At 39.5% G+C, this 60,948-nt stretch overlaps 3 protein-coding genes and 1 long non-coding RNA gene across 5 annotated transcripts; 3 read left to right on the top strand and 1 right to left on the bottom strand.

Annotated features, from left to right (window-relative positions):
- Nucleotides 1-1,579: 1,579 nt before the first annotated feature.
- On the top strand, nucleotides 1,580-23,273 carry LOC146483825 (uncharacterized). Its single transcript, XM_085105969.1, has 10 exons — nucleotides 1,580-2,111; nucleotides 4,491-4,834; nucleotides 7,211-7,487; nucleotides 7,797-8,127; nucleotides 9,080-9,282; nucleotides 9,796-10,125; nucleotides 12,451-13,375; nucleotides 15,789-15,992; nucleotides 21,397-21,572; nucleotides 22,409-23,273. Exons 1-10 carry the CDS (start codon nucleotides 1,636-1,638, stop codon nucleotides 22,716-22,718), a joined length of 3,576 nt encoding a protein of 1,191 aa, XP_084962095.1. The 5' UTR covers nucleotides 1,580-1,635; the 3' UTR covers nucleotides 22,719-23,273.
- On the bottom strand, nucleotides 18,695-20,339 carry LOC146483826 (uncharacterized). The gene is made up of 2 exons (XR_014863841.1): nucleotides 19,818-20,339; nucleotides 18,695-19,483 (listed from the first exon to the last, which is right to left on the bottom strand). It is a non-coding gene; the product is annotated as an uncharacterized LOC146483826 (long non-coding RNA).
- Nucleotides 23,274-23,424: 151 nt separating the features above from the next.
- On the top strand, nucleotides 23,425-35,610 carry LOC146483827 (transient receptor potential cation channel subfamily A member 1-like). Its single transcript, XM_085105970.1, has 10 exons — nucleotides 23,425-25,235; nucleotides 26,710-27,050; nucleotides 27,805-28,081; nucleotides 28,675-29,005; nucleotides 29,496-29,692; nucleotides 30,312-30,641; nucleotides 31,125-32,079; nucleotides 32,958-33,161; nucleotides 34,141-34,316; nucleotides 34,837-35,610. Exons 1-10 carry the CDS (start codon nucleotides 24,835-24,837, stop codon nucleotides 35,174-35,176), a joined length of 3,552 nt encoding a protein of 1,183 aa, XP_084962096.1. The 5' UTR covers nucleotides 23,425-24,834; the 3' UTR covers nucleotides 35,177-35,610.
- A 6,665-nt stretch (nucleotides 35,611-42,275) lies between these two features.
- LOC146483828 (uncharacterized) lies at nucleotides 42,276-60,292 on the top strand. 2 transcript variants are annotated; one of them, XM_085105967.1, is made up of 10 exons: nucleotides 42,276-42,812; nucleotides 44,804-45,147; nucleotides 45,544-45,820; nucleotides 46,130-46,460; nucleotides 48,855-49,054; nucleotides 49,564-49,893; nucleotides 51,027-51,918; nucleotides 54,220-54,423; nucleotides 57,191-57,366; nucleotides 58,526-60,292. In XM_085105967.1, the coding sequence occupies exons 1-10, from the start codon at nucleotides 42,340-42,342 to the stop codon at nucleotides 58,884-58,886; spliced, it is 3,588 nt and encodes a 1,195-aa protein (XP_084962093.1). In that variant the 5' UTR covers nucleotides 42,276-42,339; the 3' UTR covers nucleotides 58,887-60,292. The 2 variants fall into 2 exon arrangements, with proteins under 2 accessions (XP_084962093.1, XP_084962094.1); XM_085105968.1 differs by lacking the exon at nucleotides 58,526-60,292 and having other exon boundaries at nucleotides 54,220-54,506; nucleotides 56,108-57,253.
- The last annotated feature ends 656 nt before the right edge of the window (nucleotides 60,293-60,948 follow it).

The following is a 60,948-nucleotide window of genomic DNA, read 5'->3' on the forward strand; positions in this document are numbered from 1 at the left end:
GTAATCGCAATGAGACCTCGTATAATTTATAAAGCATTAATTTTCACCTGTATTTTCAGTTCAAAGTTTTCGCAAATTGCCCTCGTAGCGCAATTTGGGAAAGCTTTGAAAACTACTCGGCCTCTACTCTGTATTTAAGGGTCAGATTTCCCTACAAAAGTGTTTATGATGCGCCATCTACTGAAGAGTAATCTGTTTGCGAGCAAAGTTCATTAAATTGTGCTATCATGATTTTTAGCACGCGCCGGCGAGCGTGAATTTGTGGTCTCACACAAATACGAAAATGTACTATCCTCGCTTCCACGAGGTGCACAGAGATGATTGAAACGGCAAAATACTCTGGGTCGGTTATTAAAAGACAGTTTCAATTTTGCTAACAGTTATATCTAAATATTTACGTACTCAAAATAAACCACTGATAAACCGCGGCCTAAGTTAGACGCGGTTTAAGTTAGACTCTGTTTAAATAACTGGCCCTATGTCTTTACGGCTGGTATTCGCTATAAGCTGTTTATGATGTGCCGTCATTTAAAGAGTACTTTTCTCATCCTCTGTCGTGTTGTTTCTCCCGCTAATGTGCCATTGGTAATGGTTTCCTGTGATGCTGCGAAGGATTGACAGTGACGTCATAACCCCAAACAAGACAGGGCCCCAAACCAAAATTACCAAATTTTCTTATCAATGGTGCTCGGCGCGCGCGGAGCTCCGCTAATATATCACACTACGTACCGTTATTTGTAAAGGTTAAAAAATATAAAATAAAGGAAGCTGACGTTAGGTCAATAGCTACAATGTAGCCTAGTGTTTTGCCCTTGTCAATCATGTAACGGGCTTTTCGAGCCCTTCGTTCAAAGTCACTGGTTCGTATGATAGGCCGTTCCAAAGGGATGAGTCGGATGTCTTTTATAATTATATAGTGCCCTGCAGGGAAGTTAAGGTTAAGATGTGCTGAAACAGGAGTAAGGTTCGTGAGATGTCCGAGTTTAGTTATAGGTTAACCTTACACGGAAGGAGGGAGGGGGGGGGGGGGGGGGTGCGGTATAATTTTCCAGCCGTTTTTAGGTCTGAAATTCTGTAAAAATAGTGAACAGATTTTAGCCCCCCAGCGTTGGTCTACTGGAAGTCTAAAAACGAGTATGGATTTTACAGAAACGGGTATGAATACTAGAAAATATGTGAAAATGAATAAAAAATGAAAATGGTTATGAATTTTAGAGGCTAGGTCTGTAAAATCAGAGGATATAGAAAAATATATAATGCGGTCAGGGTCAGGGCTTGACTGAGCTGCACGTGCTCCCCGAATCCGGTCCATTATATTTTGTTGTTTTGATTTGATGGGCATTATTATTATTTGGCACGATAAAAAAAAGGAAATAATGTGTCGTTCTATTGCGTCGTTCTTATGTGTGTGGACTAAAGTGGCCCTGTATTCTGTAGTTGCTCCTATCAAAACAAGGAATAGAAAATAAACGGAAATAAAATAAAATAAGCAATATTGCCTTAAAAAGATGATGATAGGTCAGCGATCGTGTTATCTCATTAAATATTCAAACCATGTTTGGTCATACAAAAACGCCTTATGCTTGCATCAACTGCTATTGAAAGCTGTTGTCACGTACAGCGCTAGGATCAACGATGAGGAAAGGGCAAGACGAAAATGGAATCTCTGAGGAGGACACGGCTCAGAGTAAAGCAAAGCGACGAGGCAGAAGGTGTAACCCATTCAAGCTAAGAAGAGACGAGACAGATGCTGATGAAAAATACGAAGTCCCTCTGGTCGATTTCGAACCACCGGACGGCGCCAAGAACACAAATCCACGACCATCGTTTGGTTATGAAGAAACTAGCGAGGTTGCAACTCCAATATCACCTCACGCTCTGAAGCTTTTCGAAGCTATCCGAGAAGATGAAATGGATCTAGTCGAAGAGGAGCTCGCCTCCCTTTCGGACAAGCGATCGATCGATAAACTTGGCGGACATGGCCTCGCGCTGATTCACGTAGCAGCTCGATACAATTTTGGGAGAATCGTAAACTCTCTTTTGGATCACGGAGCGGACATCAACGTAGGAACGAGAGAATACCAATGGACAGCCCTTCATCTAGCAGCCAGGTGTGTTTTTAACTTAAATGTATCTACTACGTCAAAAGTTTATCTCCTCGCAAAAATCAATTACCGTACCGATCCCTCACAACACTCGAAATTTGATTCCAATACAAAAGGAAATATCACTTGTACACGGTCACGTACTGGTTCGATGTGATTTTAAAATTTTAAAGGAAGGATAAGTTTTTAGGGATAGATTTACTTTAATTTGTTCGTTTCATGTTCCAAACCGAGCGTTAGGCACTCTAAATAAGTAGGATATACATCTTTTCTTTACTTGAAATGTAAATTTGTACAAGCTGTCAGTTTATACAGTGGTTTATAAATTGCCTTCTTGATCCATCAATTATCCTGGCGTTTCTACGCGTAAATGGATCAAAGCTTCGGGAAAATGTCGCAAAGGAGTATTTGGAACACCTCTGCCAACATTTTGATCAATATACCGGAAAGGTCAGGGCCTATGCAGAAGAAATGTTCACCAAAAAAGTATGAATGTTTTATTCGAAAACGTTGTGTGACTCAGACTCTATTCCTGTTCTATTTGAATTTTGAAGAGGTGCATGCATGTATAATTAATGATGGCGGGATTGTGCGAAAATGTTTCGCAACATTTTTGTGCGAACTAAATTCTAATAATATACTTTTGTCCCAGAGGTTTTCTTTCCTGGTCTTTAAATAAAATTTAAGTGGCTCGGCGGTTCGCCAGTCAAATAGAAAAATAATATATCCAAGGAGCTCGAAAGGCAAGTCACCGTGTTGGGCGTGCGATAAGTTCAACCTGAAAGATTTACAGCGGTTACCAATAACACGCGACCTTTCGCCTTCAAAAGACTCCGATAAAGTTGCGTTTTGGTGGACGTCAATCATGGAGAAGCCGTTGAAATTATTTTGAATTCTGAGACCATTTCAAGGCAACAGAACCAAGAAATTGACAGTTTTATCCTCTGACAGATGGTAAACTTTATGAAAGTTGATTTCCAAGCCAGATTATCTAAAACAATGGGCATCGTTTAGACGAAGCAGTTTTTTTTTTTTTATGAAACATTTGAAATCGCTACACCTGATAATAAATCAGCGATGCGTGCAAGTGAGTAAATTATCACGTGCAGTGAAAATTGAAATTTTTAATTCAAAAATACCTTTTATTTGCGCTTGATCTGGCTCGAGAATCAGTTTAAATAAAGTTTACCTTCTCTTAGCGAGGTAAAATTGTTTGTTTCTTGCCGGTTTACCTTGCAATCTTGTCAGAATTCAAAATAATTTCAACGGCTTTTGTTTGATTGACGTCCACCGAAATGCAACTTTATCCGACTCTTTTGAATGCCGTAGGTCGCGTGTTATTGGTAACTGCTGTAAGGCTGATCGAACAGCTGAGCTAATATTTTAATAAGATTGTCCAGTATTTCGGTTAGACGAAACTAACCTTCATCAAGGGCTAGAACTTGACTTCAGTGAAACGGGAAACGAGCGGTTTATTACAATATCAAATTTACCCTGCCAGCAGAGGTTTCTCTCTAGCAAGTCTTAGCATGTACGAAGTCGTTCGCGTGGACTGTAGTATTTCGCGTAGTCGGCTTGTAGAAAGACTTCCTAGAAGGAAACGTCTGCTAGCAGGGTAAAGTGTTGCGAGCAGATGATCTAGTAACCTCCCACGCAGACGTCCTTAGTGGTTCGTCACGCGTTTCCTCCCCGCGTGACGAACTCCTAAGGACGTCTGCGTGGGAGGCTAATGATCTAGCAGTGAAGTGACTCTTTCAACGAGCGTGACATAGCGTGACAGTTTACTTGTAAAGAATTGAATACATTGCCGAAGCGTAAGATTTCTGGACAATGATTAATGATTGTTCATCGTTGTTCTGTGTGATTCAAGGCTTAGATGTATATAAGTCCTTCCCTGTAGTTTGTTTCCGTCATTATCACCAAACGCGGTATCACTAACAGCCTTTATGAATATTAGTACAGCAGTAACTTAGGCCCAGTTCAGACGCCGAACTTAATTCAAGTTAAGGTCGGCCCAAATCACGAACATCCCGCCTTTTGATTCAGAGGCCGAACTTAATTTACTTGAAGCAAAACCAATCGAAATGTTAGCGTTTCTTTAATTTTTTTTTAAAATTTTTTTAATTTTTTTTTTATTTGAAATACGTTATAATAATTTATACCAGCCAAAGGTACCAGCCATAGTACCTAAAGGCCTTATTAATCCCATGCCCAAAGAAATAGCTATTGGGTGATTTAAAAGTGAAACTATCAAAACAAAATAAATAAATGGAAAGTTCAGTGGAAGCGACCGAGTGACTCTTCTCTCCACTTTTTCCAGATCGAATTGGAATTTGAAGAGAGAGAGGAAACAGAACAGTACTAAACTGTTCTATTTTGTTATAGGTTTAACTGTCTGTCCACTGTAGTCGACGTTCTTTTACCACGAGGCGCTGATCCAACACTCCGTGGCAAGAACGGGAGTATGCCTTTACACCTTGCAGCCCGTAGAGGGAATGACGAAATTGTTAAAGTTCTTTTAGATCAGACTTCGGTTCATGTTGACGAGAAGGATAGCTCTGGAAAAACTGCGCTGCACCTGGCCTGCAGTGAAGGACACAGAAATCTGTGCCAAATCCTGCTCAATTTTGGAGCTAACATAAAGGAAGTTTCAGCGGACAAGATGACACCTCTTCATTGTGCTATTCAAAATGGACATTCAGAAGTCGCGAGAATTATATTGAATCGAGGTAAGATATATCTTATTTATCAGATAGCCCAAACAGTGTTAAGCTTATTGTACAAATCGGTTTTATGTTGTGTGATATGTTCAGAAAAGAATGTACGCTAATGAGATACATGAACTGTGAGATAGACATCACAAGGTGTCCTCTAAAACACAAATAATTCTGTCAAACGTGAAGTCATAGGAAAACGAAAAAAGGTTCGTCTTATATGAAGTACCCAAATTTAGGGCTAGGTGTATTTCTGGACATAAGAAAATGTTGTGAGATCCATGATTAGGATTAATTTATGTGATCAACGGTAGACATATCAAGGTTTCGCCGTATTAGATGTTAGAAGTTGTATTTTTTAGTTTGTTTGAAACCACTTTTTTATCATTCTTTGTTAGTTTTCTCGTTTTCTTCCTGCACAAAAATACAACTTCTAGTAACAACAGCCTTATTAAACGATTACTCTGGACTGGGGTTAGGTTGTGGTAAGGTAGCGACAGTGAACCGGCTCTGTTAAGGCTCGATGCGTAAGTTATTCGCGCATATGGTAGTCAATCTTTCCGCTTTAAATCCGATAGCCGGTTATTGAAACCATCTACACCAACTCTACAATATTACAGACTATTTTGCGCATTAGTACTTCATTTATCGAGCTAAGGAAAAGTGTCAGCACACTAGTTCTGAACTCGCAGGCTATTATGCAATGCCTTTCAAAATTGCAGATTGTTGGTTCATGTCGTAAAAGACAATGGCGTTTAAAAGGATGATTAAAAATCGCACTAGTGATCGGTCATTAGGCCTGGAATAAAAAATAGGCAGTCTCAGACTGCATGTGTCTACTGCAGCACTGGTGTAGAAATGTGATATAAAACAATTGAAGAAAAGGGAAATAAGACTGAAAAGAAAACGAAGAGGGAGGAGTGGAAATAGGATAAAGATAAAAAAATGGTTGTAAAAATGTTGCACAGAATACTGGTGAGAAGAGATTAAGCTGGTATTGCTTACCACAAACATTTTGTTTGAAGAGAACTGTAACTTTATTCTAACATAAACAATATATTATATAATCTTACAACGTGAACCACAACTTTGTAATGAAAGCAATGCAGCAGAGTTCTAAACATAAAGTACTGAAAGCAAAGTTCTAATCTGAAACGTAGGCATAAAATGCAACAGAAACTATTAATTAATCTATACTGAACTTATGTGTGGCAAGTATCATTCTTTGACTCCTGTTGTGTTTCCATAGTTTTCGCATAAATTAACTTTTTCCTAGAGCGGTTAAAAACAAATGTTTTCTGACGTAAAATAATATGGTTACCTATTAATCATTTGCCGAAAAACACACTTGAACGCAAAAATTGCTAAAATTCACGGCGTGTTGATGAAGACCTTTGGCATACCAAATTTCAACCCGCTTATGCAAATCAGTTGTCCTTGATTGCGCATCTAGCATCTGTCGCTTTTCAAACGCATATATGAATTAACAAAGACACAAAAATCAACAAAAAGCTTTTCCAACAAAACATTTTATTGAAATAAACGATGCATTTGTTATAAGAGGCAAAAAACTTTCAGTTTTTTTTGCGTGCGTGCAAACACGCCTGTAAAATTTGAAGACACTCCGTGTTTGTTCAAAGCGATCACTCGCAGTAAATTCGGGTATGTTTGCGATGAAAATTACAGAAGTTACAGAATTCTGGCTCAAATCATCACTTACAGTCAACCCAGGTCACGCGTGAACGATATTTTTGAAATTTGAACGGAGTTTTGAAATTTACATGTCAGTTTTGAAAATCGCAAACGAGATTTCAGAGTTCCCGTATAAATTTCCCTAGCTTATTGACGGTATAAAGCTATGAATTTTTCTTTACATTGCAAAATTGAATATTTCAAGAATAACAATTGTTTCCCAAGTATTTTGAATCTTTTTTTCAGTTAATGCGTCTTTTTCAGAACGATTTCCAGCGAAATGTCCAACATTCCATTCACACGTCGGACATTACAAAGAGAAATTCGAATGTTTATTTCATTCTTGGAAATACTGTTCACGCGTGACCTGGGTTGACTGTAAACTATTTGTAAAAAGCAAATCAACATCAGAAAACATCATTTACCGTATTGTCGCCATTGTCCTGATCCGGAAATACAATCGCTTAGATCTCGGTCAGTCGAGGATTAGCGTCGGCTTTCGATAGGATTCCATTTGGGATTCCTGTGGCATTTACACTCTTACACTCTTTCACTCTTTCACTCTTTCACTCAACCCGATGACATAGTGTCTACGCTTCTCTAGAAGCCGTAGACACAAAAATTCATCCAAATTCAAAGAGTAATATAATTTTTAGAAGTGTTACGGAAATAACTAACATTTAAGTTTTTGTTATCAAGCTGCTGACAGAGATGTTGACACAAACAAGAAGGAACTTGTTGGGGAAGAAGATTTGCAGAGTAACACAGTTTTGCATTTGGCCGCTTGGATTAATGACGTCAAGACTGCCGAACTGTGCCTTGACAACGGCGCTGATGTCAACACTTTAAATTGCAAATCGGCCACAGCGCTTCATTTGGCGGCCATTAAAGGAAACATTGAGATGGCAGATTTGCTGATATCAAGAGGAGCCGATGTCGACACGAAAGATGGAGACTCCAAAACACCCCTTCACAGGTGAGTTTATTATCCTTTTTACTACAGAAATCACCGAGGTGCTGATGAGCGTTCTCGACATTTTGGAGCTGCGGTGCTAATTGAAGGGTAGCGTTTTTCAGGGAGGAGATTATTAGAAGGCGTGCCAGGATGACATCTCCTGGTTCTGCCGTTCCGTTATACCTTGATTCATTTAAATGATAGCCGTTTGTAAGTTGTAAAAGAAGTGCCTGACGCGTCCACCATCCTTCACAAAAAAGGCATGTGATCGCTGTTTTCTCGCGCGAGCACTTGTTTATTTATTTATATTTATTTATTTCATGTACATAGGGCCGCCCTGTTTAACCATACGAAGCTTGTTGAATTTCTCTTGGAAAAGGAAGCCAGATTGAATGCACGTGACAGCGAAGGTCGTTCTCCATTTTTGAATGCTGTCGCTGCTGGTCACGTGGACTCGGCCCGAGTTCTCCTCAAACGTGGAGCTGATATCAGTGCCGCCGACTTGCTCATGAAAACCTGTGTTCACATTGCGGTGGAAAACGAACATTTGAAGATGCTCGCCATGCTTCTGGAGACTCGCCCGGGTGTAAATAATTTGAACAACAAAGATTTGTTGGATAGAGTTCCTCTACACTACGCTGCTAAGACAAAAGATAGCAAGGTAACACAGTGAACCTGTCGTCTAGGTACACTACTCCTTGTATCATTACATGTAACATTTGGTTAATGATGAGAATAAACCAATGTATGTATACTAGCCCCTCCTGAATGTTAAGCCAAACAGTTTTTGTTGTTGCCATCGAATCATTGTTATCAACAAGTTGTGTAGTTGGGGAAAGGACTGGACAAACCTGGCAAGGAATGTCTCTAGTTAATGTAACTTACTAATAATCGGAAACAAATTGCCGGATTCATCGATGTCGATTGTTGGTAGACTGACCAGTAGCTGTACCAGTACCTTGTGTATATTATTCTTTTCTAACTGTATTTGCATGCGCATGAAACTAATTTATCTCCACGCATTTCAAAAATGGTAAAATCGTAATTAAATTGAGAATGATGTATTATTCAGTGAGTAACACTGGCATACTCGGAAAAAAAGAAATCCGAACAACAACAACAATCTTTATTCGTGCCCAGAAATTATACAGTGTTGCATTAATACAAGAAAGAAAAATTACTAAAGAAGAGGGCACAGCCACTTAGAAATTCTCCTAATTTCCCCTAATTGCTAATTTCATTCATGCCCCTTGCTCGCTTACTAAGGAATGTACTCAACGGTTGTGCATTGCTAAGGCTGAGCTCGGTTTTGCTAGGAAGAGGACTGAGCTGACACCATTATTTGCCATAATTTGGCCACTCAGTTAAGTGGCCGTTTATTGATAATATCATATCAAATTACAACAAATCTGGAAATGAGCACCTATTCCCAGCTAAGGAAAAATGGAGGGGGTGGGGAGGGGGCAATGCTTGGAAGCTGTAGCATAAAAGGCCTGTAACCGCGTGCTCAGATGCCTAACTATAGACATATTTAAGATTTTGAAACGCAACGCAGGCTGCATAAAACAATTTATTCCCTTTGGTAATAAATGTCATTTCCTTATTTTCTGTAGATTTTAGAACTCCTGTTATGCAAACAGCAGCTTCATTGTAATTATTGTTTCCAAGACGAGCATCACAAGACACCTCTTCACATCGCAGCAGAGGAGGCCTCGTCCAAACATGTCGAAGCACTTGCAAAGCGCATCTCTGGTATCAACTCGCGAGATGAGCTGGGACGAACACCTCTGCATAGTGCTGCAAGGAAAGGGCAGAGGTAACAGTCTGACCTTTTTAATGTTACACCTGAAATTTTGATCCATGATTATCATGATCATGTCCGATTTTAAGCTTCAAGTTCAGCTGTAAGTCTTCGATTTTAAGCTATAAAATGAGTCAAATAGTACCTTTTCGGGCTCACTTTTAGTTTTGAGTGTTTCAGTATGGTAAATTATCGTAATACCGTTTATGGATTCAGAGGCCATGAAACACACGTATAACCCTGAAGAAGAAACGTCCCATGGAAATGATGAAATGACCCACCTTTGAGACGACTTACTTCGTAAAGTATCCATGTTGCCAACGTCGTTGCCCCGATAAATTGTGTCATCACGCCCGACTAGTTACTGGGGAGAAGCCGATTCGATTCTTTGGTTGCATTTGGGGACTCCTTTTTTTGTTTTGACCCATGCTCGTATTGTCCGAATCATACTCCTGTTATGAATGTTATCAAATGGCAAAAGGTATTTGAGTGTGAAAGTTCTTTTGTCCTTTAATTTGTCGTACACAGCAAATCTCTTTTGACACTTCTGAATATGGGGGCAGACGTTGACAGTAGAGATAACAACCATCGAACACCTCTAATGTGGGCTGCAAAGAGAAACCAGCTAAAATGTGCTGAGATTCTGTTTGACTTCAAAGCATCTCCTGACCTGCAAGACATTGGCGGTGACTCTGCCTTACATGTTGCGTGTGCCCAAGGTCACGCAGCTTTCGTCACGTTACTGTTGGACCGCGGTGCAAGTTTAACGCTTTGTAACAAACAAGAGTTTGCCTGTTTGGAAGTAGCAGCTAAAGCTGGCTCCAACGATGCTGTTATGGCAATTGCCAAGCACAAAAGGTTAGCTAACTTTATTGAGAATAGCTCATTTTAGAATTCCTTCTGATGCAGACTCCAAATATAAACAAAGTAGCGTTTATGTTCAATGGCAAATTCGGTAATCTAAGATTACGATCTCCGAGCACATATATACATCTTTGCTTGATCTGTTATGCTTCCCAGTGTACACCGCAATACACGAAACATTGATAAACGAGAGACCATCCAGGGCACGAAATTAACTTTTTTCTTAAGGAGACATTTGGCTCCTAAATATTCCAAAGTGGTCGCCAAGTCCAAAAAGTTAGTAGCCATTTTTTTCCGAAACGAAAACAAAAAAATATTGAAAATGCGTTATCATGGATGACAATATCAAATCGTAAGCTTTCCTAGCATTAGGAATGCCTGGACGGTTTTGTTGATGTCTAAAAAATAGCAAAATAGCATTCTGGTCACATTAAAAAATGAATATCACCAAAATTTCATGTCTTTGAAAGTTTTTTTTTATTTTTGGAAATTATTCAAAATTCACAGTTCAAAATGAGCTCAACAGCCACGAGCAAACGCAAGACTCATTTTCGTCTCATCGCCCACCAAAACCAACGAAACAACATTGAAAAGACAGTTTCCATCAGCAGAAGTAATTGTGGCTGCTATTTCTTGTCGTTAAGGGATATCCTCTAGCACCAGGGACATTCCCAATTTGTCTTTCGGTAATCCCACGTGGCCATGGAGCGGCAAGATGGGAAAAAACTTCTTCTTGTCGGCATATTTTTCTTCCACGCCCCGTGCGAATTCCAAAACCTCATCCTCGGTCCCGGTTGTACGCGCAGCAATATTTGAAATAAAATTTTCCCGATCCTCGTCGACGCTCATTTTAAATTTAAATCACTCGGTGACATGAATATTAATGAAAGTCCGAAAAAACGGAATCCGCCATCTTGGATTTTCAGAATGCGGTCATGTTCTGAGCCCGCAATATGTACTGTTAGCAAAAGGGACATTTGAATGCACAATATACAACGTAGCGTCTAAATTATCCAAGATGGCGGATGTTGACGGGGAGTTCGTGACGGTTTTGCTACAAATAAACCTCGCCATTCGCACCGAATTTTTTTTTTCGAGCTTTATTTTATTGCACAATACATAAAAGTAGGATACATAAGGGCTCTGGTCGCCAATGTGGCGACTAACTTTCAAATCTTGGTCGCCAACACGGAAAACTTACGCGCATTGGCGACTGTATCAGGCGCAATTTCGTGCCCTGCCATCGCAGTTATGTACGCAACTTAGGCAAAGAGAAAAGCCTGAGAAGAATTCAGGTTTGAACGAGCTCGAGGTTCGAACCTTTGACGTATAGCTATCTGCGGTGTAACATAGGCCAAGGGTTCGAATCCCGTTCAAAACGAGGACATTTTTTCAGGCTTTTTTTTTTCTCATGCACCTGCTGAAGTACCCTGCGACTTATCTAGGAAGATCGAAGGGTCTCTGCTCGCAGGGTACCGCTGAAGTTGACGTAACTGCGATGGTCTCTCACTTATCCTATCTTTCATCCGTAGTTTAAATATATGAATTTTATATATTTCACTTCCATCACGCACACATCACGCATTTACAACTTTATGCCACACACTCTACCCATTCATTCTATTGAAATGGCCAAATTTCGTTTTGGAAATTATAGTAAACAAATAGTACCAACGTAAAGCACTGTATAGTTGAAGTGCTTTCATTTGATCAGCCACATCGTTCGAGAAATGGTTCACCGACTATAAATAAGCGTCGACAGGCTCTGCCAAACGGAGTCCAGCGCAGGAACGGTGCAGGAAGACTCAAGTTCCAAACTTGTCATTGTTGGCTTGCGACTTCTTCCTTGGTGAAGATATGCGTATTTGCAGTGAGTTGAGTTCTCTTTGATTAAGCTCAAATTCGCACTTAAGTTGGCATAATTTCTTCATCGTTTGGCCACCCAATTCACGTTTACGCAAGTTCTTTCCACTGCTGTTTTCTTTGGCTTTGCCCGGTCCCCGAGTCTGAACTGAAATGGCTCTTTGCAAATCGCGCCTACTCAGTGTGACCTCCTTTGGTCACCCATCCAATGGTGTATGTACAAGTTGACATTTCCAAACTTGCATGACCTTGGCCTGGGTTTTACAGCCATATAAAACTGATTTTTGGCTTTACTTTGCGAGGGAATAGGTTAAAAGCGTGTGTTAACTGCGACTCATTTCTGGTCAAAGTGAATTTTGGTCACCTGTTCATGTCCATGCCACTCGCTTGTTTGTACTTTGTCACTCCCTTAATGTGAATTTAGATTTTAAGTGGTCATATTTCTTCTGCCTTCAGGTGGACAGAACTTGAAACCTACGAAACATCAAATGGTCAAACTGCGATCTCACTCCTCATAGAAAATGCCCCAGAAGCTGCCGAAGTCGTTCTGACTCAGTGTCTACATCACTCTGAACACCTAAACCCAACCGACCAAGAATACACTGTTACTTACAATTTCAAGTATCTGGATAAAAATCCTGAAGAAAAAACGCCAAATGGAAGGTTTTCCGCAGTTAAGACGATGATCAAGCACAAGCGCGAAAGGCTTCTCCTTCATCCGCTCACGCTGAAATTCAAGGAACGCAAGTGGGCTTTGTTGGGAAGTTATGTATTCATGGTCGACTTTGTCACATACCTCATACTGATGATACTCTTCACCATATTCCTAGTCGAACAAAGAAAAGGCCAAGACTTCAGACCAGCCAATTACACCCGTAGTGCCCCACGACCACCAAAGATGAATAGAACGTCAGCCCGAGCGTACTTCAAGCCTAAACCCTCCGACATTTACAAGAAGGAAACAGCCTTCACAGAAACAGTACCAGTGATGATCATAATATTTGCCTTGTTCCACATGTGCAGAGAAATTCTGCAGCTCTACGTGGAACGTTGGAACTATTTCAAACACCTCTCCAATTACCTTCACTGGGCCCTCTACATTAGCCTTTCCCTATTCATGGTCCCCTACCTCACATCACTTGAATACCTCGATGACTGGTTCGAGGGTATGAGCGACCCACGTTCTTTGTGGATTATTGGAATTGTAGCCATCTTCGTGTGCTACACGAACATGATGCTGTTTCTTAGAAGATACCGTTTGTTTGGCACCTACATTTCAATGTATATTGAAGTAACCAAGACCGTTTTTCAAGTGATGGTTGTGTTCGTTTTCATCGTCGCGGGGTTCGCGCTGGTCTTCCACATCCTTTTTAAAGAACAGGTCAGTATTATTATGTAACGACTAAAATGTTACACTACCTTCTAGCCCCACAGCAGACTCTTGCCATCTCAAATCCTTCATTTTGCCTTGGATAATGCCTTATAATAGTATCCAACCTCTGGGAAACCCATTTTATCGATTAAGTAGTTTGTTTTATTATAATTATTATAATTATTATAATTATTATTATTATTATTATTATTATTATTATTATTATTATTATCGTCATCATTATTATTATTATCATCATCATCATCATCATCATCATTATCATTATTATTATTATTATTATTATTATTATTATTATTATTATTATTATTATTATTATTATTATTATTTACGATTAGCGTTAGTCTGTTGTGCAAGAACACCTCCCAAAAAAATTCTGGCCCAACAAGAGAAGGAATCGAAAGAGAATTAAGACTTATAATGTCACCAACTCTCTACCGCCGGGTCCCTCGAAATTGCCAGGGAAGTCATCGTTGAATATTTAATTTAGTCAACTGCGTTGACTGTGTCTTACCTTGATATCTGGATTAGGGCAAGGTTATAACAGGAAAACCTATAAAGAAACCTTTGCTGATGCATCCATAGTTAAATAATTTTACATTCTTTTTCACATTGGTTTAGATAGAGACCGGCAAAACTGGACCGTAACCCTAACATAGACTTAACAAATCTATATCTTCGCTGTTTTAGTAGACAAGATCATCAAACGTAGCTGTTTCACTAATTTAAACGGCCTGTTTCCAGCGGTGTCAATGGTTTTTCCTTTCCTGGTCTGCATCAATATTTTAAATCACCGTGATAAAGTGATAAACAGCTCTGAGAATGCAATCCAGAGATACACGTTGTAGAATTTCACATTCGTTTCTACTGCCTTCTTGTAGGACATTTCGATTAGTTTTGTAGAGATAGGTAGATATGGTCGCTCTTTGGACTAAACCAACGTTAACGAGCTACACAGATACTGCACAAAAGTAATTCGGATAAATTACGAAAAGTTACGAGAATTTCGACGAAAATGGCGAATCTGTGCAGACATGATTTATTTTCGGTGAAATTTCACCGAGGTGGGTAAAAAAGTGTTTCCAAAGTTCGTTGCTCTATAGGAAGTTTTGCGCAAACTAAAGAGCAACGAACTTTCGAAACATTATGGAAAACAGTGGAGACGAATGTGAAATTCTTCAACTAATTTTGGACCACCAATCATGGTTTCTCGCAACTCTTTATCACTTTTAAGTGATTAAAATCACGGTAATTAATTTTGAAAGTAGGCCAGGTGACGCAAAAGCATTGCCACCGCTGAAAAGAGAACCTTAAAATTAGAAAAAACAAATTGAAATGTTTCATTTCCTAGTTTAACTGATTATACTTAATTTTATTGACCAATGTTTTCGCGCTAATGAAAATTTATTTCCTGATAATGAAAGGCAAAAGGTGTAGTTAGGGCGTTTGAAGATCCTCGCGGGAAGAGGAGAAACGTGAACACGATAATTGCCAGAAAATGTGCAGCGTGGTTTAGGTGGGGAGTTGATTGAAGGATAGAGCTAAGACTTGCTTGATTGTTGCGTTGACTGTATCTCTGTTGTAATGAATTTTTTCCTCGTTAAAGAACGTAAAGAAGCGTCTAATGTTTGTTCATTCTCTTAAAGGTTTGTTATTTCCATTAAATTGAACTGATATTCGCATTAATAAACGTTCTTCTCTATGTAAAACGCCTTATTGACGACACCGAAAATTAAAACGTTTGTCTATTTTCATACAATGATTACGCATTCCCTTTAATGGTTTAATTTTTAACACCAATGCAAATGTATTTCCTGATAATGAAGGGCAAAAGGTGTATCCTTTCATGATGCTTACTTGGGATACGGTTTCGACGAACTCTGTGCTCCATTACTGCGAAACCAGTGTGCCCATGTACAGCATCGTTATTAAATTGAAGCATTCATATAAATCCATTGGGAAATTAGTCAGAAACCACGTAACTAAAAATATTTTGTAGTTGAAATTTTATTCGCGCAATGGAACGTTAACCCTGGGTTCATGAATCTTCATTCGCACTAAAGAATGTTGTTTTCGATAAAACAAACGCTATTCTAATTGGCCTTAATTAATCTTCTTTTCGATGCGAAACTCCTTAATGACTCTGCTACAAAGTGAAATGTTTCATTTCCTAGTTAAACTGACTATACATTAATTTTATTGACGAATGTTTCCGCGCTAATGAAAATTAATTTCCTGATAATGAAGGGCAAAAGGTTTACTAGTAATTTTAGGCGATCTTTCTAGCAGTATCAATATAATGATTTTTTGTTAACTCTCACATACTCTATCATATACCCTTTTTACCTGGATGACTTGCAAACTTACAAGCTGTTAATTGTTGTGCAAAATTATTCCATTACAGAAAGGATTCCATACAGTGCACCATTCTCTTCTGCGTGTGTTGGTAATGATGATTGGTGAAATGGACTTTGGAGCAACCTTCATAGACTCAATAGGCGAAGAAAGTGATAAAAACCAGAACCCTTTGAATCCATTTCCTCCTGTGGGTTTTTGGTTCCTCTTTATCTGTTTGTTTTTGCTGACCATCGCGCTGATGAACTTGTTGGTAAGAAAATATCCTTCGTCTCCAATTTTATAAAGTTGTTTATAATTAAAATTTCCCTTAATTAGCATGAGGTTGAAAATGTCCGCGTATACAAAGGTTCAGCTGAGATGTGCTGTAATTTGTTATTTGGCTGTTTTATGTCCCAACAGAGATTGAGAAACGTAAACTCCCATATACTTTCTTTTGCTAAATGCGTGCGAGTATTATTTCACTGTTATGTGTATCATATTTGAAAGATAATCGACAAACTATTGAACCAATCAATCGCTTTCCAATTTGTTTAAAATGGCAAGTTTTCTAAATATGGTTCTTAGCAAAACTGACTATCAATCACTTTTTCCTGTCCAATGAATCAATGAATGTTGTTAAACGAAATAAAACCGGGTTCGGTTCCATTTAAAACTGTTCAGCGATACACCGTTCATCAATTGCTGACCGAGTTTACCGGTTGACCGAGTCAACTCCGAGTCCGAGTCAAATCCGAGTCCGTGTCATGTGACCGAGTCACTGGTCAGCGGTTTTTTTTCACTAATACCAAAAGTTTTACCAAAAATATCGCATTGAATAGGAACTTTCTTTTGCCAAATTCTTTCATGGTCCAAGAGGGTACGACTTCTGTGCAACACTGAATGCTTGATGGAGGAAACCATTGGTTTTGGAAGTTCGAACGCGCAGATGAACAACGAACGCTTGATCGGTCCCAGACTAGCTCGATAAATTACTTTGTAATAACCCGAATAAGGTCGAATAAGCTCTCAGCGAGGTAAATATTGGAGAGAAATAGAGTTTTCCCTGTAATTATATATCACTGTCTATAAAATAAACGAAGAGAGAGTTTTGCATTTACTGGCCTCGGCCTCGCAAAAGTGGAAACAACTGAACAAGACAATAGGCCTTATCACGGTTTTCGACGCCATTTTGAGTGGGGGGGGGGGGGGGACAGGGGGGCGGGAGCCCGGGAGAATAGGGGGCGGGAGGAGTACGGGAGACGGGAGAAGAAAGGGCGGGAGGCGGGAGTTCTAAGAGGACGGGAAGCGGGAGGGCAATACAAAACGGTGAATTTCTTTACTTATTAATGCGCTAGAATACTATCAAAAAAAGAATTCAACAATGTTGTTCAATGTTATTTGTCTTCCATTTAGCGTCCTCCGAGGCTTTACACAATATTTTATAGCCGAAGGCACACGAAAATTCGTGCTCAGGCGAAAACTCGTGCTCAGGGTTGCTTCCGGTGAAATTGTAAACCCTTTCATGGTGTTACGTCATAGCGCGTGAAATGTCAAGCGTGGCATGTGCACACATGTGTGAGTGCCGCGCAAGTTTTAAGAAGTCTCAAGTCGCAAGGTGAGCAAGTACGCGTCTTGTAAATTTAGTATCAGAGATTCAATGTCGTCAAAGACCATTTTAGTAGTTCTTAGTATTTTTCGGTGCGGTAGTGAGAAATCTGGGTCATGGACGACCTTCTTGGGAGTTAGCTCCCAATGACCGTCAATCGGGACTGTACTAAAGATTTTGCTGTATGGTGTATGGGAATTTGCGAACGGAATGCTATTTCAATGAGCACGTGGAGAGTGCGGAGTGGTTCGTTTTGAAAGGACACCGTTTTTCGTTTTGGACATTGCAAAATCGATTCCTATTACAATAGGTAGCCAAACAGCATGGGAAGCAATCAGGAACGACTTTATAGAAAAGAGGAGTAGGATTAGGAGTAGAAGGAGATCAGTGCCGCCTCCTCTGCACATTGATGAAGACTTCTTTTTAATGAACAGTTTGTCATACGGTGGCCCAATTTCGGACGCTTTTTGCATTTAATGCAGTAATTCTTTCCTCAGAGCAGTAGCAGCGAGCTTAGAATTCACCACCAGTAACCCAGAGATTTATACCTTGAATTAAAAGTAGGTCCTAAAGTTTCATTTTACCTTTTCCCGAACTAAAAGCAATTTTTTCACGCAGTTTTAGGGAGTAAGGATATCGAGAAAGATATCAAGATTATAATTAGTGTATCAAGTAAACGCGATGGATCCGCAATAAGGCGCCGAGAATTAGGCAGACATACCGAACTCTAAACTGGGCCGTTTGGCTGCCAGCTCGCCATTTCCTACTTCCCCATTTGAATTACGTGATCCCAACTTGTGAATGAATAATTAAGAAATGCAACAACTATTACACTGCACGATGGACAAGACTGTTGTCACTGAAAGAATGGTTAAACCGTCAAACAAGACGAACATGTTAGTCAAAAATTAAATACAAACAGCGGTGATAAACATAATGAACTTGTGCATTTTAGCTTGACGTAGTATATGAAACGTCAAGTTACATAAAATACGCAAGTTTATTATGTTTATCACCGCTGCTTGCATTTTATTTCTGATCAAGCTCCGATGGCTCAAAAACAAAAGTCTTTATGTTAGTCAAAACTTCATTAACTCAGAGTACAAAACCTATCAATAATGTTAACGTTAATCAAAATATATATAGTAAAAAAATGAATAATGAAAGGCCTGAGAATGGTACGTCCTGGTACAGCTTTATGACTAATACGGGTTTTGAAGCCTTCTAATTTACTCGGGGACGGGAGAAACGCGAAAAAGGGCGGGAGGCGGGAGGTTCCGACCCCCCTGTCCCCCCCCCACTTTTGACGAGTAGGCAAACAGGCTTGAAATAACAATGTTTTTTATGGAAATCCGATGTCAAATAATTTTCATAAAACATCGCTTCGGAAAAATTCATGAATTGGAAACTTTTGGCACTAGGAAAAGGATTTTAAATAAAAAAATTGGAGGGATGTAATTTTGTCCGAAAGCGTCCAGTCGTGTTTTGAATAGGCCTTATCACGGTTTTCGACGCCATTTTGACGGGTAGGCAAACAGGCTTGAAATAACAGTGTTTGCATGAAAATCCGATGTAAAATAATTTTCATAAAACATCGCTTCTGAAAAATTCATGAATTGGAAACTTTTGGCACTAGGAAAAGGATTTTAAGGAAAAAATTGGAGGGATGTAGCTGTGACAGAAAGCGTCCAGTCGTGTTTTGAACTTCCCATACATTTCCCTGTATTTTATATACTTTTGTACATCATAAACATAATCTGTGATATGTTATATCCTCCTTTTCCCCTTCTACTGACTTATACCTGAAAAATCAAGCCCTTCAGCTTAATTATGCTTCACCAGTAGGTTTGATCTTCGGTAACAAACACCCTAAGATGGTTCAGCCCAACACCCTAAGATGGTTCCGCCCTACGTGACTCAAAAATGAGTAACACATTTGCTGAACAGCCATAACATACATAAATTAGTACATGGAAAATGCAAAGTAAATAAATTGATCCCCTTTTTACCTTTTTGGTCAACGGCAGAGGATGATTAAGACCTTAACATACATTTTATGTTTTTTTAATTTAACATTTGCCACCTATCCTTGTAAAGATGAAGATCTAGCTGACACAACTGTTTCATGGGAACTATCATTATTGCTGTAGGAACCACTGTAGAAATAAAAAAATCTATTGAACATAATTCAATTCTGTCAACAATATTATTGATGCACTTACATGTATAATGGCCATAACAAATTCTAAATCCATATCCTCAGGAAGAAATCAGCTCCATGTTTCTCTTTTAAGATTTGTAGTATATGTAAGTCCAAGCTTGTACAAAAACATTCAGCACATTTTTGAACTACATTTATGGCTTACATTTGTTTCTGATTGGACTGGTGCTGGCCTTGATATTAGTAAATTAGATTTAAGAAACTTTGGTCCAGTATAGTTTTCATGAACAGGTAAGTTATTAAAGATGACGACCAATTTGCAACTGTACCATGTATTGTCCTTCTTGTCATCATTCACAGCTACAAAAAGTTTCCTTTTTGAGAAATTTCCCCCCATTTTTCTTTTGCCTTGGGTAATACCATCCTTGATTGGAGAGTCCTCAGAGATGATACTTGTACAACCTATGGCATAAGTTTTATTGCACCTTGAAATTTTCACCATGGTTGAATGATCAAATTATACACAAGAAACAAGTTTTCAAAGGATGTATAGCTTAAACTAGATACATGTAATTTCTTGGGAACAAACAAAAATAAATTTCTCTACCACACAGCTGTTTGATGTTATCTTTCAACTCTTACTGTATTGATAAAAAAATTGCATATGTAGCTTAAAATACTTTTACTTTAAATTGAACCGTATCTTTTGCTGCTTTAGATGGATAAATAAAGCGAATTGTTTAATATTGTTAAACTTTTGCTAAATAAAATTCACTCTTCAAGGAATTCAAACATACTTTAGGCAATTGTACCCTGGGGTGTACAGAATTTACCTTTTTTTTGTAGGGGGGGGGGGGGAGATGATGTACGGTGTTTCGCTTATTGTTTTAATATTATAAGCTTAATTGATCAATGATCTTTAAAGCTTCGAAAAATGCTTTTCCAAAATATTGGGTTGACAAAGAAAAGTTTTGTAATGGCTTACCACTGGGGCTCCTTTTGCGCGCTCGAGATCCCGCGCTGGAAAAGATAACTCCTCGTCGCTACTGTCACTGCAAACAAAAATCGCTGGCGTTAAACATGCAGGTTCAATTTATAGAAAATCCGTTTCATAAGTGTGACAAAAAGTAGGATAAACTTTTAAAATGTCATTATTACTCCCCGCATGGCAGCCAACATGGTCGCAGCTTCCCACACTAAAATTGTTCGTCATTTGTGCGAGCAATTTTTACCCTAGATGCGTTCCTCCTTTAAAAGTGACGAAAGCCGTATTTATTTACCTGTTGATGGTCAAAACTTCCACAGACTTAAGAAGTTGTAGAGGGTAAAGAACAAATTATTTACATAATTTCGCTGGTATACCAAGGAAACGAATAGAAGAAAACGGACTTAACTTACGCATTTAATCCCGTCCCTGTGCTTTATATCTGTTCAGAAGTGAAAATAAAAAAAACTCTCAATTATCAACAGCACTTAATTTATGTAAAGAAGACAACTACAGCTGTATGTAAAGTCATTATGATGTAAATAATTTGATAAACATTGTACTTACCACTTGCCATCTTCGCCATTCCGAAAGACAAACCTCGTGGCCAGGAGTTTGAAAGATATACCGCTGACCAGTGACTCGGTCGATTGACTCGGACTGGGATGTGACTCGGGCTCGGAGTTGACTCGGGAAACGGGATTACTCATTGCTGACCAGGAATCGCTACAGCTTTGTTCGTCAACCAACATTAAACCGTGTTCACTGGCTTGAGAGAGAATAAAAACTGCCTTACCTGCGAACTAGTTGTTTCCGATTATACAGAAACCAACACTAAATGTTCGCGACCGTCCTGGCTCGTTCAGGTTTTTGGATTAAAGAACTGACCTTCGTTGTTGTAAATGGAATTATTTTTCTCACAGGTCGGTTTGGCTGTTGGAGATACTGAGATGATGAAGAAGTACGCTACTATTGAGAGACTGGGAATGCAGCTTCAGCATCATATACAGATTGAAGAAGCTTATCCCACTTTCATAATCCGAAGGGCTTACCAAATGGTGTATGTTGAAAAGCCCAACAAGTTGCCAAGGTCTTACAGGTGTGGAATCAGTTTAAATGTATTCATTTCTGTATTTTGTAAGCTGTGGTGTGTTTCAATCAAAGGGCATGTATACCCTTAGATTGAAACAAACTACAGCTTACTATCTTTAAAATATCGGAGAAGTGATAGTAAACTAAAGGAACGACAAAGTTCGTGAAGGATTAGCAGGATTAGCCCATATGTAACGCATACATTGGGTGGGTAACAGTGATTGACAGCGGAAGACAGAGTCGCCTTAAAAATGCTGGCGTCCGATCTCTGCAGAGAGACTGAAAAGCAAACAGGTATTGTTGTCGGCTAACCCAGCATACATTCGTTTATTGTATGAAATTTTGCCTTCATCCTACCACCATTGTCAAGCGACAGACTGAAAGTGTGTTTATCGTGGTAAAGTCAAATTACTATACGTCACAAATATGGTACACTCAATTTTTTGCGGTAAAATATTCCCAGGTGTGACTTCATCCATAAGCAACCTTGAGATCGAAGTGCGAATACGAGTAGAAGTAGGAGTACGCCTCTTTTCCTTCGGCTTAGTTCTTGCCAACCAGTAGAGAAGAAAGCACTAAACTAATCATGAAGTCGCACTGTGAAAAGTGTCTTCAAGACACATAAAAGCCGATGAAGTTATTTTGGGTGCATTATCCGTCTTTTCAGTTCCCGTCTTTATACGCATAATCAAACTGATGAGACGATCTATACTTTGTGTGTTGTTTCAAGAAAAGCACATTCGGCTATTAACTTTGTTATTCATTTTTTCCGAGTTTTGAGTACCCTGCAGTGTCAAGTTCATTATAGTCATGACATTTATCCTATCTTGTCTTACATCACAGAGTGGTGGAGTGGCTACAGGCAAGATTTGCTGAAGTCAGTCCAGAAGCGCCTGAAGAGAGCCAACCATCTGAACTCTCTAATGTGAAAGCCGAAATAATGAAGAACAAGAAGAGGATCAAGTCGATGATGGCCATGTTAGAATCGCAGAACAAGCTGCTCAGAGCCCTCGCAGTAACAATCGACCCCAAGTTTCAGTTGCCAGATGATCCCGAGGGCAATATGGGATCTGATAACACGGATGCTGGACTAAAAGCATCACTTGAACCAGAACTGGAAATGGAAAAGCCATTGGATGACACGCGTGGATGATGGAAAGTTTCCAAGTGAATGCTTCAATCTGTTTTGTTGCACTCTGTGTAATATCCTGGGAAACCGAGATTCTCAGTCTTGAGCATTTCGTAGCCGACAGGTTGTTTCCCGAAGGCTGTTAGTGTCCACATTACACTGGATGCCCCCTGGTTATTAGACTGGCATGCTTATTAACCACGAAAAAACTTGGCTGGGCTAATTAAAAATTAAACTCATTGCAACAATGTACGAGTGTACGTCTATCAATATTTTTATTGAAGTCAATCTTTTGTTCACTGTGTGCGTACCTACTATCTTTAAACATTTCAGCTGCCAGGATACCCGTGTAACTCAGTTACCTGTGCCAGGCTGATGTTCACATTGTATCGGATCCATTTTGGACTCGAAACAAAAATTTGCGTGGATAGATCTTTCGATCATGTTGTACCTGCTATTCTGCGCACCATTTGAGCAAGTCTTTATTTTGTTTGTTACTTGGTCTTGAAGCAGGTGTAGTAAATATGTGTTTGTATATTTAGGACATCATTCAGGTAATAAATGAGCAAATTACAGCAACTTAAGCATTTTATAACAAAACTTGGGAAATGGCTTGACTTGTCAATAAACCTTATTCGCTTCGTTGTTTTGTGTCCCCATTACAGATCACGTGACGGTACTCAAGGAAGGAGTCTCTTTAATAATTGGTCATATTCACGCAAGGATGCATTCTTTACTTTCAAAAAGACCAAAGATCAACTCTCCTGAGAATATCACGTGGTTTGTAATGGAAAATTAGCATATAGAGCTAATAAGTTCTATTGTGAGCATTCTATGACTCCATCCACTAACTAGTATAACGAAATCAAAGGTGTTTAATAATTTCGTCTTCTTTAAACTGGAAGACGTGGCCCTTGATACGATTATGATGAAAGTCGACTACATCGCAGATTAAATGCACAACCGTTTTATCAATTCTAAATCTCAACATCCTCCCGGGAAACACTCCGGACATTTGAACGTTTGAAGATTAGTTGTTCAAATTCCCGCCCTCCGGGGCCAAACAGCCGTTCAAATAACGGTGTTACAAGGACCTCTCCGCGAGGACAAATTTCAGCTTCAAACAATCACTTTTCACGCCTTTAGGACGCCTTCAAAAAATGGTTTGAAGCTATTTTGAGTACACCATTCGCTTACAAAGGCGGCATTCTGTGCTTAAAAAACTTCTGACTCACAAAAACCAGGAAAATTCTGCAAGACAAAAACAAACCAAAAAAAAAAAAAAAAATCGGACCCCGATCGAATTCACCACTCCCCGGGCACGGTCCATGTCCAAATGCCTAGTGGAGATTTTGAAGATTCGGAGTGATCGGCGTCTCAGCTTCCCTTAGTATTCATGCACTATCTTATTTGCATTGTTTGTAGTTGTTTGTCGTCGCTTTTGTTGCTTTCAAACGAACTTTGAGCATCAGTTATTTGCTTGTTGTATCGCCCCAAAGCAGTAGATCCGACTGAATTTGAAGAAAAATCGTACGAAATCGACGCAAAGAAATCGCTCGGACATTTTTTGTCGGATTGGTTTTGTCGTCAGAAAAAAGTCCAAACAGCTTTGTAGTTAAAGTGTCTTCATTCCCAGTGAATTCCTCTGTGGAAAAGGTTCTTAGTCAGCAACATTGTTTTCAGAAAGACCGCTTGATCATCAGAACGATGAATGGAAGTTCTTTTTTCTAGCCTAAAAGCTAAATGCAAGCTCACTGTATTTTTGCTATCGTGCACTCATCTTGTCAAATGCAAAACAAGAGTATTGTTATGCCTAAATTCCTAAAGCCTGTATTCAAAGGTGTGAACCGAATTGTAATTATACTGGCTCAAGCCCAAATCTTTGGAAACCGGCCTGGCGCTTAATTCGGTTGCATAGTAACTTCATATTAAATTGCCGTTAAATTAAATTGTAATGTAAATGACGACAACAATGTACCTGGCTTTCTATCAGAAACAAGCCGACAAATTAAAATAAAAAGGAAAACTCTTCGCAAGAAGGCCGACGTCAGAACCATGTAATACGCTCATGACGTTTTTCCACACCTCTCCCAGTACCCTTGGCGACCAAACAGTCTAGAGCATCTGAAGACGAGGCCTGATGTCGGATAAAAACAATCAGGGAAATTATTTACTCTCTTCGATGGACGACAAACTCCACGATGGAAACATTAACCTCAGTGATGGTCAAGAGAAAAACCATGTGAACAAAGAAAAGATAAGTTTGGAGATGAGTGAGCTTCAAAAGCCTATTTTTCGAACGCGGGAAACCAACTTGTTCGAAGCTGTACGGGACGGAATAGTAGATGTTGTAAAGGAACGACTCTTGAAAAGGCAACATACCAAACATATCGATAAGTTGGACCAGTCTGGGCTGGCTATGCTCCATCAAGCGGCAAGATATAACCGAATAAACGTAGCTCAAACTTTGCTAGATCACGGCGCGCGGATCGATGTCCGAACTAGAGAAGAAAATCTTACACCACTGCAGATAGCAGCGAGGTAAGTTGTTTTCACACACAGTTAGCATTAAACTTCGAATAACGTTTAGTCGCTCGTCATCTTGAACGCTGGCTATTTAATTTGTAACCTCTAGCCATCATAAACTGAAAACATGCTGCCCTTGGATTATTCTTTGCACTGACCATGCAATACCTCCCGGTCAAAGTCTTCCTTTTTCGAGCAATTTTTCTCTAGAAGATTCGAGATAGCGAATGCAGTGCACATGTAAAATCATGTTTCGCGTTTATTTCTCAAGTTTCGAGCTCCCTTGAAACTTTTCGAAGTGCTTTTTGCGATGAATGTAACGGGGCCCATTGTTTTCACTTCACTGTTAACCCGCCTTGGTAATCTCGAGCTTTGACAACAACGCCGAATAGAAACCACGAGGCTTAAAGCATGTGTATTGACACATTCTTTCATCAGACCTGCTCTTTTTTTACGAACATGCAGTTGACAGACCTTAATTGACGGTCTCACCAAGAAGCTGAGAGTGCACAATTTTTAACAGCTAGCATTCACTGCTGAGAGATATATACCGATCATTTACAAGAAAATGAATGTTTCTGGATGCAGCAAAGTTTTTTTCCATTTATGCCTATTTATACTACATCCTTCTCTTTCGCACAAATCCCACAATACTGAAGCTGATTCTCCATTTCAGCTCTATATTTTTGCGAAGCTGCAGGATAAGTGAATCAACTATCGACTGAAGTTAGCGCCGGGGAAAAGGAGGCAAAGAGACATCAAGAAACTTAAAATTTAATAAGTCTTGCATGTACAACTGGATACCTTAGTCACGTACGCTGGCTGTAATGAAGAGCAACAAAGCAATTAAGCCGGCAAACTTTTGTTTAATGAATTTGATAGAATAAGAATGCAATTTGCATTTCACAACTCAGTGCACTCAAATAATACACCTAGAGCAGCAAGAGATATTACGTGCAGCAATCCGCGCATTATAATGTTTGGCGGCAAATTTTACCCTTTGCCTAAAGCAAGAATAAAGTAATGACGGTAACATAAAAAGGGTGATAGCCTAAAAGAACGACAGACCCCCCCCCCCTCCCAAAAACTAACAATAAACAAACAAAACAATAACAACAACAACAAATTCATAAGAAAAAATAAGTATTCCATGAAAAATTCAAAGCCGAATCTCTTTATCCGTGTTTTAAAAGAACCATTTCATTCAAGGGAATTATACAGAAGTTCAACTGCCCCGTGCTCATTCTTAGTACACAGTACAAAACTAGTCTTCTGTGTTAGATTCGTAAGCCTTCACACTACGGTGATTCCGTGAAATCAATGTTAGCTGAGCAACTGTACCCGTTGTTTTTCATGTCCGAACACGGTGTCAAGAGTAGTTGGAAACGCCGTTTATTTCTGCATGGCGTTAGTTCTTGAAAGTAAGATACACTGATAATGAAGTCGGCATTTTCCTTACTACGAAATCTTTGGTCCTTTGTTTTTTTAGATTTAACTGCGTCGAAACCGTCAATTTGCTGATCGAAAGAGGAGCAAACCCTGCCTTGAAGTCATCCAATGGAAGTATGGCTTTGCACTTTGCCGCCCGTCGCGGGAATGACAAAGTAGCGGAATATCTCGTGCATCATGCAAAAGTTGACGTCAACGCCCAAGACCTCTCCCACATGACTGCGCTTCATCTGGCTTGCGTCAGTGGAAACGTAACGATTTCAAAGATGCTGATGGATCGAGGAGCTGATATACGAGCTAAGTCCACCGAGCTTATGACTCCTCTTCACACTGCAGTGTATCACGGGAATACTGAAGTCGCTGCTTTGATTTTGGGAACGGGTAAGTAGTCAGTGCAGCTATTACTACTACTAAGATATCACATCGATTGATTGATTGATTGATTGATTGATTGATTGATTGATTGATTGACTGACTGACTGACTGAGTGACTGATGATTAATTAATTGATTGATTGATTGATTGATTGATTGATTGATTGACTGAGTGACTGACTGACTGACTGACTAATGATTAATTGATTGATTGATGAGTACTTAGAGAAAATAAGAGACTTTTAAATAGGTTCAGATAACTAAATATAATTTTGCAAAGCAATTCGAGAGCTTTCAGTCTCCCCAACTCCTTTTTCTGTATAAGTTTCGTTCTTGTTTAATTATCGTAAGAGAAAAAATTGTTTCTTGATCCTGTCATATTATGCCAACAAAAGAGGTTTCGTTTTAAGGATCGAAAATTTATGTTGAAGCACAAGCTTTCGATTCCCCATTTCGGCAAGACCCTTTGTTTAATTATTGTTTTTTTTTTTGTTTGTTTCTTTGTTTTGGTTTTAACTGTTTCAACTGTATAAAGGAAAGCCAAGTCTAACTCCTTTTTTCTGTGTCCTAGTTTTCTTTTCCTTTAATTCAGTTTGTTGTTTTGTTGTTGTTGTTGTTGTTTTTACTGTCAAAAGGTAATCAATCCATTCGCACTCACATCTGTTGCATTGTTATTATCTTATCTCTGCGTCTAACTAAAAGTATAGGGATGACGAAAACGTAACAGCGTAACCACTCATGATTTTGATTCCGACTTTCAGTCACCATGGCCGGCCAGAGCGTGAGAATAAAGGAACTCGTAGGAGATAGGGATTTGTACAACAACACAGTCCTTCACCTCGCCGCCGGAACAAACGACCTTAACACCGCAGAGGTGTGTCTTCGGAATGGTGCGGACATCGACGCGCGTAAATCAAACAACGAAACGCCACTTTACGTGGCAACAGTAAAAGGAAACTTAAGGATGGTAGAGTTGTTGGTCAGGAAAGGAGCTAACGTTGTTGCTAAGAATGCAGACTCAAAAACTATCCTTCACAGGTAATTGAAAACGTATGACTTGAGATAATTTTGTCATCGTTCCTTCCGTAATGCCATTGATATGTTTCGGTCACTGCTCAATGTAAAGACTGAACGAAAACAGACAGATGTGTCAGATGTTTTCAATCATAGTGCTTGTTGTTAAACTAGTTATTTGCATCAAAGACTTTCTTTTAGAGACCCGGTTCAAACGTCGAATCATTGTTTCCGAACCATTCGGCACGTGTTAAGTTGGACGTGGTGATGTTGACCTCGACTGGGCAGTCGAATGTAACGGCCTAAGTTCGAAACGAGTTCAAACGTTGCACTTTTCATGTCCTGAATAAAATGCATGAATTATGATAATCGACAGTTTTATTGCACTGTTTATAACAAACTTGACAGTCATATCGTTGTTTCTACCTGACAGACAAACATTTTCGGGTTTTGAAATGACAGCAAATTTGCGTGATACTTCCCCTTTAACTTTGCATAGTCGGTGATTGCCTTTACTGGTTCGAGGAAGTTCGAAAATAATACGTATTAGGCTCGGGTCGTGAACCATTCGATGTTTGATCCAGGCCATTACACTGATTAAACATATAATTTAACAGAGCAGCTGTGTTTAATCGCGATGACATCATCTCGTTTCTCTTGGACAATGGTGTACCCATCGACACCCGCGATGCACAGAACAACACACCTTTCTTAGACGCTGTAGCCGCTGGCCAGACTAAATGTGCTCGACTTCTTCTTCAGAGAGGGGCTGACTTCAAAGCTTGTGATATTTACATGAAAAATTGCGTTCACATGGCGGTTGAGAATGAACATCTAGAGACATTGTGTATGCTCTTGGAAGAGACATCTCTTCTGTGCAACCTCTACAGCCGTGATGTCAATGAGAGGGTTCCACTGCACTATGCTGCCATGGTTAAAGATGTTAGGGTACGTACTGTAATTGTACTTACTGCATGGACAGTAAATACGGAACACAACGATATACTAGTGTATTTGATGGGTAAAATTTGTACTGAAGAAATTTGGGCTTATCATAAACGAAGTGAAGTGCCCGTATTCTGAAGATCTTACCGACTGGACTGACGTTGAAATTTCAATTAAACGAGGTTCTTTCTTATATCCCCTAGTATTGAATTAACCCATTCTATCCAGCCTGGTTATGACAAATGGAGGAGGGATGAGGTACTCATGCTTACTGATTGACCGTTTTCTAGATTTCCTGTTTCGTTGAGCCTCTAAATCATCGTTGCTCTAAGTCTTCCTTTTCGTGGTAGTTACTGTATCTTTCCTTTAGGTGAGCTACCTATATTACGCAAGGTTTTCTAAAAACCAGGCACATGTTTCTTGGAAAAGTTTATCTTCATCATTTGGCTTATTTCTTATATTCGGTATTACTGTTTTGCGTGTACTGTACCAGATAATGGATGCACTTTTGAATAAGCAAAAAAGATTCACCTTCGAAGATGAGACACAGCAAACTCCCCTGCATCTTGCTGCCCAGTATGGAATGTTTGCACACGTGGAAGCCTTGGCGCGACGAGTTGCCTCTGGCTTGAATGAACGAGATGATCAAGGAAGAACCCCACTCCATAATGCCGTCGTGCAGGGACATAGGTAATTAAGGATGCCTTCTGCACAGTGTTTAGATCGTTAAATGTATCAAACTACTTGAAGTTTGTTAACAGGAAGTGTGGGTGTCACCTTATTTTTGACAAACGTCGCTAAAAAGCCATGAGTTTTAGCTCCGTGGCTCTTGAATGAGATCTGTTTGCACTTCATTGTGTTTTGCGGTGTACGCCATGGGCTCTAGAAAGTTGTCCAAAAGAACAGCAATTAAAGCGAGACAATAAAGAACGCTTTCGGATACTGAATTTAATTTTCTTTGCCAGGTTCTTGGCAATTGCATGTACTTTTACCGAAAGGAAACATTCTCTACAATCCACTTGTTTCAATGTTAGTTCCATCATATATTTCTTTATTTTAACTTCCATTTCCATTTCTTATTGCCTTGCTGCCCAAATTTTTTTCAAGATAGCATAATGGGTAATTTGCAAAAGAGTAATCAAATGAATTTATAACACAGATTATGATCGGTCCGTGCATGAATAAATATTGGATATGACTGATTTTTAGTCATACCTTCAGGATAAAGTACAGTTGCAACTTTTACGTACCTTCTTATTAATAGCATTTGGGCGACTTACTCATTTAAATTATATCTCTTACCTTTCAGGAAAGTGTGTTACACTTTGTTAAAACTCGGAGCCGAAGTAGGCAGCACAGACAATAACCAGTGGACTCCGCTGATGTGGGCGTCCAAGCTAGGCTATGCGAAGTGTTGCCAAGAGCTGCTGGCCAGGGAAACATCTCTGAATAACGTCAACATGGATGGGAACACCGCATTGCACATCGCCTGTAGGCAGGGACACGTAGACATCGTTAATATGCTGTTGGATAACGGGGCCAGCTTGACTGTTTGTAACACGCAGGGTGTCACGTGCTTAGAGGCTGCAGTTCGGGCAGGAAACAGCGATGTGGCCACAGCTGTGATCAAACACTCAAGGTATGGTATTCTGGGCTTAAAATGTGATATTTCCAGAGATGTCACGCGGAACACACCAAGTGCTAAAAGTAAAGAACCCTGGAAGTAATCCAACCACATCAAACGTAACGTTAACTACGTACTTCACTTGATTTACACAATTCACTTAAATTAAAATAGTAGTAATTTGGAGCATCTATTACGATCCACCTACATAACTCCGACACACGCAGTTAGGAACTAAATCCTTTAACTTTTAATTAAGCCTATCCCAGAGGCTTCCAACCTCCGAAGTGTGGGAAGGAAAGCAACCTGCTCATTTTAAAACGTCTGAGTGTTGAATCCTCTTGTACGTCACTGGTGTTAATTGCAGCAAGTTTTTAATTAAATGCTTCTATGAATTGCTTCACAATCAAACTTGTCATGCTTCTAGTATAGCTTTATACATATAGGTTGCTATGTATTAGATTTATTAAAAATCCTTTTCGTTTTGTTTCCTTGCAGATGGCCTGAAGTAATGGACCACAAAGACAAAAATGGACACACCCCGATGAAGCTACTTATAAAGCACTTTCCAGAAAGTGCAGAGCTTTTGATGGATCGATGTGTTAAGCGCTCGGAAATGACAGGCCCTAATGATCCCGACTTCTCAGTTACGTATGACTTCCACCTCCTAGACCCAGGACCTGATGACCAAGCTTTCGTGCTTGGAAGACGCTTCTTCGGACCCAGTACTATGGTGAAACACCAAAGAAAGAAGCTCCTCCTGCATCCACTAACACAAGTTCTGTTGAGTCAAAAGTGGTCTACGTTTGGACGCATTATTTACTATTTCAACTTTCTGTCATATCTGGTTTTTGTGGGTCTCTATTCGGCTTTCATCATCATTGAAAGGAGAAAACTGAACTTCACGACAACCTACGAGGTACAAGGACAGGAATGCTACGATGAAGACCTCTCTTATTACGATGAAAATAAAACCTGGGTAGAATATTATGAACCCGTGTGCTACCCAGTGTCACAAATCTACGATGGCCAAACGGTCTTCACCAAAGGATTTTCGTACATAGTATTTGCATTTGCAGTTACCCATCTCGTAAAGGAGATACTACAAATAATAATACAACGGGTTAGGTACTTTACGGAAATTAGCAACTTGCTGGAGTGGCTGCTCTATAGCTCTGCGTCCGCTTTCATGATTCCATACGTCTTGCCAGATGACGTAACCAACGACATGTTCAAGCAAATGAAAGATCCCTACCTTCTCTGGGTGGTGGGTGTGACATCGATTTTCCTTTGTTATGCAAACTTGGTGTTGTTTCTTCGCCGATTTCGTCTGTTTGGAATTTATGTAACCATGTTCGTGGAGGTCACCAAGACAGTACTCAAGGTGCTAATTGTGTTCTTCGTCTTCATTATTGGCTTTTCCATGGTTTTCTTCATCCTCTTTAAAGAGCAGGTGAGGTGTGCCTCGGTTTAATTGTATTAGCAATTCTTTTCCAGATTGAATGCTTCATCTCCAATAACGTTTTGAAGACTCTCTGTCGAGCATCATGCATTGCGCACCCCGTCCCAAGGCTCGTGGACCACGAAACTTCCATTAATTTAGTTGTTTGTCATCTCTTTGTTCAAAATGAAATCCCTCAAAATCCAAGGTATCCATCGGGATTTTTCGGTACCTGTTGCTTCTTTCAAAGAGATTTATTCTCGAAAATAACTTAGAAGGGGATTTTGCAAATAGAAAATCGTCAACCTAAGTTAAGACTGCCACGGAGAAAGTCGAAATGTTCTCACCATGTTTGCGCAACGTCTTCGCGAATTTTGCCGCATTTGTGTTTACCTACATGTACGTACGTTTTAAAAATTGGTCGAATGGCAAGGACAATCAATGCACATCCACTAACATCCTTTCGCTTGAGTTCAGAAGAATACTTAATTGCAAGTGCAATAAGAACGATGTAGTTCTCCTCCAGCGCACGTCTTTGAGTTTCAGGTCTCCCGTAACTTGGCTTCGATCGCCTCTGTAAACATCATCTTCACAATACGAACTGCGATGCGGATTTGACAAAGTTCCATATATTCCAGCTTGTGAATTTGTAACAGACAAAAAAAAAACGTGTACTCTCAACTACACTTTCCGTATTGGAACATTACAATCCTCTAGCACATGGCTCTACTTGAAGGTTACCAATCTACACTACGGTTCTGTACAAGAACAATACCACGTGCACGTCACGCGCGGGTCCCACATAGACATTTATTACATTTGACTACAATCGTGACAGAACCTAGCAATGTAATTTTAAAGAATTAATTGCGATTGTCTTTTTTTCGTAGGACGCATTTAGTGACCCTTGGCGAGCGTTAATCAAGGTGATCGTAATGATGGTTGGAGAAATTGAATTTGATAATACGTTTATCGACACCATTGGCAAGAATAGTACTACTACTCGCAAACCACTCAACCCATTCCCAGACGCCTCATTTGTGTTCGTCAGCTTCTTCCTGCTCCTCATGTCCATCATACTGATGAACTTAATGGTATGTTCATTCCGTTAGCGTAAAACACAGTCTACAAACTGCAAATATAATCGAGGCTAACAGAAGGATTTCACTAGAAATAATCCCACAGATTGTAGGCTAACCTTAACCACGTGAGGGTAATTCGTGGATTACACACACCTTTTCAGATTAGATGTACCCTATTTATACCTTTTCTTTTGTCTTCTGTGTCCAGGGTGGGGAAGAGGGTCAGGGGTGGGGGCAGACTCAACCTCCCCCTCCTCCTCCTCCTCCTCCTCCTCCTCCTCCTCCTTCTCACCATAACCATGAATTAAGACATATAGAAAGGAAACATGTCAGCGCTCTTTTTTTTATTCGCTGTAGTCGCATTTGGCCGGAATGTGCAACCTGATAACTTACGCAGAAATGATGTCCCACTTTAATCTTTCAAAAGAATGTTGATCGAATACTACGATGCTCTCGTTAATTTTGATCAGGACGATATAAGATCGTGTAGGACAATCTGCCCCAAATGCAACGCTGCTCGCAGTGCGATGCGGCAGGCGTCGTGTTGTTTCTAGTCGTTTTTAACTCGTGAATGCGCGTAGCACAATGAACGAGTTATCTGAGTCATCTGTAATTGCATTGTTTTTCAGGGTTCATTCAGGGTTGAGAACATTGTTCTGTTGTTCGTTCTTTTGTCCTCTCGACCAACCTTGTAAGACGTTGCAAACGGTGTAGGTCGCCCCACCAAAAGTTCAGTTTCAAATAATGAGGAGCCGTGCCATTTTTTGCGTTGGAAGTTAAAGCGTCTGCGTCTCACGGCCATGACAAAGGACTGGTTTATTTTTACTCCTAACACTGCTTGCAGACCAGATCTTTGTCTCACGTACGCCCTTCTCATCTTTCTTGTTGTAGTTGTCACGTCATCTTTGTCTAACACTTGTTTGGATTAGGGTTATGGTTGATAGGGTTGGGATACGTAAACGATAACTATTTTAAATTATCTCGTTCCTAGGTTGGCCTTGCTGTGGGAGATATCGATGCTATACAGCATAATGCCACTCTAAAGCGGTTAGCAATGCGGGTTGAGTTTGTTGCCGAGATCGAAGAAAGCTATCCAAGATTCATCACTAGGAGACTTTACCGCCCAACGTTGGTAATCAAGCCCAATCAACCAAGCAGATATAACAGGTATAACATCCTTCTTGTTTTACGATTGTTTACTTGTTAACTGTTTTCGATTATTGAATGCCATGAAGTCAAACCAATCCAGTGTCGAAGGCTAAGATCCCAACGGTAAATCGGTCTTACGACGGCCAGATCTATGCGATTGCTTTATTGCACAAATCTACTCCACAAAAAAATGGTAAGGGGCGACGTACACATAGAATTTTCGCACATCGGAAAATTTAGTTCCCTGGCTTGCTTTTATTATAGAGGCCCACCTTTTTTGTCGGAAGGTATTAGGGGAGAGGAGGAGATGTCTTTGCTCTCGCTTACAACAATACCTATGGAACAACCAAAACAAATGCAGCCTAAGTTGAGTAACCAGTGGTCTAATAACATGGCATTTATGAACGTTGACAAAGGCCAGCAGCTATATTCTTTGTAGGCATGCTCAGCTTTAGTTCCCGAGCATTTTCTTCCATCAAAGTGGATGGCAACTACATCAAATCGTATTTATCTTACCTGTGCGTTTTCTTTTGTCCAGTTTGCTGGCCAGGCTTGGAATGAAAGAGAGTTCTAAACTCGACTCTGGTCTTCCCACTAATGAGGAAGATTCCAATTCATCTGAATTCACCGAGGTTAGAAAGCAACTCGATAAAACTAAAAAGCGCGTCAAAACGCTGGTAAATGTTATCGACGCTCAGAACACATTGCTGAGAAGACTAGCCACAAAGATTGATCCCGACAACTGCAGCCTTTACGACATAAGGCCGACTACAGTTGAGGCCCAAACTGCTGTAGCTCCAGATTTTTCGGATGGAAGGTTACCGGAGGAAAATGGAAAGGCAATTTCTGTTAAAAAGCGTGAGACAACATCTTGTTAGTTTAAGCACTTTCGCGCCTATCTGTCTCGCATCCCATACACAGACGAGGAGAGATAAAGAGCAAGGAATTTCAATGTTTGTGAACATTCTTACAAGTATGAACGTTAGAATTTTTTAACATAATAGCATAATTTTTACAATATCATAGTTTCTTGTCATAAGTTTGATTTGATATGCGTGCATTTATATAAGTAAGCTTCGAGAAGCTCAAGCTGGGGACGAAGTGATGGATAGTGCAACATAAAAAAAAATGTTCATATATCGTCTGATGTCAGTTAATTCGGCTATGTTTAGTTTGCTTTGTATTGTATAGGGTTTTTTGAAAACGGGCTAGTAAATGTGATATTAGACTTCGTTAATGAATGGACCGCTGTAAAAGCCATTGTTGTGTGGATGAATAAAGTTTGTGTTAAAAAAGTAATGGTCTGTTGTAAGATATCTCTAACTCCATTCCAAAATGCTTATTTGTAGGATTTCGCCATGCCAAATGACGTATGCTGTGAAAGTACTCCATCCCTCCATCCAGTGCAGTCTTGTTTGCATGCTGCTTTTCACATTTTACAGGAGCATCGGAGTTATTATAATGACTGAATTGTCCGCCATCTTGTTGCGTAATACAACGTTTGAATTATTATATTTTTTTTTGTAGGATCTCAACATACCAAATAACATGAACTGTAAAGTTCCCTCAACCAATAGCAGCCGGTTATCTGTTGAACTCTGAGTCTGGTCTTAAGCAGCATCTCGAATTGTCAGCTAATAAACTGTTGACTTAAAAAAAAAAACTATTGTTACAGAGTTTTGACCATAAGAGAAATGACTGACCCTTTCAATACGCATACATACCTCAGTCGGGGGTCTTTTCATTTTGGCCCAAATAACCAGCATCTTGTATCTTTTATTGACCAAAACTGAGACGCCATATTGTTTCGTAATGCTACTGAAATTTACGAAAATTTAATGTTGCTCATACAATTAGCCCCTTCCAAAGAAGTTTTTAATTTTAAATTTTGAAAAAACGTTGGATTTGAACATGCTGATCACAGTTCCATGATTGTAACCGACGGACGCGAACGCTTCTAAAACACGGAAATTCAAGTTATTCCAAACTCTTTTCACTTCGATCTTTCATGTGCTGTCCGGGAGGGTTGCACGTTGTTTAACAAAGTTAAGAAGATGACCAGGCAAGAAAGGTGTAAAGTTGTACAAGCTAAGGTGAACTAACCGGCAAAACCGAACGGAAATACAGGACACTTATAATTAGGTTGTTATGACGCATTTAGAAGAAACTTTCGAGAAGATATATCGTGCAGACTGCAGTTAACTGAAATTAATGAGTATGACTCGGCGAAGCGCGGCTCGTTGAAACTTCAACGCAAAAATGAACAGAAATGTAAGTTATTTCGGAAACGTGACTAGCAAAATTCAAATTATTAAGCTAAATTCCCACGCTAAAGGCCTAGACGCACGCTTATGAGGCCTGTATTGTTACAAGGTGTTTAGATCCCACATCGATAAAAAAATATATATATGCAGGAGTCACCGTGCTCCTTTCTGAGCATTATATGGTAGTATTGACTGGTTATCGGCTTGCTATCAATGGTAACCTATAATATGTCGAGGAAACCCTGTCTTCTTCAGGGTGGCATGTTGAAAGTGCCACTTTCAACATGCCACCCTGAAGAAGTTTATCGTAACTTTACTTGTCCAACAGAATACATTTGATTAGGCATTTTTTCCATACCATTATTGGTGTATTACTGAAAAGGCTGATAAAGAATGGTTAAGTATTAATCACCAAAAGTAGAATTATGGAAAGTGTTGGAAACAACAGGTACCAGCCACCTTTTGAAACGATATAAGGCGCGGTAGAAACCTCACTTTGTCTGAATGCTTGAAGTCTTGCGACAACGTTTCCTCACTGACACAGCCTTTTATTCACAAATTCATGGTTTCACCATCGTCCATCGATATCACGTGTCCAAGCCTATGATTCCTCGCCAAGCGAGGGAAATAAATTCGTCGGGCCGAGCCAGTCCCAGCGGAGCTAAGCCGCGCGAATTCGAGCGAAAAATATATTTATATATTTATCTGAGCTGATTTTCTAGAAGGTGGCTACAGAAATTGACGTTTTTGTTACCTTTTCTTACGATATTTATCTATTTTTTTATTTATTTTTAGCGTTTCTTATTGAATTTCACATCAGTAACTTAATAGATTACAATGGTCATTAGCAAATGTTTATAAAACCAAAATATTTTTCTCCTACCCCCCCCCCCCCCTCCCTCCCTGATTTGCTAACCTAGCCCCACTCTCTCTCAAACGTCCTCTAACCGCGCAACGATTTGGCTTTAAATTCGGCGCGCGCTCTGAGATCAGAACTAAGTCATTAGACCTAGCGTTTCGTTTGGCTTCCTGAAGCAAAGTTTTCCTGAGGACATCATTAAGTCTAGTGAGAGAAGAAGTCTTACGAGTGCAGTTCCTGCCTCGTCTAATATGCTTGCTACCAGTAGTCAGCTAAACGGGTAATTTTCAGTTACTCGGGCTTGGACTATTAAAGGCTTGTATATTGTGGGCTTTGCTTGAAGAGGTGACAGTCTTTGGCTTTAAAAAGTAGGTCTTACGGATGAGTTCTATTCGGGCAACGTCAAATTTTCGCAAATTTTTCACCCTGCTAAAGACTTAGTATATTTTTGTGGTGGAAAAGGGCGTTAACCCTTCCCTTTTCAAATGTTGATTTCAACATCCGGGACTTAAGCTGATATGGAAAACACTAGCAAGAATGGGCAAGGATTTTCTCTCCAAGAAGCGTGAGTTTGAAAAGCTATTCTATTATTTTTCGCCGTTATAACTGTAGCGTTGTTAGAGAAGTGCGATTTTGGTCGGATTTCCGGACTCAATGTCATAAATAATTTCCAGATGTTCGTTCGGCGTGATTCTCATTACGTCTTGAACTTATAATTAACACGGAAAATCAATTTAAAACGCTGTCTTGCCTTGATTAAGCCGATTCTTTTGTGGAAGGCTAGTCTTGAGGGCTTAAAGACCGGGTTTTGGTTGAGATTTAAGATGCGTTGGCGCCGTTAATAATTATCAAGTGTCACACTTGTTTAGTCGGATCACAGGTCATGTCTCATTTCACTCGGGTGTCAATGTCACGTCTAATTCCAAAGAAAAGCCCCTCTTTTCTCTTTCATAGTATTTCCTGACCTTACTTTCTTGTGATGAACCGTAACTGGAGTATTGTTAATGACTAGCATATTCCTTCAGCTTAGAAAGTCTCAAAATGTGCTCAATTTCTGTAGCCACCTTTTTGAAAATCAGCTTCGATATATATGTTTATATATTTTGTTGAAGGTACCCGCACTGTTGCCTAGCAACAGTGAAAAACAAAGTATGTGACGTCAGACTGTCTGGCATCGTCTTGAGCAAAATTTGCATACATCGGGAAAGTTTGCGTGCCGGATCAAATTTCAACTGCAATGTTCATCAATATTCACTGGATACAGAACTATCTCTCGAGAATCTTTGTGAAAGATTGCATTGAAGAAATAACACGTTTTGTCGCCGCTGTAAAATAATTTTCCGTGGGAAATAAATTCATCGAACACGACAGCGCTTCACGCACGTTGTTCATTTCGTCGCGTCAGAAATAGATTTTCAACCGCAAACTACCCTCTTGAACCTCGAAAAGACCATGCTCATCAAAATAGTTGCTATGTTCAGAAACCTTTTAATCTCCTCATTTGATGCTACAATACGAGTAAAGAGGGCTTTCCACCCAGCCCCAGGTTCGCGAGGTTTTGCGAGTCACGTATTTCTAGTATAGAAAGATAACGTCTTTGGCTTAAATGAAAGAGCGTACATGTTGGCACGGTCTACTCACGGTAGGTGAGCCGCTTCCGCCAAGTGAATATGTTCTTCCGCGTGTGGAAGGTTAGCAGACGTCGCTCTTGACGCATGTAGATTGCCCACCTCTCACTTCCTATCACGAAACCGATTGGATGATATGGTTTAAACTCTGAATTTTTCTTCGGGAACCTGCTGATTTCAAACCTGCAGGATGTGCACACTAAGTCTTCGAAATACGATGTCCTAATCTGAAGCTTTTTCTTACAGTTATCTTAATTAGGGGTGAATATAGACTATGTCTTCCGCGTGGTCGCGTGTGTCGTCTCCTCGCGGAACGCAATTCCGGTTCGCGCGCGATCGAGTGTTTCGCTTGCTTCACCATCGCTGTTCCCTGCCGAAATGGAGCTCTTTAAACCTTTGTCACTCGGCGGCCATGTTGAGTCTCCGGAGAATGAAAAGCTTTGTTTTTGCCCGGCAAGCCTTGCACTGAATTCGCGTCTGGGCGAGGCTTTCCGTGCCAAAAAGAAAAAAAGATAGAAAAATGATGAGAGAAGCAGAGACTTATACAACGTAGAATTACGTTTTAAAGTGTATTATATTTCGGCTGGCCAAACCAGCCTTCCTCAGGTACAATGAGAATTTGCATTGGGACATACAAGTATTTGCGCTATAGCGGAACTACGTAAAACTAAAGTGATTGACAGTATAAATGATGAAGCAAATGAAATAATAATATATATTAATATATATAATAATACATATTAAAAAAGGAAAAAAAATTAGCATTTGTATTTGTTAAGCCTATCAGATCAACCATTGATCCAACGTATACCAGGAGGATTATCGTCCACAGTTGTTTCTTAGACTTTAGTAAAAAAAAAAAAAAACTTGATTCCTCTGAGACTCATAGTGGCCCCGCACGACAAAGGTCTCTTCGTTAAAAAAAAAAAAAAACTAAAAAAAACTAAGAAAGTAAATAAATAAACTGTGGAATGATCTCACTCCTAGAATAAGATATCAACCCTCTCTGAAGCAATTTTAAAGAGTCATACGTAATCAGGACCTTACTGCCCTAGCTGCAAATGTCAGTAACTGTGGAGGCTGTAATCTATGCCGAGAATGACTGTCCTTTACATGAGTTTTACAATTGATGTATGGAATTTTTAACATTTTAATATGGTTTACGATGTAAATTTCAATATATTGTAGTTATTTCTCAGTTTTAGCTAGAGTTAAAATAGGCTATTTAGTTAGGTGTCCACTATTAGTAGAGCGGACTTCTCCCCTCAGCTGCATTCCTTTTGTAACACAATAATAAAGTTATTATTATTATTATTATTATTATTATTATTATTATTATTATTATTATTATTATTATTATTATTTCTGTTCCCGTCTACGTTCAGGACTATGAGAATTAACATACTTACATAGTGTAAACATTTTATATAAGATGCCCAACCTGGAACAACTAACGGGATTAACAATTTTGTGTTATTCTTGACCGCAAAATACCGGCCGTGACAACTACTTCTTCCCCACTCCATTGTTGCATGCGTAAAACCAAGAAAATATGATCGATCCTCTCTTGGTAAAACCGAATTTTTGTGTAGCGTATCATGATCTATTATTGTTTTCAACATCGCGGGATGGCAAATTTAAAAGTTGTCACTAGAACTGTAGGTAAATGAGTCTGGAAAGGATCGTTTCTGAGTTATTTTGATCTTAAACAGAGGATGTTTTTTTTTTAAATTATTTAAATGGGTTATAGACGTTTAGCGCTCGGACTTGAAGGAATGAAATAAAGGCCTTAAGGATTTTCTTAGCACCGAACGGAGAAATTTTAAATTTTGGTTTATTTTTTGTACTGTGTATATATAATATGTATTTGTTCGTTTCTCTGAATCCATCATACCATAGAAACTCAGTATACTGAAAGAAATAAAGCAATCATGCAAAGCAATATCAGCATATGTGCATATTGCGGATTATAGATTCAAAACGTCTAGGAGAGGGGTATGTCGAGACAAGGATAATTTTAGCTTTATTCAGTCGTTACAACAATATGAGAAAGCATTATTGTTCAATATTTTAATAAGAAATTTAGGGGAGTTATAACTGCATATAATTACAGTTAACAAAAGAATCCGAGATAGTAGTATGTACCTTTTAGCATTGCGCAAAATAACTTGTTGCTTAAGGAGCGCCTTTTGAAATAACTTCCCATTATAAATGTTTTTCTGATCTTTGTCAGATATTCTTATCCGATATACTCTAAAGGCCCATTTAAGCAGTTTCAATATTTGCTTCAACATGCGTTCAAACACAGTTGTTGAACCAAATCGGTTGGGGGCGTTTGAACGGGTCGTTTAACATTCAGTGAAGGCGTAAAATGTTTGAAACGGTGTATTGAATTATATTTAAATTGGTTTAGACTATGATTCATTCAATGTCGATTCAACATTTTCTTTGTTCTTGAAAATGTTGACTGGCGTTGTAACCGTTTGAACACTGCATTTATCCAACATTTGCCCAACGTGCATCCGTTCAACTTTAGTTGAACGAATGTTGGGCCATTATGATGAAACCGTTTAAACGGGCCTTAAAACTCTATCCAGGTTCTGTCTCATACACATGCAAATATCACTTTTAATTCAACTCAGTGTAATTCTTACATGACCGGTTATCGCGTTTAAAATGAAATGTCCATCGATTGATGGATGGATTTATGTAGAGATAGAAAGATTGACAGAGCTTCCTTTTGGCGGATCCGACGCAAGCCGGCACCCATGTATGGTTGTCGCGGCGACTGGGAAAAAAGTCAGGCATTTTCACCACGGGGCGTACATTCGTCGGCACCGTAATAGGATGAAACCTTGAGCGTAGTAACTAGTAAGCAAAGCAAATACAGGCGCCTTTTCTCAGTCAGTGAGCAGTTTTGCTGTTTTAAGTCATTGATGCGCATATAAAGTTATTTTAAATCTGGCATTTTTGGTTTTGCGTGACGCGATCTTAACGTAACTCACACCAAACTCGGTATAAAATAAAATAAAACAAAAAAGGACATGAAATGAAACAAAATTAAATAAAACAAGACACAATTAAATAAAATAACATAGCTTTTGTTTTGTATTCTTCTTTCATTTTTTTTCCAAAATCAGTAGTGACAGATCAAGTGCGATCTCGTCAGATATTCAAACAATGATTAGATACACAAACATAAGTGACTTCTGCTCTGTGACGTAAACAGTCCCACTTGTCTTTACTTTGAGGGCACTGGTGATACGTGACACGATACAACACTATAAACAATGAAGAAAGGGCAACACTTTAATGGCATCTCTGAGGAAGACTTGGCTCAGGGTAAGGCAAAGCGACAAGGTACAAGTTGCAACCCATTCAAGCTAAGAAGAGATGAGAAAGCTGCTGATGAAATACAGGAAGAGACTCTGGTCGAGTTCCAACCAGCGACCGCCAGGGGCACAAAGCCACGACCATCACTTGGTTTTGAAGAAACCAGCGAGGTTCCAACCCCAATATCACCTCATGCTCTAAAGCTTTTTCAGGCTATCCGAGAAGATGAAATGGATCTAGTCGAAGAGGAGCTCGCCTCCCTGACAGATAAACGCAAGATCGATAACCTTGGCGGACATGGTTTCGCCCTGATGCACGTAGCAGCTCGATACAATTTTGGGAGAATCGTAAACTCTCTTTTAGATCACGGAGCGGACATTAACGTAGGGACGAGAGAATACCAATGGACACCCCTTCATCTAGCAGCCAGGTGGGTAAAAACTTGTTCAGCGTGCAAATTTTTCTCCTTGCATTAATCAATATTTTGGTGAACCAACATTACGACACTCCACATTTGCATATCTTAAACAAAATAAAAAAAAAAGCAAATAATATATATCTTGTACATTGTCACATGTTTGGTTTGATTAAGTAGGAAGATAAGTTTCTGGTGGAAAAATTGGTTTTTTATTTGCTGTTATTATTACGGGCGTCACTCATTTTGGAAAGTAGATAAACACCGTCATTGCGTATTGTCGCTCTTACAGTTATTCTTAAATGTAAATTGAATGTACATGTCAGATATTTTAATCGGGCTCTTGGTTCGTCTATAGTATAGTCTTTTATGTATAAACGGAGAAGAGTCTTTGAGAAGTAATATTTCGAATATCTGCAGTTCTACAGTTACCCAAAACCATGACAGATAATTTCAAACAAAACAAAAATGTCAGTGATTGCAGTCTGATCTTTTCGTAAACATTGTGTGACGAGCCATGACGGATTTTGTATACGTAATCAAACATTGTTTGCTCTTTTGCACATTATTGTTTTGATTCCCCCAATAAAATGCCCAAACTTTATGCTCCATTTTTCTACTAAAATGCTCGAATAATGAATCACTATACATCTGCTTATTTTAGTAATAAATGTTATCAGTTAATTCAACAGGGTGTAACCTGACAACAACAAATCAATGATTTATTTCTGATTTATACAACAAATACAAAGTAACACAACAAAAACAAAGTCATTCATCCTGGCTTTGATGCCTTGCGTTTCATTTTAAAAAAAATGTCGAGTTTCAGTTATCATTTTCTCTTAAAAATAATTTTTTTTTCTTGGGAAAATGCCTTTAAAATGCTCAAATAATGCTTAATGCTCCAAAAATTACCAGCATAATGTGCAAATGCCCATTCGAAAGAAATTAAATCCGCCAACTGAGCAATAAGTTTTCGGACTTGCGCAGACTTATAATGACGCCCACTTGCTGCAATTAGGTCAGTTCATGATGTGTTCTTACAAGGCCTCATCCGTACCACCAAGATTTTGTAACAATTTAATTTCCTTCAAAACAACCAATTTCACACCTACAATACTAAAAAACTCTCATGCTTTACATCTACCTTACTGTCGTACAAATATTAAGAATTGTTTTTCAAGGACCCATTAACAGCGAAATCGCCAACTCTAATTCAATTTGCTCCTTATACGTGAAAAAGCTGGAACATCTTTCATAGAAAGCCCAGAAACAAAAAGGGTATCAGGGTGGAAAGGTATTCGCACAAATACCCCTCTGTCGCCAAAATTCATCATTACCACTGGAACCACAAATACTCCTTTGTCGCCAAAATCCATCATCATCTTAGATGCACCTCATGGTTACAAAATCCGACATGTTTAGTAAGAGAGTAATGTTTTATTTTGTTTGCGTGACATTTTCGGTCAAACTACATCACGTTTATCGCAAATATGATGCCTCAGACTCTCAGCAAAAAAATCTTTTATCGTTCACCTGTCACCAAAGACTGAACTAAGGTGCATGCTCAGATACTCCTAATACAACGACGCCCAAGTAAACGCTCCCACAGCGTCTTGTTACAATAATCAATCAAGTGAATAAAAACCTTTGTACAGTTTCGGACACAACGGCCTTTGCAGTGCCCAGGTACAGTTTCCCTTGGGTAGTACGGGCATCTGGGCTGAACATGGCATATTACGTGCGCGTCTGGAAACCAGGGGCTGGAACAGAGAACAAGAGAATCAGAATGGATCATTCTCTCTGATGGGAGAATTGGAACGGGGAACTTGTCAGACTTGTTAGGAAAGGCAAACCCGTGCAGCCCAACTCAATAAACATTAACTGCTTAATAATCAAGAGTATTCTTGTAATGGATTTTCTGATTCACCCTTTGGTATCCTTAGTAGTCTTAGTATAGTGGAGTTCTAGTTTTTGTAACTGAAAACCTCGCTGTTTTGTTGTAGGTTTAATGGCTTGTCCACTGTTGTTGATGTTCTTTTACCACGCGGCGCCGATCCAACACTCCGTGGCAAGAACGGAAGTATGCCACTGCATCTTGCAGCCCGTAGAGGGAATGAGGAGATTGTTAAAGTTCTTTTGGATCAGCCTTCGGTTCATGTTGACGCCAAAGATAGCTCTGGAAAAACCGCGCTGCATCTAGCCTGTAGTGAAGGACACAGAAATGTTTGCCAAATCCTGCTCAATTTTGGAGCGAACATAACTGAAATTTCAGCGGACAAGATGACACCTCTCCATTGTGCTATTCTAAATAGACATTCAGAAGTCGCGACAATGATATTGAATCGAGGTAAAACTTTGCTATAAATCAAGCGTTAAAAGTGGAAGTGTCAAGTGTCGTGTAACAGAAACTGAGTACTCGCTTTTAGTCGCCAAAATGCGCTTGAACAGATGATGAGTTATTTCTTTAAAGAAGATATTGCACAAAATATTTTGACGTATGACCATCATTATTTAATACTGCTAAACAAAAATATTGGCACACTAGTTCTGAATACGCGGATTGTTAGCACATGCCTTTCAAAGTTTCGGACTGTAAAGAAATGTCGTAGCGTTCTGGGTGATGATAAAAAATGATTTAAATCATCTTTGTACTCGGCCCTTAAGGCGTGGAAACTTAGCTATTGCTAGAAAATAAAATTACTGTAATGAAAATTTTATTTACTTTAAATTTTTTGTTACCAAGCCGGCGACAGAGACGTTGGTACTAACAGAAAGGAACTTGTTGGGGAAGAAGATTTGCAGAGTAACACAGTTTTGCACATGACTGCCTGGAATAATGACGTCAAGACGGCCGAACTTCTCCTCGACAATGGCGCTAATGTCAACACTTTGAATTGCAACTCGGCCACAGCTCTTCATTTGGCCGCCATTAAGGGAAACATTGAGATGGCACATTTACTGATATCACGAGGAGCCGATGTCGACACGAAAGACGGAGACTCCAAAACACCCCTTCACAAGTGAGTTTACTATCCTATTTACTCCAGAAATCACCGCGGTTCTGATGAACGTTTTCGACATTTTGAAGTGGTGCTTATTGAAGGGTGGCGTTTTGCGGGGAGGAGCTTATTAAAGAGCGTGCCATGGAAGACATCTCGTGGTTTTTGCAGTTTTTTGTTATAGCTTGATTCATTTTAATGATAGCCGTTTGTAAGTGGTAAAATTAGTGCCTCAGGCGTCCACCTTCCTTCACATATAATCGATGTTTAGTCATGGGAGCACCTGTCTATTTATTTATTTTTTCTAATTTATTTATTCCGTGTACATAGGGCCGCCCTATTTAACCAGACGAAAGTTGTTGAATTTCTCTTGGATATGGAAGCCAGATTGAATGCACGTGACAGCGAAGGTCGTTCTCCATTTTTGAACGCTGTTGCTGCTGGTCACGTGGACTCGGCCCGAGTTCTCCTCAAACGTGGAGCTGATATCAGTGCCGCCGACTTGCTCATGAAAACCTGTGTTCACATTGCGGTGGAAAACGAGCATTTGGAGATGCTCGCCGTGCTTTTGGAGACTCGCTCGGGTGCAAATAATCTGAACAAAAAAGATTTGTTGGATAGAGTTCCTCTACACTACGCTGCTAAGACAAAAGATATAAAGGTAACAAAATATTCTTGAGGTTATTCTCAAAATATTCTCCAGCTTTGGCCATTCAATAAACTAAAGGAATCAATGTAAAAAATTGATGCGGTTATATCAGTTTCAGATAGTAAAATAATGACCTATTGGCCTTCGGTCACAGGTAAAACTTCCCTTTTGTCAAACAACCACAATCTAATAGGGTACCAAACTTTATTGATATATCGCGGTGCGAGATCAATCCTTATTGAATTATCACAAGATTTGAATAGAATCCACAAACGTGCGGGTTAACTTTAAAAATGGGGCACTGTCACGGCGATTTTGCTGTATTTTGATCGAAACTGCTCAAATATTTGACAAAGAAACTGTTTTGTAACCTGAAATTGCTCTTACAACATCGTAAAAGAAATAATAAGATTTTTCTCCTACGAAGAACAAACCATAATAAATTTTAGTCACTTCTCTAAAATACACATGAAGAACTTGAAAAAATTGGCCAATTTTTTAAAGTTGCAGTCCACCTCCAACCCTAGCCATCCTAGCCATCCGCAGCCAAACATAATTAATACTAGTTTCTGTGCCTTAGCTAGGGGGTTATTGTTAACAAAACTAAACCATTATTTTAACGATTCCTTTGAAACAAATACGTTTTTTGGCTATTCACAGTGACACTTAAAATAGGTGACACTGCCCCTTTAAGGATGTAATACAATAATTGTGTTTCTCACTCGACTTTATGAATATCGTTTGTTACTTTTCATGCTTATCAAATGTAATTAATTATAATATTGTTTGTATTCCAGTAGAATTTTAATTGTGTGAAAGTATGAAAGGACCTATCATAGATGCACAGAGCTTGATTAAGATAACACTGTGATAGTGAAAAACCTGAATCATTGCTATGAGATAGATAGATAGTTTAGATAGGCAGATAGTTTATTGATAAAATAGTTCGCAGCCCGAAAGCTGAATTGCGTATTTACATAGATACAAAACTAGATAGCATGAACTTCTGTGCGTTTAAAGACTACTTTGCCGAATCCTTAGAGTGCACTAGCATTTCTGATTTTTACTAGTAAGTAAACATTTTTCTCCGCGGTCGCACGTCTTCTTTCTTCCGCACTTTCCTGTGTTGTGTACATCTATACGTGAAATGCGTATCTCACCCTTCGATGAATCAGTAGGGTTGTAGCTGGGGGCCCTAAATAAAGTGGCTTCTTTTTCCTTCTCGTTTACTTTGACCCAGAGAAGCTACAATGTTAGAAACAGCACCTTTTTCATGGTTTCCTGTCTAACTCACAGCCTTCTACAACCAAGATGTGCACCTGTGACCATAGCTATTTTTTGCCATTCCTGTTACATTGAAGCCTCAAAATTCAAACACTCGATTCCTGCCAAGGGCCCCCAGATGACGTCAGGCGCGTACAAGAAACACCTACTACCTCAAACATGACATACGTTTATTCCATATTCAAGGACTTGAACTAGCCAAGAAGCTTGTGAGCAACTTGACAGGTTTCCTTTATTATGTGAACTGCCATGGCAGAGAACTCTACTTTTTTATTACACATCTACTCTGATCGCGGTGACAGGTGAATCAGTTTTACGTATGTTTAAAAAACGAGCAGGAGTGTTTTATCGGGCTCAAAACCACGAGGTGCAGCCGAGTGGTTTTAGACCCGATAAAACACGTGCTGCGAGTTTTTTGAACGGCTTCAAAAACGTTCCTGGAAAAGCGTGTGTCAATAGATTCATAACAATCATGCTTTTGTGAACGTTAGAAATTAGCATACGAGAAAAAACACCGCATACTAATGAGGAGTGTTTTACCAGCTGGTAAAACACCGCATACTAATCAGGACTGTTTTATCAGCTGATAAAACACCGCATACTTATAAGGAGTAAGTTTCTCAATACAAAGTCACTTTAAGTGATGTATTATCGACCATTTGATAGGTCAATGGGCTTATGAATTATATTATTAATGAGTTTTGAATTCATGATTTATATTTTGTAGTCATCCTCTAAGAGACCGCAGACCATCTTCTCTACATAAGGTTGCGTTCGATTAACCGTATTCCGGAATAAGAATGAGCGGAATGGCTGTTAGTTTCCATTTTTAAGTAATTCCGGAAGACATTTCTGCAAACGTTCGCTGACGCACGATAATTTAAGAGCCATTCTGTACTCTAGTAACAACGACAACTTGTTATGACAGGTTTCTTGTCATCATTATATGTGTTCCCATTCCGGAATAGGGTCAATCGAACGCACCCTAACTTTTTAAGTGGCCCTGAATTGTGAAATTGCTCCACCTTTTCTTTTTCAACTTGGCAGTGATATACACTGAAAGTGAAACTCATTTAACAATGTTATGGCTTATTTCGTTTTGTTATCAATTTTTCTTTTTAGATTTTAGAGCTCGTTTTATCCAAAATGAAGCTTCACGGTAATTGTCTCCAAGACGAGCATCACAAGACACCCCTTCACCTTGCAGCAGAGGAAGCTTCGTCCAAGCATGTTGAAGCACTTGCAAGGCGAGTGTCTGATGTCAACGCGCGAGATGAGCTGGGACGAACACCTTTGCATAGTGCTGCAAAGAAAGGGCAGAGGTAACAACGAAGCATTTTATATGTTAAGCCTTGCATATTGATTCAGCATTGTCAAGTTTTTGTCTCCTTTTTTAAGCTTCAAATTAATCAAATGTTGCCACTAATTTTCAGGTTCTGAGTGATTTTTTTAAATTGAGTTTATGCTCGGAAGGCATGTGCCACCCACGCTTCAGGACAAAAGAAGCCGTGCTTTTAGACTATTAGTCAACCAAATAAAAAAATCGCATAGGTAAACTGGCAGACTTGAAATAAAGAGGTGTGATTCATAATCAATCAATCATTCTTCGATTGGTAATTAAAACATAAAATTATGCTTGAAGGATCGTGTACAGCTAACACCAACTTATTCAAACTACATACATCTGTAAAACTACAATCTGCATACACCAGTTGCAAAATAAAACAACAGATTTTTTTCTTTGACCCGGCCGTGCACTTGATATGCTGAATACTACATGGCAATAGGTAAGAGAATAAGAAATTTTTTTTATTTCGCTTGTTGCACACAGGAAATCTTGTCTGACACTTCTGAATATGGGAGCAGACGTTGACAGTAGAGATAATAACCATCGAACACCTCTTATGTGGGCTGCAAAGAGAAACCAGCTAAAATGTGCTGAGATTCTGTTTGACTTCAAAGCATCTCCTGACCTGCAAGACATTGGTGGCCACTCTGCCTTACATGTTGCATGTGCCCAAGGTTACGCAGCTTTTGTCAGTTTACTGTTGGACCGCGGAGCAAGTTTAACGCTTTGTAACAAACAAGAGTTGGCCTGTTTGGAAGTGGCAGCCAAAGCGGGATCCGGTGATGTTGCCATAACAATTGTCAAGCACAAAAGGTTAATAGGCGTTATAAATTATTGCTAACTTACGAGTTACTTTGGTTAGACTCCAAATCCAAGTAAAACAGAGTTTTTTTTCAATCACAAACTACAATGATTACGGCCTCCGAACACATAGCGTCACTCGATAGGCTTCCCGGCGTAAACATTGGTACAAGAAGCATTACACACCAATATTGAAATTACCAATTTCGATTCAGTAAAGAATTGTAAAACAAAAATTACCATTGGAGCACATTATGCAAATGAATAGCTTTCATTTGAATAGCCAAATAGTTTGCGATTTCGTTAGAGACTTTGTTTGATAGGAGTTGAGTGTACTTGCGACACTATGTAGTTTCCTGAGCTTGCGACAACACGTGAAACCGGCAACGTGGAAATTCTTTTCACGGTTGATACTGATACATACGTACATACACATATACATACATACATCATACGTACATCACCTTTATTCAAACCTCGGATTTACAGAGTAGCTGTAAAAGCCAAAATCTCCGAGAAAAGATTGATTTGGTTGTTTTGGCCACAAAGGCTGAACTAGATCTAATAGCTACATGTTCGCTCTGAGTCACCAATCGCAAGTTTTTACACAAATGAGTAGGCATTTAGAAGCTTGGAATGGCTTGCAACACCGTTTGGCCTGGCCGTGATCTTCAGAATCATATAGGCTTATTTATGATTTCACTTCGTGAGCTGAGTGATTAGGTAAATTAAAAAATTTCTGGTAACAGAGTTTTTTTTCATCTTACTTCCCCGTTTGTTTATAAACGATTTTGTACCTGACTCGCTTTGAAACAAAGGCAAAGATGACCAATTGGTCATATCAATTCCACCTGCGAATGTCATTCTATGTTGATTCCCAGTTTTCATATTTAATTTTCTCATTCTTACTAGAGATAAACATTTTGCGAAAGACAAGTACAGTTGTAATCTCGTGAAACATCTAAGTGTTTACTTAACGTAGATTTAAAATGCTTCAATTCCTTTTTTCATGAAAAGTTCTTTGCTACGAACGATGAATGTAAAATAACAAACTTAACTTTTGACATATACAGACCGTAAAATAGCCCACTCACTCTTATAACATGAATTCCTCCTCCAGTTAATCATTCTGCTTCTATCTTAAGGTGGAAAGAACTTGAAGACTACAAAACATCAAATGGTCAAACTGCGATCTCACTTCTGATAGAAAATATCCCAGAAGCTGCAGAGCTTGTTCTGGATCAATGCGTGCATCATTCTGAGCACCTTAACCCGACCGACCCAGAATACAAAGTTACCTACAACTTCAAGTATCTGGATCAAGGTGTGGAAATGCCAAATGGAAGGTTCTCCGCTGTCCAGGCGATGATCAAGTACAGGCGTGAACGACTTCTTCTCCATCCTCTCACGCTGAAATTCAACGAAGTCAAGTGGAGCAAACTGGGGAGAAGTGTTTTCATGTTCGATTTTGTCACATATCTCATACTGATGATACTCTTCACCATATTCATAGTCGATCAGAGGAAAGGCCAAGACTTCAGAGAGGTCGACAACCAGCCGAACAACTCAGCGCAAAGGGACCCTAAGCGTAAACCTTCAGACTTTTACAAGAAGGATACTCTCTTTACAGAAATGGTACCAATAATGATCCTGCTATTTGCCGTGGTGCACATGTGTAAAGAATTTTTGCAAATCTACGTGCAACGTTGGAACTATTTTAAGGACCTGTCCAATTACCTCGACTGGACTTTGCATATCTGTGCCGCCTTGTTTATGATTCCCTACGTCACGACACAACAAGACCTAGATGATTGGTTCGAGGGTATGAAGGACCCACGTTCTTTGTGGATTATTGGAATTGTAGCCATCTTCGTGTGCTACACGAACATGATACTGTTTCTCAGAAGATATCGTTTGTTTGGCACCTATATTGCAATGTATATTGAAGTCACCAAGACCGTTTTTCAAGTGATGGCTGTCTTCACTTTCCTTGTGTTGGGATTCGCGCTCGTGTTTTACATCCTTTTTAAAGAACAGGTTGGGAATACGGGATTAACTTGTGAATGTAATGTTACGTTACGTAATATAGATAATACTACAAAAGACATATGTTCCCTAATAATCCTTTTGCTATCTTCAACAGAAATCTGTTTGCCTTGGTTGGAAAATGTCTTATACCACTAATTTCCCTTCCGCTTTATCGAACTTTTTAGCTCCCTTGATAGTTCAAGATAAGCAGGATTCTTTTGTTTAAGAATCTCTCCATAAGTAACGTCAATGCCGACCCACCAAGCGAATGCCTCTGAGTGCAAAAAGTCAGTGTGATGTTGCCAGGTCTTTTCTTTCAACACTCCTGAAATTTTTCTGGGAATACATGATAGGTTGACCTTTTCTGAATGTATTACATAAATTAAAACTGCGCTGGGCATTAATGAGTTCTGCTTTCCCTGAACATTACTGGGTTAGAATAAGGTTCTTTAGAGAAGGAAAATAAATTGATCTGATAAAACGTTGCCGATTCAGTTGAAGACTGGCACATTCTTAGTTTCTTCACTGTCTTCAGTTAGGACAGTGAAATTAGTGCTTTAGCGAAGTTTTAAAACTATAATGACAGTTAATAATGCTCATTCTTGACCTTGGAAACTTAAGTAATTTTATAGAAAACTCTTCTCTCGTGTTCTACTAATGTTGAAGCATTGAAGCTTTCGATTGTTTTTCACAGTCTTCTTCAGCAAATACTGTCTCCAATGTTGTCACGTGACTTGTGTGTATTTAGTCACGTGACAATAAGTGATTAAAAATCACAGGTAGTTCGTAATTCCCATCTCTGTTTAGGATTGACCGCTGAGGAACCCCTCAGACCTATTGTATCCATCATTGGGAGTATGACGTACGAAGCAGCCGAATACCTCGCGGAGGTAATCGGTCCACTCGTGGGTAAAACGCCATGTCAAGAACAGCATTGATTTTTTTCCGAAAGATCAAGGATTTGGAGTTACCCTCTTCACAGAAACTTGTCAGCGCGCTTTTTACCAGCATCCCCACGGAAGAGGCGATTTGGGCCATCAGACAGCGACTGTAACAAGACCACAGCTGGCATGCATGCAGGACAGAACTAACCTTACCGTGGACCAAGCAATTCAACTCCTTGAGTTATGCTTTAGCACCACCTATTTCACGTTCAGGGGTGAATTTTTCCCACAACACAAGGGCATAGCCAGGAGGTCCCCTATATCACCAATTGTTGCTAACTTGTATATGGAACATTTTGAAAAGGTGGCCTTAGCTTCTGCGCCCAACCCACCTCAAATCTGGTATCCCTATGATGATGATACACGAAGATGCACACTGCCAACATTGACAGCTTCAGCCGACATATCAACAGCATTAACCAGCACATCAAGTTTGCCAGCGAACAGGAGGAAGACGGCAAACTACTTTTTCTTGACGCCTGTGTCCCTGTAAACGAGAATGGGAGCACGAAAACAACTGTGTACTGGAAGCCCACCCATACCAATCAATGACTTAATTTCACGTCTAACCATCACTCGCATCATAAACGATCCGTTGTGAAGTCCCTTCTACACAGAGCAGGGAAATTATTTAGCGAGGATGAAGAGTAGGCAAAGGAGCTACCGCATGTCCAGGATGCCTTACTTGCGAATGGCTACAAACGGTAGATGTTTATGATCCCTCCCCGACTTAACTCCCAAAGGTACCAAAACAACACCTCCGGGTCTACTAGATCTATCACCGTGGGTCTGCCATATGTAACCGGACTTTAGGAACATCTTAGTGGTCTTTAGATCATATGATATCAACATTTACCACAAACCTTATAACATTCCCCTCTCCCCCGGCCAGAGAAAAAAACGGGCGTGGTGTACGACATTATATGCAACAGCTGTGGAGAGCACTACATAGGAGAGACAGCTAGGGTCTTGGGGAAGGGACTGGGCGAACATCAGAAGCAAACAACACCTGCCGTCTGGGAACACTTGTCCAAGGCCAACCATGAGATCGACTGGGAGGGGATCAAAATCCTTGAGCCGGGAGGCCATCCATATCAGACGACAGCGTCCCATCCTAAATAGAGATGGGGGTTACGAACTAATCACCGATTTTTAATCACTTGTTGCCACGTGACTAAATACACATAAGTCAGTGACATCACTGAAGAAGACTGTGAGAAAGAGTCAAAAGCTTCAATGCTTCAACATTAGTAGACCTTGAGAGAGGGGTTTTCCATACAATGACAACAGTTGTAATTGCAGTTTCGTGGTACAAATCACTATTCATGCTTTTGGAAGTTGAGTTCGGATGCTTCTTATATTTCAGACTGGATTCCATACAGTGTACCATTCACTACTCCGTGTCTTGGTGATGATGATTGGGGAACTAGACTTTGGATCAATCTTCATAGATACAATGGGCCAACGAAGCGAGGCAAACCGGAACCCATTGAATCCATTTCCTCGTGTGGGTTTCTTCTTCCTCTTTGTTTGTTTGTTTTTGCTGACCATCGCGCTGATGAACCTGTTGGTAAGAAAATGGCTTTCATTCCTAATCAGGCGCACCCAACGAGAACATTAGAGCAAAATAATTGTAATGTTGTCTGCAGGGCCGTACCTAGGATTTTTTGCCTGTGGGGGCAAACTCCGCACACCCCTCACAGGGGTCTACCGTATGTAGACAGGGTTTCTAGTTGAACATTAATTTTGTTTTCACTCCTACACAGAAAGTTGCCTCTACGACGTTTAGAGAAAAAAAACACACCGAAGCTTTTTTTTTTAATTGCCATGACTTCTTATGGAGTTAACATCTTGTTCAGCTTGAAGTAAATATTGTTTCTCATTTTAAAACACAGTCGATACACTGCTGTAAACAAAGGGAGAAAATCACTGAGCTTCCACAATACAAACGCACTATATCAGTGGAGCGAAGCATTTGCAAAAACACAGTCGTTATTTAAATACAATTCAAGCCTTTTCAGTATTACTGTGACACGTTGCATAGCTCTATAACACGCTACAACGATTACTAGAGAACCAAAAAACCAAATAGCCGTGCCAAGAAACACAACTCCTTGTGACAAACACTAATAGTCGGGCCCGGCATTCCAACAATTACAGAATGAAGCTCATTGCATGATACAGGCAATGATTAATTTCTGTCCTAACATTACACAAATCTCAACAAGAAAGGCAGTTAAAACTATCAAGCACTTAAAAGATCCAAGCCAAACCCAGCTGAAATGCCCTATGTGGCATAAAAACACCGTCGTCGAACACGCGGAATAAGAGATCATATTCAAAAGGAAGAGAATTTGTTACAGCGAGTTATAGCTTTTTCTGCGCGCCTAATTTACACCTACTTTTGTTGTATTTGTTTGTGCTACATCTTTCATACCTTTCGCCCCCACACCTTTAAAGATGATTATGTATGTAAAGAGCCTTTCTGACACTCCTTTTACCCTTTTTAAGCCAGTTTTCTTTGCATAAGTTTTTAGTGTGCGCGTCATTTTCAGTGATGTAAAGTTGTGTTTCGCCGTTTTTATGTTAATCGTTCGTTTTCTATTGTTTCTCAGTTGCTTATTCCATGTCGTTACTTGTAGTATTTTTTAACATCTTTTATTTAATCTTTGTATTTCAAGAATCGTTCTGGTACGGATTTGTTTACCGTCGGGATGTGTTTGGAATGGTGAAGTTTTCGAATAAAGTGATAAAGTAGAGAGCTGAGTGTAATTAGCAGCGGCTACAGAATTCAAAAGAGGAAACTCAAAAATCATTAGGCGCAAATGAGCTGTCGGATGATGAACATGTGATGGTTAAATCCAAACCCGCTACAAATACTTGCGAGCAGGGCAGGCTTTTAAAACCAATTTATCTCTGAAAAAAAGTGTACATGTATAACCTAGATTTAAAAAGACTAAAACACGCGCCAGAAAGTGGCGTAGGCTTGTCAGTCTTTATTTACACACCAAATTCTAAACCATAGGCAGCACAAACTGACAAAATCATTATTTTCATAAGAAAACCGGTACTGGCTTTTGCCTCAAAAGATTTTCCAAAATAATTATTTGGAATTCACATTGAAGGAATATTTTTTCAGTCAATTAGTCGATTTTCTTGTGATCAGTGTGATGTTAGAAACAAATTGAGTTTTCCTGGCGGGGGCAGCTGCCCCCTCTGCCCCCGCGCTAGGTACGGCCCTGGTCTGTTGCAAGTTACCATATCGTTTCGTAGATTTTTAAAGTCATATTTGTGTAAGCTAATACAGTATAATCTGTTCGTATGTTTTAACATTTAACTCACCGAACGTTTTAAGAAACGGAATCTTATTTCCCGAATTTACGAGCTATTTTTGGCTTTACGAATATGCTAGCTGACCCTACGCTTTTTTATCGGGATATTTACCAGGGCTCCAAAAAGGAAAGGTATGAGTTTTCTAGTGTTATGAAAGTTTGAGCTGACATTTTGCCGTAGAAACTTTAGATTTTCTTTAAACTAAATCCGACGGCCTTCCGAACATATATCTACTTAATTTAACGGTTGGGTGTCCGTGCATGAGTTTAAACCATTATGTGACTGAACGTTTCCACTTTTAGCCAGAGGTTAAAAATTTTTGTGTTTATGGAGTTTTGGCTGAGATTTCTAACAACTTGTTGCCAATTTATGTTCTGACAGAGGCCAAAAGGCATCACATTTATCGCCTTTATGACGATTGTGTGTCAGCTAAGTGCGTTGAGTCGCGGGTAAAATCGTCTTGACGACGTTCTCGCGCTATTGTCTCAAGAGACTTTTGAAGTTATCTTTATCGAAGTGTTGATTGCATTTCTGATACAATTTGCACAGGACACAGACAGGAGAGGCGTATGATCTCTACCATGGCTAGTTTTAGCTAGTTTTGTTTCGTAGAGCGAATAATTATGTGCCGTTCAACGTACTTAGTTCAACATTCATTTTCACTTGCTAGTGCCGTGATAAATCTGTGTTTGATTATTCCTTTTCCTTGTCGAGATCTATTCTGTCTGTTCAACATGTCAGTTGGCGTATTTTAACATTCTGCATCATGATGGTGTGATAAACGTGCGGCAATCGAGTTTAACAGAAATCGCTTAATTTTGAAATTGGGTATCGTCGTACTTTTATGGAAACGCAATGGTCGATTATATACCATCTAGTTGTTTAGTTCTAGTGTAGGAAACAAAACGAATTTTCTACGAGCTACCTTGCCCATTCAGATCTTTAGATCGAATACAGAATGATTCCTCAACTGAGGTATGTAAAAGGGATTGTTTTTCTTACAGGTCGGTCTGGCCGTTGGAGATACTGAGAAAATAAAGACCAACGCTGCTATTAAGAGATTGGGAATGCAGCTAGAGTATCAAATCGAAATAGAAGAGGCGTATCCTATGTTCATTGTCCGGAGGGCTTACCAAATGGTACACGTTGAAAAGCCCAACAAGCTATCTAGGTCGTACAGGTGGGGACTCAGTTTAAAGCATCTATCCTAAGTGCATTTATTTTCTTTATGTTGAATGTTACTATACTAGTTATAGGCACTGACGTAGAGTTAACATTATATTTATTGGTTAAGGCCACATGCGAGATTTCTTCGTGGTAAACGTGAGTTAAGGCAGACTTGACCATGGTAAAAGGCTTTTGTTGACTTTAATTCTTCTCTGGTTTCAAGCTCTCAACTAAATAAACAGAATTTACTAGATCAACGAGCGCCAAACCATATTGAATCAGGTCGCCTCGACTCGTACTATGCGTCGTACAAAAACGCGCATTAAAGTTGCAGTAGTTCTTCTGGACGCATTATCTTTCATCAGATGCTCTCATCTTCACGATCGAACTAACCAGAGGAGCTTAACTTTGTATCTCCGAGTTCCCTCAAGATGATTGACGCATCCATCTCTTACTACAAGAATGGTGATTGTTACCAGCTACTTGCAATAGGTTTTTTTTCTTTCTTTCTTTATTTCTTTCTTTTTTTTTTTTTTTTTTACTTTGACAGGCGAGCACTGGGATTGATCATGTTTGCTGTGATGGTGAATCAGAGAATTACGGCATCGTAGCACTTTTAACTTCAGAGTTAATTCACCGTTTGTGCCATTAAAGCTTCATGACTGGGCCTAGTTACCTAGGGTTAACGCTAAGTTGGAAATTAATCACTTCACCTCATCGCTTTAACTTTCACCGCAGAAGCGAGTATCTCTCTGATTCCTCATTTCAGTGAAACACCATGTTTGTTCTAGCCTTATTGCTTCGTATGGCTCTCCGTTATTTTCCTAATCCAAGCTTGCTGCTTAAAATTGGAAGAGATTATTATTCAGCCCTAGCCTTAATGATATACTGATCTTTTCGTGCGTTTTTAATAGACAAACATCTATGCTGTTTTCACGTTGTCAGAAAATAGAATTTTACTGGAAGAATACTGCATAAGAACATGGCCGTGAGCTCTCCTTCTTTAACTGGGGCCTGCTTGAAATCAACTTTAGAGAAAAATATACTGATATGTGAGATCTTATTGCCCTTTGAAATGTATAAAATAATGAAGTAATCTGTTGGAACTTCCCGTTCTCTGCAATAGTAAGTTTATTTGGCTTATAACTGTTCCGTCATGTCTTATATACTAGATTGATGGAGTGGCTGCAAGCAAGATTTGCCGATGTCAGCCCAGAACCAACTAAAGACAGTCCACCATCTGAACTCGCTGATATGAAAGGTGAAATGGTGAAGAACAAGAAGAAGATCAAGTCGATGATGGCCACGTTAGAGTCGCAGAACAAGCTCCTCAGAACCCTTGCAATAACAATCGACCCTAAGTTTCAGTTACCGGATGATCCTGAGGGCAATAGGGGAGCTGATAGCACGGATAGTGAAATAAGAGCGACACTTGAAACAGAACTGGAAAGTGAAGAACCAACGGATCCCACGGGCATACAGTTGGCCACTCCTCATTCTACAACTGATGCTCTCTTTCAAACTGGATTTTAGTCTTCCTTTGGATCAATACAGGCAGTTTATGATGCGGATTTCTTGGGCAGGCTGATTTCCTGGCGATTTGAATTGCTTTTCTTCTTTCTCGATTCAGATGACTACCGACAGTGATTTCACAGTCATCTTCTGCCGGGGTATTTAACTGCAACAAAATTGCCACTAATGGCTACCGTCAGGAAATAATCAAACGACGTTTAGTGAATTTTTGCGCTTATGGCGCATGCGACTGTCTTCAATAGCACAACTTTACTTAAGCAAAAACTAAAAATGATATTAACGATGCATTTTCGTAATCTGGCCTGGAGAACTGGTCACTAGTTGTTGTTAAGATGGCATAGTTCATGACATACCCGATTCTTGCTTCCAGGAGAGGGCACCGACCCCCATTGCAAACTTACTTAAAGTAAAGGACCCAACATATAACTTAAGGGGCACAAACATGCTCTTATTGCCCAAAGTAAGAAGCACCAAGCATGGTCTTAGGTCTTTTCGGTACTTCGCTGCAAAGACATGAAATGCGCTGCCGGACTCGATTCGCGCCATGGCCGGCATAAGGGAATTTTTAAGAAGTATTCGTCATGCAGCATTTTAAAATTGTAATTATCATAGTTAGCTTTTAAAATTGTAAATTTAATTTGTAATTACACATGTATTGATACATGAATGAGTAGATTTCCTAGTTATTTTAGATTTTTAAATTTTTAGATTTTAGACTGTTAGCTAATTTTCATCTTTCTTTTTGTTTTTGTAATTTTATCTGTTTATTGGTGGGCTTCCCGTAAAGTAGCTTTTAGCTAAGTGTAGTGCCATGTAAAATAAAGGTCCAAGTTCCAAGTTCCATTGCTTCAACCCCTTTCTAATTCGGCGGGAGAGGGGGGATGCAGAAGTCGAAAAAAAGACCCCTCTAGATAGACTTAGTAGCTTTGTTTAACACCGTTCATCGGCGAACGAATATCATATTTCAAACTTCATGAAAGTAATCGTTTTAGAATGAAGGGGCCGTTGCGACAGAGTATTTGGTCAGAGGTTTAACGTTAACGATTTTATCGACTGTGACTACGCGGCTCATTGAAACTTCCGCAACGCAGAAATGAAGAGAAATGTATTTTCGCAAACGTGACATGCAAAATTCAAATTATTTAGCAAAATTCCCACGTTAAAGGCCTAGGGGGAATGCAAATGAAGCCTGTATTGTTACAAGGTGTTTAGATCAGTCAAGAGAGGATGAGCTATTATCTTCTCTTGGATCAGTGCAAAATCGATGAAAAATAGGTGTCACTGTGCTCCTCCTTATTGAGCATTATGGGGTGTTATTGACAGTCTTGTTATCAATGCTAGCCTATAATATGTCGAGGAAACGACTAACATAACTATGCTGGTTCTTCAATAAATATGAAAAGCCATTTTCTTTTTTGATACCATAATTGGTGTACTGCATGTATTAAGAAGTTGATAAAGAGTGGAAGTATTAATCAGCCAAAAGTCAGGTCAAAAGTATAAATGATGGAAAGTGCTGGAAACAGCAGGGGCCAGCTACCTTTAGAAACGGAAAATGGCCCGGGCCCCTCAACAGGAGTTAAGCAGAAATTATAATAAGGCACTGTAGAAACTTCACTTTGTTTGAATGCTTGGAGCCTTTTGACAACTTTTCCTGGTAATACAACCTGTTATGCACAAATCCATGTTTGACGATCGTCCATCGATGTACGTGTCCAAGCCCATGATATAGAAACGTCTCTCGCTTAATTAAGAACGGTGATAACCAATTCCGAAGTATTTTTGCGCGGTTTATGACTATGCGAGAAAAGCAGATCTTAGCAAGTGCCATTACAATCCAAAAAGAAAAATGAGGGCAACCACGCATCTTTTAGAGATAATTAAGCAACATTAGTCTAAAAAGCTGTAAAATACAAAGCAATGTATGGCGTTTTTTTCCAAATTGAAGCTTAAATAATCGCTGAAAAATACATGGTTACCTCCAGTTTTCATTTTGGATACCCAGAGCACGTTCTGAGTTCTGCTTTCTCTACTTAGCTTTTAACCGTGCAAAAATATCCTT

Source organism: Pavona decussata, unplaced genomic scaffold (assembly GCF_977016875.1).
Source record: "Pavona decussata unplaced genomic scaffold, jaPavDecu1.1 SCAFFOLD_38, whole genome shotgun sequence".
NCBI lineage: Eukaryota > Metazoa > Cnidaria > Anthozoa > Scleractinia > Agariciidae > Pavona > Pavona decussata.

What these genes read in the sequence shown, in the direction of transcription:
- LOC146483827 (XM_085105970.1), top strand. Translation starts at nt 24,835, where the DNA reads ATGTCGGATAAAAACAATCAGGGAAATTATTTACTCTCTTCGATGGAC. An exon ending in GCCGTCGTGCAGGGACATAG is followed by an intron (nt 29,693 to 30,311) that starts GTAATTAAGGAT and finishes CTTACCTTTCAG; the next exon opens with GAAAGTGTGTTACACTTTGT. An exon ending in CAACCAAGCAGATATAACAG is followed by an intron (nt 34,317 to 34,836) that starts GTATAACATCCT and finishes TCTTTTGTCCAG; the next exon opens with TTTGCTGGCCAGGCTTGGAA.
- LOC146483825 (XM_085105969.1), top strand. Translation starts at nt 1,636, where the DNA reads ATGAGGAAAGGGCAAGACGAAAATGGAATCTCTGAGGAGGACACGGCT. An exon ending in GCCCTTCATCTAGCAGCCAG is followed by an intron (nt 2,112 to 4,490) that starts GTGTGTTTTTAA and finishes ATTTTGTTATAG; the next exon opens with GTTTAACTGTCTGTCCACTG. An exon ending in TCCAAAACACCCCTTCACAG is followed by an intron (nt 7,488 to 7,796) that starts GTGAGTTTATTA and finishes TCATGTACATAG; the next exon opens with GGCCGCCCTGTTTAACCATA.
- LOC146483828 (XM_085105967.1), top strand. Translation starts at nt 42,340, where the DNA reads ATGAAGAAAGGGCAACACTTTAATGGCATCTCTGAGGAAGACTTGGCT. An exon ending in CTAAGACAAAAGATATAAAG is followed by an intron (nt 46,461 to 48,854) that starts GTAACAAAATAT and finishes TTTTCTTTTTAG; the next exon opens with ATTTTAGAGCTCGTTTTATC. An exon ending in ACAATTGTCAAGCACAAAAG is followed by an intron (nt 49,894 to 51,026) that starts GTTAATAGGCGT and finishes TTCTATCTTAAG; the next exon opens with GTGGAAAGAACTTGAAGACT.